Source organism: Maylandia zebra, linkage group LG2, assembly GCF_041146795.1.
Source record: "Maylandia zebra isolate NMK-2024a linkage group LG2, Mzebra_GT3a, whole genome shotgun sequence".
Taxonomy (NCBI): Eukaryota; Metazoa; Chordata; class Actinopteri; order Cichliformes; family Cichlidae; genus Maylandia; species Maylandia zebra.
The window spans coordinates 15,212,163-15,284,251 of record NC_135168.1 but is presented as its reverse complement, the minus strand read 5'-3'; the positions used below and the strand labels follow the sequence as shown (position 1 = coordinate 15,284,251).

General features: G+C 39.5%; 1 protein-coding gene and 1 long non-coding RNA gene across 2 annotated transcripts; both read right to left on the bottom strand.

Moving 5' to 3' along the window:
• Positions 1–62,398: 62,398 nt before the first annotated feature.
• LOC101470920 (G2/M phase-specific E3 ubiquitin-protein ligase) lies at positions 62,399–64,756 on the bottom strand. The gene is made up of 5 exons (XM_076876891.1): positions 64,478–64,756; positions 63,986–64,296; positions 63,699–63,874; positions 62,769–62,983; positions 62,399–62,477 (listed from the first exon to the last, which is right to left on the bottom strand). Exons 1-4 carry the CDS (start codon positions 64,672–64,674, stop codon positions 62,975–62,977), a joined length of 693 nt encoding a protein of 230 aa, XP_076733006.1. The 5' UTR covers positions 64,675–64,756; the 3' UTR covers positions 62,399–62,477; positions 62,769–62,974.
• An 897-nt stretch (positions 64,757–65,653) lies between these two features.
• On the bottom strand, positions 65,654–66,745 carry LOC143413620 (uncharacterized). Its single transcript, XR_013094235.1, has 3 exons — positions 66,623–66,745; positions 66,244–66,379; positions 65,654–66,044 (listed from the first exon to the last, which is right to left on the bottom strand). It is a non-coding gene; the product is annotated as an uncharacterized LOC143413620 (long non-coding RNA).
• Between the last annotated feature and the right edge of the window lie 5,344 nt (positions 66,746–72,089).

The window sequence follows — 72,089 nt, the reverse complement described above, 5'->3', positions numbered from 1 at the left end:
TATGTACCTATTTGTGTACTTATTTGTCAGAGTAGTTGCCTGTAGCTCACTCTGCACCCCATATCACAGATCTAGTGTTACACTTGTGATAATTATAGTGAAGATTCTCTCTGACCAATCAGTGGTATGCAGCTGAGCTTGCTTTGAACCCTGGCTAAGGTGCATTGTAGCAAGATACACTCAGGAGTCATAATGTAAGGTACAATTATACAGTGGCTTATTAACGCAAATATCTGATATCTAAATATCAGCCAAACACATAGGAGCAACTCAAGATGCAACTTGGAGACACAGGACAACCTGCTAAAATGTAAACCAAGCATTAGAATGGGGAAGAAAGGTGATTTAAGCGACTTTGAATGTTGCATGGCTGTCTGTACGGTTTACAGAGGATGACCTGAAACAGAGAACATATCCTGTGAACTCCAGTTTTTCTTGTTCATACCGGAGGTCAGAGGCACTGGACTGATGAGTTCATAGTAGGGGTGGGCGATATAAACGATATACGATAGAAACAATATAAATTTGGCCAACGATAGAGCGGTATAGTCAAAATCTCTATCGCGATAGCGCATGTTGATGATGTCATCAAGCTGCGCTTGTTTTGGTCGAAAGTATTGCAGTGGCTACAACCATTATCATCTGCAAATTATGCCGATAGTCATAGCAAAGAGATGAAGCACTTTTGAAATATGGGGAAAGCCAAAAACTGCGCTTCCTCCACTTCCGTAACATTGATACATTAATGTTGGCCAAAGGAGCTTGCAAAGAAAAGCATCTGGACTTCTTTAAGTTACTTGAAGACGTTTCACCTCTCATCCGAGAGGCTTCTTCAGTTCTAAGGTCAAATGGTGGAGAGTCCCAGATATAAACCTAGTGGGAGTGACCCCCCACAGAGGGACAAAAGGACCCCCTGATGATCCTCTAATCGTCTGAGCCAAGGTGTGAAACTGGGTGTGGGTCCCAATCAGCCAGAGTTTCGGGTGACTTCATCGTGAAACCTGGCCCCACCTTATCATGCGAATTCCTGAGATCAGATGGCCCAGGATGTGAGTGGGCGTTAAGGCGTCTGGGAAGGGATCTCAAAACTGGATTATAGATGGCAGAGAGTTGGTGTCGTAAACCCCGCCTCTGTTCAAAGATGGTTGCTCACAGTGGACATAGATGGCTTCTTTCACTCCTCTTTCAAACCATCTGTCCTCTCTGTCCAAAATGTGAACATTGGCATCCTTGAAAGATTGTCCTTTTTCCTTAAGATGCAGATGGACTGCTGAGTCTTGTCCTGTGGAGGTGGCTCTTCTGTGTTGTGCCATGCGCTTGTGAAGTGGCTGTTTGGTCTCTCCAATGTTAGAGGTCTGGGCATTCCTCGCTGCACTGTACAGCATACACCACGTTGTTAAGTCTGTGTTTTGGCGTTTTGTCTTTCGGGTGATCCAGTTTTTGTCTGAGCGTGTTGCTGGGTCTGAAATGCACCGGGATGTCATACATTAATGTTGAATTCTCTCGCAGCTGTTCTATTCCCATGTTGTTGCAGTATATTAATGACCAACCTCGTATTGTGGATGAATAATCTCAGTTGTTCCCCTGACTGAAGTTTGGCCCGTGTACAGCATCCTGCTATGCGATTGCATTTGTCCCTGACCACCAGAATCCCTCACGTTAACTTTTATCGAGTGGAAAAAAGGTTGGCGTTCATCCTCCAGCTTCACTGTGCTAATGTTATGCTAACATATCTGTGTCACTAGCAATCACGTAGCACAACATTATATACCAGGTAGTCCAACTACAGTAACCCTGCAAACGCCACTGCTGTTTAGTTTTCTGTCTTCATTTATGTCGGAAGTGGTAGCAGAGCTGTACGTTTTAATTCGTTTCAAAAATCTCTCAGTCAGAACATGCTGTGTCATGTTTAGGTGGAAACTAGCGAGCTAATTTCCTGTTAACTTCTAACTCCGTTAAATTTAATAAATTCTGTTTTCATGGATGTTAAACTTAATTGATACACCCGATAAAGCAGCAACGCTGATGATTTTATTAAAGATTAAAGAATCCAGACCGTTTTTAACTCTTAGTGTTCGTTTGACATTGGGACCTGAAGCAGATGGAGTTTTGGACCCAGATTACTCCGCGAAGCTCCTCACTACGGCAGCCGTAATGCTCTGACAATCCATCAAGCAGTGCGGCTTACCAAAGTTGTACTAAAACATTTAACAGGTTTCTGCACGCCCAAATCGGTTCGAGGTCAGTAAGCACAACCAGAATTCATACATAAGGCACACTCTCGATTTTTGAGAAAATTAAAGGATTTTAAGTGTGCCTTTATAATGTGGGAAATACGTTATACAGAAGAAAAGAATATATCGCGATATATATCGTTACCGCACATGCTTCAAATTATATCGCCATATGAATTTTAGGTCATATCGCCCAGCCCTAGAGAGGGAAAGAAACAAACACAAAACAAGGCACATGGTAACCGATGGGCTACAACAGAAGACTACGGCAGGTGCCGCTCCTGTCATCCTGGCAGTAAAGAACAAGACACTAAGGTTACAATTTTAAAAGTTTCATTCAAAATTGTCAGGCTAAGGAGCTTTGATTTCTGCTGCAACATTTGGTAGTACAGGGTAAGTCAGAATATGGTATAAGCAAGATAAAAGTATGGACCCCTCCTATCTTCTGTCAGTGTTTCTGGCTGGTGTCAGTAGTTTAATGGTATTGGGGGATATTTTCTTTGCACACTTGGGGCCCTTTAGTACCAATCTGCATAGTTTAAAGTCTATAGCCTACCTGAGTATTGTTGATGAGTATGCCCATCCCTTTATGACCAACGCGTACCCATCTTCTGATTACTTCTTCCAGCTGGATAAAGCATCATGTCACAGAACTCAAATGATCCCAAAATGGTTTCTTTGACGTGGTAATGACTTCACTGTATTTAAATAGTCAAAACATTTAAGTCCAGTTAGAGATTTGTGTCACAGATGTGCAGCCAACAAATCTGCACCAGCTACATGATGCTATCATACCAGATCCTCGTGAAAAAGGTAAAAGGGTAGCAGCAAGTGCTACCTAATGAAAGGTACTATCCACACTGAAAAAAGGAAAGTAGAATGACTGTAGTCAAGTCATTCTATTTAGTGGAAATGAGGCTCCTCAATATTGTACTGTGCTTCAGACAATTAAAAAAACAAAACAGAATAGACAGACAGGGAGCAGAAGGCTCGTAGGCTGATAAGCACTACCACTAGTATTGTGGCCAGCTTAATTAGCCAAGAGGAAATTGGGCTCTAGTCCATATCAGTTAGCTCCAGTGAAGCCAATCTTCTAGGCACCCCTCAAGGTGAACAGCCATGGTATTGGCTGTCTATAACTGACAGCCAATTTATCAGAGTGGGTTCAAGTGAAATTTGGTGGCAAAGTATCCCCTTTATCAGCTAGCCAGTTTTTCAGGAGGCTACTTTATCTTGGTTACAGCCATTTGCAATTTCATTTCTTTATTCGAGCATCAGGATTGTTTATATTATACATATCACAGTAGAACAGTATTGTAAAGCATTTACAACATCTGCATTGTCTGCACATGCAGGTAAGGTAATTTCTTTTTTTGATCAGAAGCAGTTGGGTTTTGTTTTTTTTTGGTTTTTTTTCATCAAATGTTACAACACTGCAAAGTAGCAAACAAGCTAAAACCACACGAGGGAATAAACAAGCAGCAGGTGCTCAGGGCTGTTGGGCAGTCTGTGCTTTATTCGTTTTATTATTCAATTTAGTTTTTTTATATGCATGTACATGTAAAGAGGAATGAAAGAAATGCAAATTTTGCAAGGAAGACAAAAACCCATGGGTCTTTAAAAAACAGTTCACTTCAAAAGGGAATTTATGTATTAAGCTCACAAATCATGACACAAGTGAATTGGACATCAGTAACTGAATCATGGGACTCTCTAAGCTTAAAGACACAGTGGAAGAAAGGAGTGTGTGGTGTTGTTCTTCTTAAAAATTGGAGTGCAAAGGGAGTGCAAGACTCAAAACTAAAGAAAAGCAGTGAATCAATATGGCTTGATCAACAAGCCTTTCAACCCCCCGCAGACATAGCACAGTCATTTTGTGTCATGGGTGAGTAAATATTGCACTTTTTGTTTCATAAAGGCCAGAAAATGTGGTAGTGCTTTGTTCTTGGGTGCACCTCCAAGGTCCTGAACCAACTGGGAGAGCACTTTCCCTTCCAGCTATTCAGCTAAATCTGGACTGTGGCAGAAGCATTGTGGAACAGCTGTAACTAGTGCTTCTTGGCACACAAACCCTCAAGAAGTGCTTGTTAAACGAATTCATTTAAGGGAGCTTAAGATGCACAATAAGGATCAGTCCTTGTTTTCTAAACCCCACCAAACAGCTGAAAATAAATGCTGCTTCCCCACTGGAAAATCCAATATGCTGGAAGCCACACAGGGCAATGCTGTATTAATGAACTGTGGAACATATATAATTTCAGGCATCAAAGTGTTGACATTTTCATATGCATCAGAATAGATTTTTTTTTTCAGTTTTAGGTTTATGAAAGTCTAAAGATGTATTCAGATGCAGCTTGCAAAATGTGTAGTCAAAAATAATAAGTTATTAAGCTAGGAAGCAGGCTGAAGCTGAAAGAGGAGGAGTGAAGATCCTCTGCAAACATAGACAAAGTAATTGGATTGTGACAAGTGAGCTGTGGTAATCCTGTGAATTTTGCAGGTGTTTACATTTTTCCGTGTTATTTCCCTGCAGCACAGTCTAATAGGAAGGACATTATTGCCGACTATGGATGACCAGTTGATATTTCCATGAGCATTCATCGCTAGAGCAAAGTTTATTATGCATTTACATTGATTCTTTTGACTGAGGGCAAAGAATATTAAGCAGTTTGTGTGTCAGTATATATGTTAAATGTAATGGTCCTTGGGTTACAGTTAAGAGTTTTTGTTTACTTAATTCTAGTGCGTTATGTACTTGATGTTTGTTAGCTTTTTGGACTCTTCTTATTTAGTGTAAACCTTCTTGTGCGCATGTTATGAATCCATCTCCTGGTTTGTTTCCTGTTTTACTCTAATAGGTTTCACATTTATCTTCTTCCCCTCCTGTTTCCAATCCCCACTTAGCGCTCAATATATAACTAGTCCTATTTTCCTATTTGGCTTTGTCCAGTTTTCGTGTGGATTTGTTTTTACAGTTTGAAAAGATCCAAACAAATCCAAAAGACACAGTCTTCTTGCTTTTTCAATTATTTCAATGCCGTTTGTTCAGTGGTACTTTCAGCAGAAATCAAGCACGTAATGCTGGCTGTGTTGTCATCCTCCAGAAGCTTTGCTCTGACAGTTTCGTGCTAAGTTCATGTGCTGTGTAAACATTCTAGCACACATGCAATAGCGTTTTGTAAGTATCCACAAAGTATAATAAATATGTAACGGTAGGGCTGCATTCAATCTTGTCTCTTCCACAAGATGGAACCAGTGTGACAACTCACTCAGACTCTCTTTGTTTCATTTGACATTGTCAGGCTGTCAAAAGCATCGCATAGGGATCATATGCTTGTTTTGTGTTTGTATTATAACACAACGTAGTTCAAATTAAGTCTGTACAACACATACGCAGTTGTAACTGAAAATCACTACAGCATTTCTGAAGTTTTTTACTGAGGTCCTTTACTGATATTTTCTTTTAGTCCAGTTTGTCCTAATAACTAACATTTCTTCTTTAAATCCCTCATATTCTCAAGAAAAGTTTATTAGGTAAATGAGTTCCACAGTAAACACCCTGTCTTCATTAAGATGTCCAAATAAAGGACATTTAGACTTTAGCTAAATACAGTGGGGCAAAAAAGTATTTAGTCAGCCACCGATTGTGCAAGTTCCCCCACTTAAAATGATGACAGAGGTCAGTAATTTGCACCAGAGGTACACTTCAACTGTGAGAGACAGAATGTGAAAAAAAAATCCATGAATTCACATGGTAGGATTTGTAAAGAATTTATTCGTAAATCAGGGTGGAAAATAAGTATTTGGTCACCTCAAACAAGGAAAATCTCTGGCTCTCACAGACCTGTAACATCTTCTGTAAGAAGCTTTTCTGTCCCCCACTCGTTACCTGTATGAATGGCACCTGTTTGAACTCATCATCTGTATAAAAGACACCTGTCCACAGCCTCAAACAGTCAGACTCCAAACTCCGCCATGGCCAAGACCAAAGAGCTTTCGAAGGACACCAGGAAAAGTATTGTAGACCTGCACCAGACTGGGAAGAGTGAATCTACAATAGGCAAGCAGCTTGGTGTGAAAAAATCAACTGTGGGAGCAATCATCAGAAAATGGAAGACATACAAGACCACTGATAATCTCCCTCGATCTGGGGCTCCACGCAAGATCTCATCCCGTGGGGTCAAAATGATCATGAGAACGGTGAGCAAAGATCCCAGAACCACACGGGGGGACCTGGTGAATGACCTGCAGAGAGCTGGGACCAAAGTAACAAAGGTCACCATCAGTAACACACTACAACGGCAGGGAATCAAATCCCGCAGTGCCAGACGTGTTCCGCTGCTGAAGCCAGTGCATGTCCAGGCCCGTCTGAAGTTTGCCAGAGAGCACATGGATGATACAGCAGAGGATTGGGAGAATGTCATGTGGTCAGATGAAACCAAAGTAGAACTTTTTGGTATAAACTCAACTCGTCGTGTTTGGAGGACGAAGAATACTGAGTTGCATCCCAAGAACACCATACCTACTGTGAAGCATGGGAGTGGAAACATCATGCTATGGGGCTGTTTTTCTGCCAAGGGGACAGGACGACTGATCCGTGTTAAGGACAGAATGAATGGGGCCATGTATCGTGAGATTTTGAGCCAAAACCTCCTTCCATCAGTGAGAACTTTGAAGATGAAACGAGGCTGGGTCTTCCAACATGACAATGATCCAAAACACACCGCCCGGGCAACAAAGGAGTGGCTCCGTAAGAAGCATTTGAAAGTCCTGGAGTGGCCTAGCCAGTCTCCAGACCTCAACCCCATAGAAAATCTGTGGCGGGAGTTGAAAGTCCGTGTTGCTCAGCGACAGCCCCAAAACATCACTGCTCTCGAGAAGATCTGCATGGAGGAATGGGCCAAAATACCAGCTACTGTGTGTGCAAACCTGGTAAAGACCTATAGTAAACGTTTGACCTCTGTTATTGCCAACAAAGGTTATGTTACAAAGTATTGAGTTGTATTTTTGTTATTGACCAAATACTTATTTTCCACCCTGATTTACCAATAAATTCTTTACAAATCCTACCATGTGGATTCATGGATTTTTTTTTCACATTCTGTCTCTCACAGTTGAAGTGTACCTCTGGTGCAAATTACTGACCTCTGTCATCATTTTAGGTGGGGGAACTTGCACAATCGGTGGCTGACTAAATACTTTTTTGCCCCACTGTATATGGATGGCTTATGTGTGTGTTTGGTATTAAACTCAAGCTTTCAAGCTCATTTTGGTGTGTTTTTGTTTTCCGATGTTCACATTCTTCCTTTTCGTCTGATGTCTGGTAGTGTTCAATTACCATCACACCTGTCACAAAATTAGATGACTCCTTGTTGAAGACAACATGAAGTATGATGCCGTTTCTGCTTCTCCGCTGCTGATATTACCCAATTACATTTCAATCAAGGGAAGCATGTGTGGAGTATAACAGAAAATTGGCACTGATTAGCATAATTCTTTTTATTGAGATTCGATCACCCTAGAGCTCAAACAAAGTAAGCTCATAAAGCAACCTGCATAGCCAGAGCTAACGTAATATACTTCTCAAACTACTTTTAGAGAAAGCGACCTGGAGTGAATTTAAAGGAATTTTAAGAAGCTTGTTCAGTTTAAACCACCTGGGACAAAGTTATTCTTGGTAGGCCAACCCAGACTGTAAAAGCTGAAGCCTGTAGCGTTTTCACCATTTGGTTAAAATGGGGCCATTGGCATCAAAAGACACAAAAGGCGAAGACTATTCCACATCACTGCACAACATTTCATGGGAAATATACCTTTGTTTTCAGCTGAAGGATTTTCCCTTCGTCTTTGTGTCTTTGTTTTTTTCCCCCACTTGTTAAAAATTTAAACAATTCAGACAAAGCCTGAAAAGCTCAATCTACCATGAAAGAATTGAAAATGCCCACTAGGAATTCGTAAAAGGTAGCCTGACAAAAATAAATAAATAAATAAAAAACACTGGGGAAAAAACCCCGTCATGTATACACATATTAGCTGTGTGATTTTCTGCATCTTTGGGACAGGCAGCCCTATAGATGGTGTATATGTAGAGTCTTTCAAGCAGAAGACACACCAAGGAAAAGAGAAAAGTGTTGCGAAGGTGGTATCTCACCTACACAACCATCCATACAGAAAATGCTTCAGAAAAAATTATTTTTGTTACCATCATGCGCAAAAACAAGTTGGATGTCTTTGTTTATTGATCCAAAAATCCTATTTCACAAGTAGATAAGCATCCAGTCCAACTGAACTAAGATATGTGCTGGGATGAAAACCTTGGGTCAGTTATTCAGCCTGTGACTGTGGGAATAAATATGGCAGACTCAGGGATCTGGAAAGTAATTGTCAGTCATACCAGGTGGATTTCTGTGGTGGCAGGTGGTCTTACACCTGCCCACATAAAAGTGCCTAAAAGAAGCTGATTTGGCCTATTTGGGATGATCAGAAGAGACCAGCTGTTTTCAGTGTCTTTAGGCTTTACAGATGTCAAATTATTTGTATCATGTTGAAAATATTACCTTGCACATGTTTGCATTATCTTGCAGCATAACATAGACAACAAAAATAAAGCCAGAGTAAAAAACAACAACTATATATTTCACTGGCTTTTTTCATGTTAAATGAGAGCTTTTTTTTATAGGGTGTCAGAGAAAGTAAAACTATGTACATATTCTACATTTGGCAACTGAAACAATTGATTTTAATATTATTGATATGGTCCCTATTTATGAGATGCATATATATATGTCCTGATTTTGGACCACTCTGATTATAACCTTCCATACACCTGACCAAGCAGCTTCTTTCCTACTTCCACTGTATTGATTACTTTTGTATGCCAGACGTATCCTGGAAGAAATCCTGGTGTATAATGGGCATTGCATTATCCTCAGTATGTGGTGTCTTCATCCATGTTGGGTCCTCCCCGTTGAGGCAGGAGTAATTGTTTTTCAAAATGTAAAAAAAAGATACACCACAACTTACTATATGCTTTATATACAATTACATTTTCAAGTAATGATGGCGGTCTGCAAGTTTTCATCATCACCATAAAATCGGGCATGAGTAATGGTAAATTGCTTTTTAGCTCTCAAGATGGAATTGCATAATTATGCCAAAACATAAAAAAAACAAACACTGAAGGCACACAGGTTCAATATTTCTACTGCAGATTGTCCTCTGATTACCTATAGAGCAGGGGTGTCAAACTCAAATACACAGTGGGCCAAAATTCAAAACTGGAACAGAGTCGCGGGCTAACATTAATATTTATTGAAATAAATTTATTCCTCCAGATATAAGAATGAATCTTTTCTTATGGACACGTTTTGCTGAAAAACTGAATATGGAACATGCAAAGCTTAATACTAAACAATATATATATTAGCTGTATAATACCAGTAGGCCAGCTCTAATAGTAATTTGGTATGGCTTTGCGGGCCAAATGTAAGTAGGCTGCGGGCCAAATTTGGCCCGCGGGCCAGAGTTTGACACCTATGCTGTAGAGGCTTTAGAAAGGCAGTTACATTAGCCTTAAGCCAGACACAATTTCAAAGTTGACAGCTGATCACACTGAATGACAAGCATTGTGGAATAAACCTACCCAATGAGGACAGTGAGTTTCACTTTTCTACCTAAAGGCAATAAGTTACATATTGGGGCGATCGTGGCTCAAGAGTTGGCAGTTCGCCTTGCAATCGGAAGGTTGCTGGTTCGAGCCCTGGCTCTGACAGTCTCAGTCGTTGTGTCCTTGGGCAAGACACTTCACCCATTTCCTACTGGTGGTGGTCAGAGGGCCCGGTGGCGCCAGTGTCTGGCAGCCTCGCCTCTGTCAGTGCGCCCCAGGGCAGCTGTGGCTACAATGTAGCTTGCCATCACCAGTGTGTGAATGGGTGGACGACTGAATGTAGCGTAAAGCGCTTTGGGGTCCATAGGGACTAAGTAAAGCGCCATACAAATACAGACCATTATATTTTCCCATTTCTCCTGCTGCATTCACTGTAGCAAGAGGCAACAATGCTCACATGGAACCAACTGGATGAAAAAGGGTCGCCATGTGTTCAAAAAGATATAGGTGCCGTTCAGCAACAGCTTTAGATTTTCTTTTTTTTCCATTTGATGTTTGTCTTTGTGAAAACATGACATGCAGGTCAAGTGGAGACAGAACACGGATCATTTTCTGCTCATTCAAAAAGACCTCCGCCTGACATACACTTGACATAAAGGCACAATCTCTGATCCAGACATTAAAAGCTTCAACAAAAACATTCAAAAGGAAATGCTGAACTTATCACTCCCAAATTGACTGACAGGCTTTGCGTCAGCAGTATTTGGTTTTTCACAGGAGGCTAACAGAACTTACACACATTTCTTAACTCACAAAACAACTGTAGTCTTTATGAAACAAATATGAATCAGCATAAGCCAATTAAATATTTAAGCCAAGTCTAATATCCGTGTATCTGGCCTACAGAGTTGCACAATTTAGAGGCTATTGAAACAATGCTTCAGGTCTCCTGAAAAATGATTCAGTTGTCTAACATATACCTACACGCCTATAATTTATGATAGATTAAACCGATAAAAAAAGGGGAAAGGAAGTTGTTCATTTCACAAAGACATTCAAAAGGAATGCTAGAATATTATGGACTTGTTTGGGAGATGCTATTAATCTTTGCATTATAGTTATATTTCAGACTAAGTGTTTTATCATGATGCCAAGTGCCTTCAAGCTTTCACCAGCCATTCAGTCTATTTGAAGGTGAAAAAACATGCTGCTGTGTAGTTTGACATCATTGTGTGCATCACACTTAACATGGACCACAGAAAGCAAAGGAGATAGCTGTCCAAGGAGCTCATAATAGAATAGAATAGAATTAGAATAGAATAGAATTCAACTTTATTGTCATTGCACATGCACAGGTACAGGGCAACGAAATGCAGTTTGCATCCATCCAGAAGTGCTTTAGTGATATAGATATATTACAATATATATTAGCAATAATATAGATATGTAATTATATTACAGAAATGGGTCTATTATGGTATGTTATAATGTACACAGTATGAAGGTATGTTGAGAATATTCTATAACTATAAGTATGTACAGGCTGTAGGGAGTACAAGCTATGTACAGGCTATGAACAGGATATAAATATGAAATAAAAAAACTATACAGAAATCTGAGATATACAGTTATACAGAAATGTGAACTATGCAAGTTATAAACAGTTGTAGGATTAAAAATTATCGTATGTACAGAATGATTATTTACACAGAACTATACATAAGTGAGATATGTGGATAATTTCCACAGAGGCTATATAAAGTGCTAGTGGTTGTGAGTGGTGGTTCAGTCCATGTTATTATTGTGTGTTTGAGGGTACGGTTGTCCATTGTGTGTGTGTGTAGGTGGTTGTGGGTGTGTGTATGTCCAGTCCATGAGTTTAGTGTGGGTCAGATGTCAGGAGGCAGAGTTCAGGAGTCTGACAGCTGTGGGGAAGAAGCTGTTCCGGTACCTGGTGGTCTTAGTCCGGAGGCTCCTGTAGTGCCTCCCAGAGGGCAGGAGGGTGAAGAGTCCATGTGATGGGTGACTGGGGTCTTTGATGATTTTCCCAGCCCTTTTCAGACACCGCTTCCTGTAGATGTCTCATATATATATATATATATATATATATATATATATATATATATATATATATATATATATATATATATATATATTGATCCATGTCAGTGTTAAAGACTATAACCATCTCCAATCAGCTTCATTTTCCTGTGACCACGATTGCCAGTATTATTAAAAGGTTTAGGGTTCACTGGACTATATCCAGCCTACCTGGATGCAAGAGGAAGTGCAGACGCATACCAGGTGTTGACTGATCAGAAGGAGCTCCAATGACATCATCTAAAAGCAGGTCAGGGTACGTCACTTTTTGATCACACCATCCATCACATTTTGAAAAATACTGTAGTCCACAAAAGAAATATCCAGCTAGAATTCACTAAAATGCATGTTTACAAGCCCCCAAATTTTGGTGTGAATATCTTTTAGCCAGTCACTTCATAACAGCTCTATGTTTACAGAAGGAAACATGGAGCTTAAAAAAAAGAAAAGAAAACATACCTAGTGTCACATATCTGCTGCTTTGCTGCATCGGGCCAGAGAAACTTTGAATGTGTGCAAGAGACAATGAAGTGTCAGGAATACCAAGACATCCTGGACCAAAACATACTACTTAGTATCAGAATGGTCAGTCTCAGTGACAGGTCATCGGTCCTCTAACAGGATAATGACCAGAGATGGGCAGTAACGCGTTACTGTAATCTGATTACTTTTTTAAAGTAACGAGTAAAGTAAGGGATTACTATGGTATTAGTGTCCGTTGTGCGTGGGAAGAGAACTTCTTTTTACAGCGAAAAAAAAAAACCCTAAACAAGCACCGAGTGCGCTACCACGTAATGGGAAATTCACAGAGAAACTCGTGGATTCTTCCACTGACCGCTGCGGCACACCTGCACCAGGGTAAACCTCCGCCTACCCCACTACTGCTTTACAGGTGAAAATAGAGCAAAAGGACTGCTAGTCTTTGACTTTATTTATTTTCTGCTGTGTTTTACTTGCATCTATTTGAAAGACTGAGAGTGGCTGTAGCTCAGGTGGCAGAGCAGGTCAGCCACTAATCAGAAGGTTGGTGGTTCGATCCCAGGCTGCCCCTTGGCTGCATGCCAAATATCCTTGGGCAAGATACTAACCCCGTGTTTGCCTACTGGTGGTGGTCAGAGTGGTGGTGCCAGTGTCTGGCAGCCTCGCCTCTGTCAGTGCGCCCCAGGGCAGCTGTGGCTACAGTGTAGCTTGCCATCGCCTGTGTGTGAATGGGTGAATGACTGAATGTAGTGTGAAGCGCTTTGGGGTCCTTAGGGACTAGAAAAGCGCTATACAAAGGCAGGCCATTTACCATTTTAAACACAAAAAATATTTTATTTTATGTGCTGGAATGTGCAGAAAATAGGTTTAAATGTTATTAAACTAATTTATTCAAGTCAGAGAATGGTGCATATAATTTAATTTTTGCTTGATGCATAAAGTTAAAAGATTAAAACTGATAAAACAAGTTTTAAAAAGAGACTTTTCCATTTGATTACATTTTGTATGATGGATTATGTAGAAAAAGTAGAATTGGGCTGAAAGATCTATCGCTTTATCACCTATTCAGGTTGTAAATTGTGTTTTTAAAACTAAGTAACTAAGTAATTAATTACTTTTGAAAATAAGTAATCAGTAAAGTAATGGGATTACTTTACTTTTTTGGGGAAGTAATCAGTAATCAGCTACTGATTACTTTTTTCAAGTAACTTGACCAACACTGATAATGACCCATATCATACAGCTGACAGCGCTCAAGAATAGCCTGCCACGAGCCCAGATCTTAATCCTATTAAACATTTATGTTAAGTGTGGAGGTAAATAACCATCCCTGATGCAATGATTTTAATCTTATTAATATCCAATGGAAGTGCTTTACCTTCCACTTTAGTTGGGTAAATACAGCTAGTGACTGTTTTAGTTTCTGTTTTTGCTTGTTTTTTTGGCTGGACACTGTACAGTGCACATGTTGTGCATTCATAAAATGTTTAGACTCTTTTACTTTGTCTGCATTTTATGTCAGAAGCTGTGCTTAATTTTTTTCCCATAATGAATCTACACACATTACCCCATACTGTGCTTACCCCTATTTGACACTCATCAACAGAATATGCACTAATACACTACAGATATAAAGTATAAAACTGAAGTTTTTAGCCTTTAGGATAGCATGGCTTTTTATGCACTAAGTGAAAGCATAAGCATCTGTCTTTAACTTGTGAAATATGAATCTTTTTGATGATAAAAATGCAATTATAATTCAGTATTCAGTAAGTCCTGGATTATCATGTTACTATTAGCAGTGCAGGGCACAGCAGTATTCTTGAGAAAAGAGAAGTGTTAGCCAAGCATAAACTAGTAGCAGACTTATAAGAAGAAGAAAAAGAATAATTTAAAATCAAGTCTACATAGAAAGTTTTACAACACTAGAGAAGTCTTTCGAATGAGTTCAAATGACAAACCCCCTTACTCTGTTTCAATTAAATATCTGGAGCAGACAATGAGTTCTCAGGCTGTGTTTCACTTTCAAGCAAAAGTCATTAAATGAATGGAAGAATTCATGGTTACCACTGAACTCTATAGCCTTGGAGCCCTTCGACTGAACCCCACTGAATAAGACTTCAGAAAGAGTTCAATCGTTTTAGACTGTGTGAAATGAGCAAACTGCTTTTTCATATCAAGAGATTTTCTATCCTCTCCATACAGACCCATGATTTTGAGTGCCACAGGAAAAAAAACTTCTAATTTCACTTGTAGAATTACATCCTCTAGAACCTATAATTACTATAATCTCTTGAGGCCAGAAATGGTTTCTCCCAAACCATTAACCTTGGGCACCTAAGCCTCTGCTGCAGTATTTATACCTTTATTTTTCAAGGTTAATTGTTTTGCTGACCAAACATACTCTTTATCAGCACTCTCCTCCTGAACATACTGCCATGTAGTCTTTATTTTACCCCTCGCAGCCAGCTGTAAACGAAATGGGCTTTACAGCTGTGATTTCAAAATGGCCGATCAAGGGTTTTAATCAATCCACTGTATGTGTTGCCATCATTGTTGCAGTTAGAACAAAGATTTGATTAATCATTCTAAATGTAAGTTGTACCTGCATGTCTCAACACTGTACGCTTCTTTATCACAACGGTGAGTTGAATTATTTGACTATTCATCTGACTCTTGCTTCATGCCATCATATTTATTCTTCTGGCCCGCAGTGTATCTTCGCAGTTCATGAATGATGTGAAACTCTGACGTTTCAGTTTAGCCTAACTCAAATAGCCATGTTGCATTCTTATTTATTTTAACTTACACCAGCCAATCCAGATGTGTTGACTCCTCCAGATGCATCTTAAAATGAAATTAATCTCTGGGGATTTCCATGTAGAGATGAGTTGTCCATCTGCCATCGGAAATGTGCTTTATCAATCAAAACCACCATACTAATGATCATCTAGCAGAAGCTCCAGCAGTGGGGAATTGTAGTCCCCCTGGCGCAGTCATTTGCGTCGATCTATGACCACAAGCGCATTTGGCCTCCTCTGCAGCCCTAATGGCTGTGCTGCTTTGTCGCCCGCCGATCTGCTCTCCTCAGCTAAGATTAATTTTCCCCTTCACTGTTGAAGTTGAAGTGCCTGACAGTGTTTTCTATTTATCCCCAAATGAGGAGGAGCCAAAAAGAGTGGAAGCATGCAGAAATCATATATTGGAGTGGGAGCACTTTAAAAAAAAGCAATGAAAAAGTGGCCAAGATAACATGTAATTAGGGCTGCCACAAACAATTATTTTGATAGTCGACTAGTCACCGATTATTTTTGTGATTAGTCGACTAATCAGATCATCATCCATTGGACGTAAAACGTACAGCTTATTGCACCAGCAGCATCTGCTCTTATACAGTATAACTATCATTAGCTTTCAGCTTTAAGTGTTTAAGGTCTGTGCTAACTAAAAATAAAGACAAGATGATAGTTTATTAAATTTTAATGAAATTTGCAGATTGTTTCCGTGAAGTTTAATAAACTCCTTGCTATCTAAAATATAACAGGACACCGGAGTATATTCTCCAGCATCTCACACTTCTGATAATCAGCTGTCTGCTTGACATTTATCCAGCTGTGTAAAAACTATAACTTTAATCTCAGCCAAACCGATTTACTCAGGAACAAATAAAATACTAAAAAAGCCAAACAATAACATTTTTAAGTTATCTAAGTGACTTATGTATGTTTAACCTGAGTAGCGAAAGACGGCGGTGGGTTTGAAAACGATTTGCCGGGAGTCCGGTGTTCTCACGGCTCTAGTGACCTTGCCCCCGGCTAGCTATCGAGCTAGTGGGTAACAGACGTCTCCGGAAACGTCGGAGCGCTTTTGAAAATATGCGGTGTCTTGATAAACTGAGCAGATATTTGAGGTTTACACAGCTACATTCTCGCCTGAAAATATGTTAAACGTTTATTTTGTGACCCAAAAAGAATAATAAGAGTAATATTAAAACTAACTAGCTGCCGCCATTGTTGGAAACTGAACTGGGCGCTATGAATTCTGGGAAAGAGCTACTTCTTCTTCTTCGGGGTTTAATGGCAGCTGGCATCCTTGTACATGCAGTGCTGCCATCTTCTGTTTCAGTCCGTTATTACACTCTTAAATCCTACTACTCATTCCTGCGTCTTTTGGGATCTTACAAAGCTTAAAACGACGCGTCGACTATTAAATTAGTCGTCCACAATTTTAATAGTCGACGTAATCGTGACTAGTCGACCAATCGTGGCAGCCCTACATGTAATCGAGGTTGATCAAAGGTTTGTAACGTGCCATGTCATCTGTAAGTTAAAATTGACACTTTACTGAATTTACCGGCATATTTGAAGAAAGAACCAGTGCAAGTACAGAAGTAACTGCTGCTTTCCTGTTATTTATTTATTTTTGTGTGTTTTGGTTTAACTGTGACAACCACATAGTGGAAATTAAACCAAAAAAAACCAAAAAAAAAAACAGGTGTAGAGGTCTTCCTTTGATTTTACTTCTTGGATTTCCATCTCAGTAGTCATGCTTGTACATAACCATGAACCCAATAGTTTATTGTTAAGTGCTGGTTTCTGTTGCGACTCTCATCTCAAACAATACGATTGTCTTTCTGTGCATGTGTGTTTGCCTTCACCACTAGAGTATCAAGTTCTGTTTAACACAGTCGTGTTTTATTTGCGTAAGCAAGACCACAACGATTCTTAAATGCATTAACCTACCTTGATTTCGGTGCACTATAACTCTCTGAAATGTTTTACAAAATGGGCTCAAGCTAATGAGTGTTTATATGAAACAGACAGATGAATAAATGATAAATGAACAATGAATATATAAAACTTTCAAAAAGCTTTTCTTACTCTTTCAGTTGTTCTAAACCCAACCCTTTCAAGACATAAGCTATCACGTCTAATTAAAAAATATATATATATTCTGGGTAGACACTGGTAATTCAAATCAGTGACTATTAATATTTTGCAGTGATAGATTCAAATAGTAACAAGCTATGGCTTCTGCATTTTATTATATTTGTACAAAGAAAAAATGGCTATTTACATATTCTTACCCTGCTAAATGTTGTCGGCAGACATACGAGGTAAGTAAATTGGAAACTGAATCTCTTTTGGGTAACTGTGTTTGTCTCTATGTCATCCCCCTGACTGACTGGTAAACAGTCTAATCTGTAAGGAAGAAATGGATAAATGGATTTTTAGAACGGCAAAAATAAATTCTACATCATGTTTTGCCAACTGCTTAACTTATTGGTGATGTTCAAAGCCTGGGTGATTTATTTTAAAGGTAAAGCAGATGTCTCATTAAAGACTGGTATCCTTATGTTCAGGAGAACGCTTGCCTTGTGTGGGCCATCTGGAATAAGACCAGATTTTCATTACTGTACAGCTATCATGAAAAAGTTTAGCAGTGTTTGAATTCTGTAAGGTGTAACCATATGTCAATGAAACATCTTAGTTTTTTGGTTTCAGTTGCTTGCAGTTTCAGTTGTGGTTTGGCCTCTGTATTCAGTTGTCCCTGTGTTGTGGTTCATAATGGATTCAGAGAAAGTCAATACTGAGTCTATCATGAGCTGTTTTCAGGGTAGTCAAAACTTCGAAAAAAAACCTCTCAAACAAAGTTAGGAAAGTCAGGGTCGTTTCTGCCTGTGCATTGAGGGTGGTTTAGTTAACTCATCCTGACTCACTGCATATTGTGTCACACTTGTGATAGTGACTCTGTGGGCTGTTTCACTCAAACTAATTTAGTACTAATCTGCAGGCTGCTTTCTTCGTTTTTGCCAATACTGTGTCAATAAAATTGCCCTTCCTGAGTTAAAGTGGACATCACTATAGTTACTTACAAGCTTAGCAGTGCCAACAAAGTGTCAGGTTTTCAAGTAATTGAGTAGTTCCTGTGCACCCAGCTTCAGGCGGTGAGTCCATTGTCCTTTGCTTTTCTTTTGTTTTGTCCTCCTGTCTGTTTATGTTTAAATGGAATATTGTTTTCTATCCACATCTGTGTAAACACAGATCAGTTGGTAGCCCATATTTTATTAGTTATTGAAAATACATACAATAATACAAAGACCACAATACTTATTTTATAAAACCTATATAGTCCTTTAAATAATCCATAAACCACACTGCTTTTAGGAAGTGTTACATATTTAATAGGTAATTTATATGGTTTGGGTTCTTTGGTTTACAGGGGGTTGGAAGCCTGTGCCGATGATGAGGCACTGATGGCACAGTAATGAGAGCAAAAGGATACAGACACAGGCCTTGGGGGGAGTACGATCAGAAAAACACCAGACAACTCCTCTGTTAATGTGTTTCCTGTGCAACATAAGACAACTAATAAAGCTGAAGAGAAGCGACACCATCTGTGCCCACATTATAGGTGCAAGCCAGAATTCTGTACAGTTGTAAGGGATGGTCTCCATATTGAGGATGTGGTATATGTAGATATTATTGTTAATGCAAAAAAAAATTTTTTTCTTAATTTCATTTAAATAGGAGGAGGAGGGATAGAGGAATTGAACTGAATTAGTAAATGTAGAGTATTAGATAGGAGGAAATGTTTTTCTAGAGAAACTGTGGTACTGCATGAGGGAGTCATGAGTGGCAGAGAGGTATCAGAGGGTGGTGCAGGACATGCATGAGGACAGCAAGACAGTGGTGAGATGTGTGGTAGGAGTGAAAGATGTGGTCAAGGTGGGATTTCATCAGAAACTGGCTCTGAGCTCCTTCTTGTTTGCAATGGTGATAAGTTGACACATGAAGTCAAGCAGGGAGTCCATGGGTTAAGATATTTGCAGATGACATTTTGATCTGTAGTGAAAGTAGGGGGAGGTAGGCGAGAGCTTGAAGAGGTGGTGGAGGAAAGAAGAGGAATGAATGTCAGTGGAAAAAAGACAGAATACATGTGTATGAAAAGGGGGTATGGGCAGCTAGAAAGGGTGGAGTTGTCACAAATATGTGATTGAAAAATGGCATCAAGCCTGGTAGTGCTTTAATGTACAGGATGGGGGATTGACAAAAGATGAGTGACAGAGCTGGAGAAGGTAGAATTGAAGATGCTTGGTGACGTGGAAATAAGTATACCAGAAGGACAACTCGGGTTGAGTGGTTTGGAGAAAAAAAAGTTAGAAAGGCAAGGCAGATGTTGCCAGATCACAACAACAGTTGCCTCAAGCTGCTTTTTATTGTAAGGTAAAGACCCTACAATAACAATAGAATGACGGAAAACTACATCCGCTGCTCTTATTATTTAATGTTTGTTTTGGAACATCAAATAGAAAATGCTACTTTTGCTGCTGAAACATAGTGAATACATAGTGCCCACTACTGGACCGCACTTTGATCCAGAAAATGAAGTCAACTACTGTAGGTGAGGTAAGCAGCTTCACATTTGCTGATGGGTCCCTGTAACTATCTGTTACAATCACTGTTCTTGTTTAAGCCTTCAAACACACTGCCTATACGTATTTGTTAGCCACAGACTATAAAGTAAGATTGTGTCTTAGTTTCTTGCTAGTGTAAACACATCTCATGTATACAAAGGATGTTGTGGTATATAAACACGTGTTTGTCTTTTATTGCTCTACTTGACTAGTTGCAGGTTATTGACTGAATTTAAAGGAGCTTTCATATTTGCATTTTTATTCTTATATTTGATATATTCTAGCTTCACTTCTCTCTAGTACCAGCTATAAACTTTAACATTATCAAACAGCTGCATATGGAGTTGTGCTATATAATGTTTTTTTCCATCATCGTTATTGTGTTTATTTGTTTATATTTTTTAGTTTCACTCCTGTTCAATTGTGTATGGTGGTGCAGCATAAATAAAGCTCTTGGACCTTGGACGAAATAAGAAATATTCTTTGCAGCAACTGAGAAAAAAAAGGACCAAGAAACTATATTCTATTTTTATTAGGGAATAGGATATTGGGGAGAGCTAAGCCAGCAGGTGAGTGAGTCAGATGATGTGCAGAGAATAGCAATTCCTCCTCTATATTAGATCTTAATTCTTAAGTAGGTAATGAACTTATAGTGGGGTTATTGTGACACAGTCTAAACAGTATCAGTATAATTTTTTTTTTTTTTAAGTTTGACTTTGACTGATACCTGGCATGGCTGATATTGTGCTGTTTCCTGTCCCTTTAAAGTGGCATGTGGAGTTTTTGTGGCCTGGTAACTGCTGATGTTAGCAGTCCACTTAGTCATGTACTAGGTCAGTCAGGAAAACGGCTACAGAGAATTTAAAGGCTGAGAGAAATGAAAAAAAAAATCCCAAACATTCACATTATCTTAGTGCATGTGCGGTTGGGACCGTTATGCAATAGGAAAAAAACCTAAATGCAAATGCAGCTAGGAAGCGTTCTAAAGGGGAGGTGAATTTAAACACTTTCTTGCCAGATGCTGAAAAGGTATAATTACGTAAGGCACCACTAAGTGTAAATATGTCATCACGACCCCTGAAAGTAACCATTACAGCAATTTCAACACTTACTTACTATCATACTGATGGTAAGCATGCTTTTTTAGATAAATCCCTGATTTATCTTAGCCTTATTAATGCTAACACTGTGTCGGTTTGGAAGTGACATCAATCAAAGCCCTTAAACACGACTAAAATATTTGTCATTCACCAGTCTATGAATATTTTTTTCATTTTAAGAAAAGTTCTTGGCTAAAAAGCTGAATTATATGAGACTGATAAAAGCTAAATTAATAATCCTCTCAAGTGAGGGTAAATTAAGAAACAAAGGCAGATACGGGATACAAACTGAATAAAGTAAAAATGCACCTTTAATGGTGCATTTTTACTTTAATAAAGGTCCAAACAAAAGTCAATATAAAAGAACAGAAACATAATCAGGGAGAAAAAACAGCTGGCAACAGTATGATAACACAAAAAACAAACTGAGGCTTTAAATAGACACATGATGTAATTAGGGGAATGGGAAACTGGGCTACATGGCTGAAACTAATCACAAATAAGAAAGCAGGGGAACCAAAACTAAACACAACACACACAAGGACAAGCGCTACCAAAAATGAAACAGACCAAATGTTGGGCACACAAGCAGGAAAGAACACTGAAACTTAGAATACTAAATTACAAAACTGAGAATAAAATCATGAGGAGAAATAAGCTAGAGTAGAAAACTCGAAATGACCAGAACAAACAAAGCAGAAAATATATAATAGAAAAACAAAACTAAAAATTTAAACTCACAATGGTAGAAAACATGGTTCTGGCTCCAGACTTGTAAAACATTAAAACTGCTTGCAATTTACTTTGTAGCCCCCTTATAGTGCTAAAACAGTCCCTTTTTTGTCCAGTTCCACCTTTAAGCCATTTATGCTGTAGGTTCTGGGCTTAACTTCCATAGATGCACTTCTGGATTATGGTTTAGGGAATTTTGGAGGAGAAGTCAACACTTTGAGGCAGGGTCATGGTCTGTGGGTTTATTTTGTGAGATTTGAGGTTTTGTTTTATCTTTGTAGTTTTTGGTTATTAATGTTATAAAAGAAAATCTTCTGTTCTCAGTGTTATTGCTAGGTTTGTAGTTATCAGTCATTTCTTCACTTTTGAGCTTTCACTCATATTTTAGTAGTATTTTTCTCTGTGGTTCCTTTTTTCTGCCCTACTATGTCTTCCCCCTGTGTCAAGTGTTTTCTTGTGTCTGTGTTTCCCTCTTTAGTTATTGTTATTTATTTCCTCTTTTACTTTACTAGTATGTATCTAATCCTGTCATTCCAGAGTCACAGTGCCTGTTTACCTGGTGTTTTCCTGTTTACCCCTTTTTTTCCATCTGTCCTCAACTTCTAACCCTCCACATGAGTCTACAAACTCTGCAGCAATGACACCTTCATGTCTTAGTCAGTGTATATTTTCAGCAGTTTACAGCTGGGCTGATCCCCAATCTCTTCAGTGCCTAAGCGGGTAGATGATCTTGGGTAGATGCTGAACCCGAAACAGTATGAGTGCGAGTTTATAGAAGAAAGAGCAAAGTATTAATAAATAAAAAGCGCCCTGTTTGATCTTGTCTGTGTGAGGCCCTCAGTGTAAAACACTAACTGGTCAATAAGACAAGTAAGAATGACCCACAATGTTTATTTCTCATACACATTAATGAGCCTTGACTGTTCATGACCCTGTCAAACCTTCAAAAGTCGTTCTTGTGCAAACCACTTTGGTATATGCTAACTGCTCCATTTCAGAAAAACCCCACAAGACCTCCCTTTTTGGAAATTCTCTGACCCAGCTGTCTAGCCATCACAATTAGGCTCTTGTCAAAGTCGATCAGGTCATTATGCTTGTCCATTTTTCGTGCTTCAACACATCAGTTTCAAGAAATGACTGTGCACTCGCTGCCAAATATATTCCACCCCTTGACAGGTGCCACTGTAACAAGATAATCAATGTTATTCACTTTACTTGTCAGTGGTTTTAATGATGGTTGATCAGTGTATACTCAAATAAATGAGGAAAAACACATACTCATGAACTGAGAGTGGACATACTCGTTAATTCAAAGTGGGCACATTTGGGAGACAGGCTGCATTTTTAATTTAAATCTCACATACAGAGTGCAAAAAGCGATGTGACAAGCACCATTTACAGATCAAAACATTATCTTGACAAAAAATGTCCATCCTGAGTGACTTTCAAATCGTCAAGTGAAAATGTTGTCAGATTATTAGAGGTAGATGTTTAAAATGAGGAGACGATCCTGTTTACTCACTGGCACAGTGCCTCTAAACTTGTAATACCTCACTTCCCGTGATATAACAATAATTTCTTAATGGTTTAAAGTGCTGCGGACATGATGTAAACATTTTTACATACATATAACTCCCATAGATGTTATGTGAGAAAATATGATGAAAATGAAAAATGCTTGTATTTGTTGTGGCACAACTGCAGTACACCTTTGGCATAATGGTACTGTTTGTCTTTCACTATATGAGAATGTTTCTTTTATTTGTAGAGTCACATGACCAGCATGGCATTGACTGATACATTTTCTCTGATCTGCGAAAAGGTTGCTTATTCAGTCTTAGGTCACCTAATCTACATAAGTATATACACATGCAAACCTTGAGAAGTTTGAATATTGGCGGACTTTTGTAATTACTCAAAAGATTATGTTCAAAACCTTGTGTCGTCTTATCACATTCATTTCACCCAGAGTATATAATTTGACTTTAGAGACTGAAGGCTATATAAGTTTAAAGAATAGAAACATTTGTAGCCAAGCAGTGGCTAGATGTGAATGGGCTGACCTTAAATTTTGCAACCATTGTGACTTACAGAGTAAGAATTTAAATTATTTGCCATTGCACTGACTTTTGGTATTCAAAGAAACATCTTTCAAACTACCAAATGATCATTTTCAGCATAGCAGACTGTCATATTTCCCACAGGATAAAATGCTGACTTTGGTGTTCCTAAAGTGGATTGAGTAAGAATTCCAATATCAGGCTGTGTGATGCTTGATTCTTTGACAAACTACTAACATTAGCAGATCCTAGGCCTCAGTCACACAAGCCTAGAGAGTGCCTGCCAGTTGGTGAATGGTTGGTGGACATTGCTGTGTGTGCTAAAAAAGTTGCACCGTTTTGAATCAAGTGATAAGGCACAACTTTTACTTTGAAGGTGGCTAATAAAGCATGCACAAAGAGGGTTTTGGCACAGTACCTGTTTTATGATTAATTCCACCCAGCGATGGCCATCAGCAACCACCCACCACTGGTTGGGGGATAAACATTTTTTCTTAGTAGCCTGTGATCATCAGGGTGTCTCTGACCAGTATCTAGAGCGATGACTAATTGAACAGTTTATGAGTAATAGTCTGTGAACTGACCTGAATCATCTTCATTTTATTTTTTTTAATAAGCAAAGTGATTTTTAATTTCTACTTTTTTCCCATTATGTGTTATTATCCACAGGAAATAACTGTTTTTGTGTAGTTGACACATCAATGACTAGTTTCTTCTTCTTTTTTTTGTCTGTTTTTGTTCTTCAGTCTGGATTACAATACTTTCTTGCACAAAGTAATGTTTCAAATGAAGTACACCTTGCCTTTTCAACCTTCAGTCAATATTTTTTTCTGCAATTCCAATATATTCTTTAGGCCATTCATTTGAATATTTATTAGAGGTAATAGAAAATAGAGAATTCCCCACTGCTTGCAGATCTGCATCTTAATCGAGGTCATGCCATAGTTTGGCATTTCCTTTAGTGCTTAATAATATAAGTGTTCCCACAGCTCTTGAGGGCTCGACCAGAAACTCTGTATAGAAATGACCAATTGTGTGCAGCCAAATACTAATAATATATTTAAACAGTTGTTTTAAATGAGACAAGGTCGCATTCAGAATGTATTTTGCTTTTATTTTATTAGGTTCTGTGATAGTATATGAGCTTTGGTATTACAAAATTACAATTTTATATTGTTGGGCATCCATGTTGAAGATGGTCAAAAGTTCAAATATTGAGGCCAGTGTATCAGCAAACCTCTGAAGACTTATGCTCAGGCGTCAGAAAGCTTCAAACACGCAGTTTCAGACAGTTTCACGTAGTTTTGTCTGCCCTTGGCTGCAAAAAGAACTAGAATAACTGTGAATAATGCAAAGCAACTCTAGTAGAATCTAAGAATAAAAATATGGAGCTGGGAATGAGCACAACACATTTCATTTATGGCCTGCTAAGCCTAAGTCAAAAGGTTGTTTCTGTTTTTCCATAACAGCATTCTTATACTGACCTTCAGTGTGAGCTTATATATCATCTATAAATCTGGTTAATAGTGAGTAGAATGAAAATAAATATGTTTCCCCAATACCTGACCAGCATGGATTAGCTTTTCATGAACAGCTCATGTATATATTAATATCATGTGAAACATGCATATTCGTCTTTTAGAAAAAGGGTTCATCATGTTATTTATACCATGTGTACTGCATCATTGACTCTTGGAAGCCAAACTGTATAATGGAATGATTTCCTGAAGCAAGTATTGATTGTATTATTTTTTTATGTTTTATTTTCTTTAAGCAAAAAAAATAAATAATAAAATTGCATGTTGACCATTTCAGCTGCTTGCTTTTCGGAAAAAGCTTTTCTTTTAATATAATTATTTATTAACAAATGTCTTTTGCAACTGTTTGCTTGCTTCTGACCACTGGAGAATTTTAAAAGCAAATATGATCTATATTAGATCTGTTTTTAAGGGTGACTCTTTTCTGTAGCTCATTTCCAAGTTGTATGAATGAAGATTTTCAAGATTATTTTGGGGTTTTTTTTACACCTTAAAAATATTCAAATGAAGCTTAACCAGCCTCTTACCAAGTCATTCAGAAGGTTCTGAAACTGCTTTTCTAACATAATTCAGCCTTTGAAAGCAATAATTATTCTCAATTAATTACAGTTTCAGCACCATAAGCTTTGAGATTGTGCGTTGGTCTGTCAGTTTCCAGGTTCTGCGGTCCTCAGTGTCCCTTATTAAGCCTGTTAGATTTAAATTGCTCCACATATGAAGACTTTTGAGAAAGTAATAGCAAAATGAGACCTTTCACCTTGGACTGATGGAAGAAATTAATTCTGACCTAAAATAACTACATTTGATTGACAGGTTAATTGAAGATCACTTCCCACCATGTGCCAATGTGGTGGAGTATTCAGGATAAACCATAAACATTACATAGTATAGTATTTATATAGTGTATATTGTTATTATCTGTGGATTTAGATAACTGCGCACTTCAGAGTTTTTTCAGCATCAGACTAAATCTGAACTCTGATCACTTAACTGCTTGAATATTTCAAATATTTTCAACCTGGATAAAATAATTATAATTATAATTATTATTTTAGAAAATAACATCACTGTCTGGAAAAGTAGCTCCACCAACAAGCTGTACGAGTATTTACAATCCATCACTTACAGTGCACTCACTATATGGCAACGAGTCACTCTTGCAGAGCTTTGTGTACTCCCATTCTCATTTTATAGCACGGTGGCACGGTGGTTAGCACTGTTGCCGCACAGCAAGAAGGTCCTGAGTTCAATTCCAACATCAGGCCGGGGTCTTTCTGTGAGGAGTTTGCATGTTCTCCCCGTGTTTGCGTGGGTTCTCTCCGGGTACTCCGGCTTCCTGCCACTGTCCAAAGACATGCAACTTGTGGGGATAGGTTAATTGGATAATCCAAATTGCCACTAGGTGTGAATGTGCGAGTGAATGTGAGTGCGAATGGTTGTCTGTCCCTGTGTGTTAGCCCTGCGACAGACTGGCGACCTGTCCAGGGTGTACCCCGCCTCTCGCCCTATGACAGCTGGGATAGGCTCCAGCGCCCCCCTGCGACCCTGAAAAGGATAAGCGGAAGCAAATGGATGGATGGAACATCAAAATTTGGGGGAAAGGGGGGGAAAACACATTACAGCCCACTTTCAGTGTTCATAAACTAACTTTATAGCCTGTATTTCTTTTGGGACTGTGACTGTATGCAAGTGGAATGAGGGATGCAGTCCATTTCTAGCAATTCTAAATATGTACTCTTTTACAGTATGTACCAGTATACGCCAGTTGCTTTGTCACATTTAGTCCCAGAGAAAATAGTTCATACTGTCACCTATAAATGTGGTGAAATTCCAAGTGCAGGTATCTGACATGTGGTACAATTTAATAAAAATCAGGATTCCACCGAGTGAAATATGTAATGCTATTGCACATTCAGTGGCATGCACTGGTTTTCATCAACTAAAGCACATCCTACTTTCTCATTTTTTTTGTAATTTCCAGAGCTAAGAACTCCCTGTCCAAGTACCACAATGTATGATTTCGCACTTTAACAGTTATTTGAAAGACATCAAAAGAGATGTAACTGAATTTCTGGACAGGACAGATAGGCCCAGTGGATGGATCTTTTTTAAGGCGATAAAACATATGTGTATCTCCCAGTTCTTCTTAGAGTCTGGTTTAGAGGAAAAAGGGAAAGTGCCCAGACCTTTGCTCTAAAAAAGGTGTGTTGATTTAGAAGTTTAAAGATCTTATAGAACAAGGCATCTTCCTTCCTTCTTCCACACAGAAGAAAGATATAAGTGAGCGTCACTAGAATAGGAACCCACTACAGAAAGAGATGATTAATTAATCTCTTTACATTAAGGCGAGTCAGTGGAAAGAGATGATGACATTTACATTTACAATTACAGTTGCAATGGCTCTCACTGTAGATCTTTGCAGAATGCAGGCAGTCCTAGGTGCAAAGAGTTTCCTCAAGATGCTACACAATTACAGCTGTTCCAGCTAAGTAATTACATTGCCTGACACAGCACACAAGGTTGATCCAAACCTAATATACTTGAGGATCTTAAGCAGCTGTTTAGCAAATATAACAATAATATTTGTTGAATAGCTTATAAAAACACGATTGTTTTGGAGAATGCCATAGTTAGTAATAATAATCATTTGCAACATACATGTTTCTATCACTTGTGTTTCAAATTCACAGACGTTTAAAACATTCAAAGTGCATTTGCCCAGCCTAGGAAAGAGATTTCTCTCTGAACATATGTGCAAGGGGTGAGGTCAGCGCTCTCACAGCAGCACCATGGAGCCCCATGGAACACACTCAGATGCACCCGCACACACACACAGGCCCTGGTCTTAATCACGGCAGCAGAGAGAACTAAACATTCGGTGTGATTACACTTAAATCCCTGGGTACATTAGAGTGAAACCCTGAAGAACATGTTGCTAAAAGTTCTTCTGAGAAAGTGCAATACAGGTCTGTCTCCATATTGCATTAACTGTAAAATGAATTTATCAGTCAGTGTAAACATTTAGTGACACCCTAATAACGAGTAGTTAAAGTGGGATAAAGATTTAAAGGTTTTGCTTTAACTCTTTATTATCAAATTATTGTGTTGTTCTTTGTAGCAGCTTCAGAAAAAATGACAGCATCAGCATTTGAATTGCTTGTCTATATTTTTTTTCTTTCATTGCAGTAATGAGACTGGAATTGTTCTATGTGCCTGAGGCACAATTTCAAATGGGTAGAGGGCCAGAAATGATCTATTGTAGGTATTGCAGGTTTAAATTAAAATAAATGAAATGAACAGTACAAATTAAACTAATAATATCCAATAATATAAGCAAAACTGACTACAGTAAATAATCTACCCAACCAGCCGTTGAGTCTGTTCCACTTATACTTATCAGGGTTGTGGGGGGGCTGGAGCCTGTCCCAGCTACCATATGTTAGGAGGTGAGGGTACATCCTGGACAGGTTGCCAGTCTGTCGCAGGGCTAAAGTAAGCTACAGCAAAATATAACTGTTGATACAAAACAGAATAATTTAATTTACAATGATAATATTTATAACCACATACAAAAAGCACATAATTATAGATATTATATAAAAATCAGAGTAAACACACAGTCTGCAGTTTCTCTAGCCTTCTTGGCAGTCTGTTGCAATTCCATATACATTTTTTGCATTATTTTATTACTTATGTTAGCTAATAAAATAATGCAACTTTTAATAGTTAAAATTCTAAAGGACAAATAGGTTTAATATGCACTTTCAATTTGTGTATTACTCTTTACTTTCACAATTCTGAATGAATCACAACCAGTATATCGTATTCTTTGGTGGACTAGAAAGGATAATGCTACAATTATCTATTCTATTAGTTATAAAAAAGCATCCATCATGTCTAACTTTCTATTGTGGCTAGCACTAAAGTTGTCAGTTTGCTTTTAAGTTCACCAATACTTCTGAGTCAAGCTTTGTCTCTTGATAGATATGAAGTCTAAGGGAACCCATTAAAGACAAGACTGCTAGCAAGTGTTACACCTTCAGGATTGTCGGCATAGCAACTGCAAAACCTTTCTTGTCTCTTTTTAGAAAAATGTGACCCCAGATCTAGCTTTGAAATATGATTGTTCTGTGGTTAGTGCATCTGCTCTGGTCAGTCCATCTGACTTCATATGCTATCATTAATGCCTGTGCAATATGCTGGATGTTTATTATGTCTCATGGTCCCTTTTATTGGTTATTTTTATGCATTATTATTAAAAATAGATTTGAGGTCCTACAGTCTGGAAGATCTGACTGTGTTCCATTTTAGTTCAACCACAACCCCAGAGCATTTTCTTTTTAAGAAACCACAAACATATACAAAATTCTCCATGCCAGATTTCCACCTATAAGATCTTTTATGAATCTCTCAAGTAGACCAAAGTTAATTATTATACAATTAGAAATCACATCACACAAATACCCATATCAGCTGTTGGCAGTGTGTGAAAGCTCACACCTTGCAAGAGCTAACTTAAAGTTCAATTCAGTCAGATTAAAATGAACTTACATTTACTGCTCACTATGTATAATTTTTTCACCAAGTTTACCAGGCCCAAAAATGCGCTAGTTCCTATTAATTTCTTACACTAAGGTATAATAGTCTGATCTGTATTCATTATCATTTGAACCTTTCTCACATGCTGCCCACCAATCACCGCCGGTTCCCAGACCAAATAAAATAGTATTATGGAAACACAGACAGATTTAATGGGTCTTGGTATTAGCCCTTGGTAATGATTGCTATTAGCAATCATGTGCAGATATTTTTGCAAGACAGACCTTGCATCAACTCAAATTGAGTTGCCATTGTAAGATTTTTTTTCCTGTCAGAATCACTTTGGATTTTATTCATTAAACAAAATCCTTTTTCAGTAGCACCTCTGGGACCTGCACTGTCTGGAACAGTAGCTCCACCAACAAGCTGTGCGAGTATTTACAGTCCATCACTTACAGTGCACTCACTATATGGCAACGAGTCACTCTTGCAGAGCTTTGTGTACTCCCATTCTCATTTTATAGCTAAAAAGGTATTTTTTTTAGTTCACTGTTCAACAGAAAAAATGAAGATTTCAGCTGTGGCTGTTTGTTCTTTGAGTGTTTTTTGTGAGTATGAATGTCCATTTGGAGAAAGCGATTAAAAAAAATCAGTCAGTGTAACCTAACAAAACAAAATCTATAGTATCTTATCAGATAACAAATTTCTGTTAGAGTTCCAGAAATCTAAGAGGAAGTGGAAAGGCTAATTACCAGACAAGCTTTTTGTAAAGTGGTGCATGTTGCTAAGCATGCATTTTAACCTAAACCATGATGTTGCCCTTTTCAAATGCCCAACGAAAGAGAGTTGGCACAGAGCCCTTAAGGCAAACTTCTTCTATGTATTAGCAGTCAAGGATGAATTGATACTGTTTTGGTTTTTGAGATCACTGACGTCATAATTCTTTTAACAATTCCGAAGCAAATTAGGATGAAATGTCGCACAAATTACCAGGTGCCTATTAGAATAAAAAATAATGAAAGGGATGATGTTTTATATAAGTCAGAAAACTTAGGCTGGCCAAGAAAATCATGATCTTATCTCTACAATCTTATTTCTCTACACAAATCAACATTTATCAATCTAAAACGTCAAAGTTGTAAATTAAATTGAACAAGGAATGGTTTAAAGCAAGGGCGATAACCCCCCCCCCCAAATGGTTTGTTCCAGCTCGCCCCTCCCCTGCTCTGGCTCTAGCCCTTTCTGCCAGAGCGATGGTGGCTAAGACGCAGCGGAGCGGAGGTGTAAGTGCCTGGCTTAAAACAAGACATATTAGCTGCATTTAACCTTCAGTTACTCTTTATATAGTTAAGTAGGAGTCAGACCATGTTTCTTTTTAGCTGAAAAACCTTACACCCAGGTAACCTGCAGTGTTGGAAACGTGTTTTCCGACGATGTTTGCTACCCTACAATCCGTCCTGCTCTGTAGTAAAATCAGCGACATTTGACCGTCCTGTTGCTCCCATTGAAATTTATATAGCCTATTTAAAATCGAAAACTTAAAATTGTCTGTAGCCTGCTGTTGTTACCACTGTCCTGTTTGAAATGGAATGAGAGAAGTTGGTTATTTTGTCATATGTGCATGTGCCAAGATTAAACCCAGGAGCAACATTCAGGTAAAAGTGTAAGATCAAATGATCCGTCAATCAAGAATAATGTTGGATCAGTGTTTCAGTATTTATATATTTTATTAGATGTTCATGTGGTTTGGTTATTTGCCTTTTGGTTGAAAGTACACTGAGAGAGGACTTTTTTTTTTATTAGTGGTCTTAATAGTATTTGTTTTTTTCATATTAATGTAATTTTTTACATCTAATTGAATACAATCTATTTGTGTATGATTGTAAGTCAAAAGAGGGAGAGAGGAAAGAGGGGAACATGAGGAGAAAGTACAAGGTCAGGAAGAACCAGGTAAGAAAACAGACAGGGAACAGTGACAGGGACAACAGAAACTGTTAAACTGCTTGAAAGACTTGATCACCAAAAAGTGACAGACAGATTTGCCAACCTCAAGGTGAGCCGACATAGGTTAAAATAAAATAAACAATCTGCAGAGCCTGCAGTAAAGATCTTTTCATACATTGTACCATAGGCAAAGTTGCCTCCATTTTTATAATTTTATTTATCAATATTTTGTACATTTTTACATTTCAAGGACTCTATTTTTGGAGTGTATTTTTATATATCTGTATTGTATTATACATACACATTAAAAGTGAATCTGTCCAAAAAATGCACTCTGTTTACTTCTTACTCACTCATCATTCATCATTTTCCCCCAGTAATTAAGGTTAGGATATGTATTTTTTTTTTCGTTTGCAGCATTTAAATAACCTTTATCTGATTTGATGGTTTTGTTACTGACTTTTAAAAAAGTGTTTTGCTTTTCTTTCACAAATATGGGGATTAAATTGTGTTAAAATGTACAAAACAGTGATGTCATGTTTTGTTACGAGGACCCAGGCACAGAGAGACTTGATGAATTTAAGAATCTTGCGATTCAATAAAGAAATTTGCAGACTTGCACAGAGATGGTAAAATTATGATGACTGATAACGGAGACGAAGACAACAGACGACGAGGACAGGGAGGAACAGGGGTTTAAATGCACCAAGGAAACAGTCATAGAGAACTTGGGATAACTGGAGACATTTAAGGATGCAGGGACTGACAGACACGGGGAAGACGTCTCATCGTGACGAGTAAAGTTTATCTTGCCTGGCTGGGCAGCTCTCTGGGTGCTCAGCACCCCCAAAGCTCTGATCCTAGAATCGCCCCTGGTTTAAAATATAATAGGATTGCTGCTGCTACTGTATTTTTAGTTACATCTGAATCTACAAAATGAAGAGCAAAATAAGATTGTATTTTCACTTTGCTATCTCAAAGTTCCATAATTTACAAGCGATAATCTACAGAAGATATTATCCCCCCTGGTCAACACATCCCTGCCTCTGTTAAATTTTATTTATTTTCTTTGTATTCCTGGAGGGGATAACAGTATACACATTTTTATCCCCACTGATAAAATATGTCTTACTTGAGGGATAAAAAGATACATATTTGTATCCTCCATTGATAAAAATATAGGCTACATTTTTATCCACCTGATTTTTAGGCTGAATCATGAAATAGACTAACAAACCACAAAAAAAAAAAAAAAAAAAAAAAAATCAGAAATTCACTTTCTGCACTTTCTTTTAGATCTCCCTGCTTTGATGATGAATGGATTCCATTTCATTCCAACTATTTATTAAACCATCTCTGCAAACTACTGCTAACTAAAATGAGAAATGAATCAGATTTAGATAGACTCACAAAAATCACACTAGAAGTGCTTCCACTGAGTGCCATAAACGTGTTGGTCATCTATAGCAGAATTCTTTTCAAAGGTGAGTTTTGCAGCTCATTTCAACTTGGTGAACTGCAGTCATGCACTAAGGCTGCTGTCTCCCACCAAACAGTTAGAGAGTCTAAGTTTGCTGTAAAGGGACTCTGAAGCTTGCTGATGGTGCAGGGTGTGATGGGCCAATTTATTGCCTCTATCACAAGTTAGGACCTACAGTTCACACTGTAGGCTCTCACTAGTTCTAACAAACTGCAGTCATTTTCACATATTTATTGACTCTCAAGCTCACAAAGTCTGGTGTTCATCTCAGTAAATGGAACAGGGTGCCAGAGAGTTGCAGATGTGGGTACAAGTGGGTGATGCACTGCAAATGACGCTCTGCAGGAAAGCAGAAATAGCCCATCATCAAAGCAGATTGCTTTCTTTGGAATCTATTGTAGTGGAGAATTAATTTATTATTATATTAAAAAAAAGTCATATTAAATATTGGAGTTAAATGGCACAGCTGGTCAAATAGCACCCAGTGGAAAGGGGTTTTAATTCTGGCATGTTAAACTGTTATTATGTTTGATTGGATCATCTGTGTCTGATGTGGAAAACAGGAGACATTAGAATATTGTGCATATTAATTCCAATTAAAAAAACAAATCTAAAACCAAACCAAAAAACAAACAAACAAGCAAACGTTTTGTTAAGTTCCTGTTTTCATGAAAAGAAAACATCTCTCCCCTTTATTTTTTTCCTACAAATTGCACCTGTATTGCACCCTGTGTGTGTGCGCGTGTGTGTGTGTGTGTGCGCGCGTGTGTGTGTGTGTGTGTGTGTGTGTGTGTGTGTGTGTCTTTGTTTATGTTTATCATTGTGGATTCCATAAATTGAAGGTTCAATTTTGAGAGTTGAAAGATTACACTCCAATTTTTTCCACCTTCATTGTAAGCATTTGAGTATTCGCTTTGTGCCTTATGTGCTTTTGTTTATTGCTGTTTTTTTTATAACCTTTTGTCCAGACTGCCATTATATATAAATGATGAATGGAGGATTCAATTTTAAAGTGATAGGATTAATAAAAGAGTTCTGTATTCATAGATTCATAGATTCACATACAGCATTTGATGAAAAGAATATATATAGTTTGAAAACTGCGATTCTACACAAAAGTGTTTCCATTTTACACAACATTGACTGCACTCTAGCAAAAAATACACATCAAATTTTTTGCATTTTTACAAGATTAGTTTGGGTTTGGATAAATAATTTTGTCCTTGTAGTTATGTAGTTATTTCAGTGCAAAACTTTTATAGTGTTTTAAAGTTTGCATAGGTGTTCTCTACTGAGATGTATAAAGGATAGTAACTATATGCTTCCACTTTTACAGACAGCTTTAGGACTATGAAAATCTGATAGAAATGACTGTTAAACTTAGCGTCTACGTTTGTCCTTTATGCCCCCTTTAAGTATTTAGAACACAGAAGAAAGTAAAACTGATTGAAATATTGCAAAAAGGTGAAGAAAAGGAACAATCTTGTTTTCCCACAGAAAATCTTTCAAAGGGAGACATGCAAAGCTATGTCTGTTTGTCCGCTGGGTGCTTCTTTCTGCAGTCACACATTTCTTTTTCAGCGATAAGACATTTCTCCTGCAACTTCCTAACAATGCTGAGTGACTTCATAAACTGAACACAGTGGAGGCTGAAAGTTAAAAAAAAATAATAATAATATATAACACCCAAATTTAAGTAAAGGTGCCATGATTCAACTGGGTTTTCTGTGGTTGCATAGCAACAGTGGGGGCTGAAGTCTAGCACTTTCCCCTAAGCACTCCTATTTGGAAGAGAGGGTTTTGTAGCAGCACTGCGTAAACCCTTTACAATGCACTAAAAAGACAGACTTGCCTTTTTATGAAAGAAAGTAGTAAGAAAGACTCAGCATCGCACACAAAAAACTTCTGAAACAACTAAAAGCTTTATGAAAGATGGAGTTAGAATTGCTAGATTCAAATCTCAGTCACATCCTGATGAACTCTTTACACAACAGGGTTTTATAGCTGTCCACTGGTCCCCTGCTTATGAAGCCAACATTGTCTCCAACAGTGAAACTCAGTGTGACTGAACACTGTATGTATCGACAGAATAAAGCATCTGTGTTTGGATAATAAGCAGCTTACCCAGTGAGGCCATCAGTTCAGTTTCCAAAAAATTTACATGGAAACTAAAATGTTTTTGTGTCTGTGACGTTTTAGCCACGTGAATGCTTTTGCCCTTTTTTTCCAGCTGTTTACACATACAAGGCCAACTGTGCTAAAGACATTTTGAAAGAATCCAAACCCAGGGCTAAAATGGTTTCAGACAATATTCTAATTGTTTCTAGCAGAGCGTTCTCAATATGAAACCAAACGCCTCTTCCAGATGGCTTCCCAGTCTCACCTGGCTCTTCTTATGCATCTCTCAGCACTTCTAAAAGCGTTGGGAAGGAGGCCAAAGCCCCACATCTTTCCAGGAAGAGAGAAAATAGTTAGCCTTGGAGTTCAAGTCCACAATCATCCAATCTGTGTACTACAAAGAAAACACTTAAGGTAAATGAAGCCATGCACAGACAGTGTGATGAATCGTTAAAACAACAACTAATAAAGAGTAAACTTAACAAGGTATTGCCCCCCTGTCTGTATATAAAAACCTTTGATCAATCACCCCTCTCCATTGCTTTCCAAGATGAGTATTCTTATTTTTCTTTTCAAATTTAAACCTTACCTCACAGAGAAGCTGACACACAACATCCTCTGACTACAAAGATGATATAAACCCAGTTTATTGGTATATCCACATTTCATTATGCTTTAATTTTTGAGCCCTTAAAGGCGGTTCATTAGACTTTTTTTAGACGGCTAAATTTAATTAGATACTGCCAGCTTCTAATTCATTTAAGTAGCCTTAGGAGACTTTTACTTTTTCTTTACATGGTTTAGTTGTTTTCTGGTTATCAAATGACTTGAAATGAAATTTGTGTCCAAAATGCTAAATTACATATAGGAGTAGCTTTTTTTATATCTTGTTATAAATAAAGATTATTGACTATCTGTATAATTGACTGCTGAGTTTTATAGAACAATCAACCATATTTGTTGGTACATCAAATAATCAGTAGTCATTAGCAGTGTTGGTCAAGTTACTTGAAAAAAGTAATCAGTAACTAATTACTGATTACTCCCCCAAAAAAGTAATCCCATTACTTTACTGATTACTTATTTTCAAAAGTAATTAATTACACTCTAAAAAATATTCGTTGTGTTTGTCGGTAGAACTTAACAAAAAAGCATTTTTCTGCTAAAAAAAGTAAGTTGTCTACATGTACACGTTTCAGTGAGTTGAATAATCAATGTTAGAAGTCAGTGCAACACAAAAATTTAAAAAACAGCTCCTTAACTTAAATGTTTGAGTATATTGAATAAAATACTTTTGTCATCAATCAACAACAGAAAATATTAAGTTTGTGTAACATGTAAAAATGAGTTTCAACATCCTTCCTGTTTGAATTGAGACCATTCAGACAGACAAGGGCAACCCCGTAGCATATGTTCGTATCGTGCGCAACAGTTTCTGGATTCTTGTGGCTTCGTGGGAGAAGAGGTGTGTTTGCCCTCGACTGTGTTCGGTGAGTTAAGTAAGTACTGAATTCTAAATAGATGAATTACAAGTTATATTTGTACACTCTAAAATGTCATATTTAAAAAAAACTGAAATTTGATGGTTTTAATCGTAATTTAGCAGAGTATAGTTGTTGTTGTTTTTTTAAGTTTAGCTAGCCGTTTCTTTTAGCTAGCAAACGTTCCTCACAAATAAAAGAGTACAGATACAATTAAAACATGTCACTTGTCAGGGTACATTTGGTTAGCTGATAGACTATGTCGACAGCAGAGCATGTTCAATTTGAACCCGTATATGTTCAAATTAACCGGTCAGTAGCTGCCTGCATTTTTATCATGGTGTCAGAGTAAATTCGTGTTTCCACAAGATGGTCTCGGGTGAGGTAACTAATTACTGAGTAAAATGTGGTGAATTTATCCCTGACTAAAAGTATTTCTATCAATTGTGTTGATGTTCTAAGCTCGACTGGGAATTCTGCCTGAGATTAAAGTTGGTTGACCTAGCAAAAAAAACTCAAAAAACAATATTGTGTGTGTGTGTGTGTGTGTGTGTGTGTGTGTGTGTGTGTGTGTGTGTGTGTGTGTGCATACGACTTGCATTTGCTTTCTGTAATTGTAAGCATAATGTAAAGTGTGGGATTGTGGCATGTCCACAGTGGTATTTAAATAGTTTAAAAGAAATTTCTCTTGCACATTTGGATTTGACACCTTATTACAAGTTTAAACTGCAGTCTGTAGATGTCAATTTTAAAATTCAATTTTGTTCAGTCTTTATGATTAATCTTTTTCAGTGTTGCATTGTAGTGTTTTAGAGAAGGTTTTATACTTAAAATAGCTTGTTAACTCAAAAGCTTCAATAATTCTTTGCATTACAAAAGGTTGCAGTAAATTTCAAAATGCATTGGACTTGCAAAATTTGCAAGTTTGAAACATCAAGAAGGAATGAGCTCTTAAAGCATTACAGGCTTAAACATAGCCATGGTGGACTGTTTATGCCTTGCCTGTACTGGGATTGTAACTGCTCATTTGAACATATGCTTCTCATAGGAACCGAAAACAAACTCCTCACTCATTGGATGACTTCAAGCCTGAGCTGATACAGCGGTGTGTCAGTCGTTTGAATGCAGGAGATGATCCTCTTGAGGAACATAATGAAAATCCATTGTGTGAAGATGTAGCAAATGAAGAGGATGAAGAAATTGGGGAATTGCCTAATTTAATTGAGAAACATTTAGCCCACCTACTACTAAAACTGGAAAGTATATATAATGTACCTCGCAGGTGTATTGATGAATTAGTTGTTACAGTTACAGTTATAGTTCATGTCATTCTCTGATTCAGGTCCTATTCATCAAAAGCACAATTGTGCTGTTGATGAAATTTAGGTTACATTTACTTTTAGTCACTTTATCCTATTGCTAGCAAAGTGGGCATTTAAAGCAGGCCAGTGTGTAACAGTTTAAATTGAAGTTACAAAGATTAAATCTTTATTTCTTTTAAAAACATATTTAAAATCAATATTTGGCACAATGCAAGTCACATAAATGTAATAGTTTTGACTTTTCACCTAATAAACTGTAAGTTTAAGTTTTGTTTTGCTTTTTTTATTCTCCAGAGTTCGGTGGAAATGAAGAGAGAGGTCGCAATCCGTTGCCTGAAGGTGTATCTGAAAGAGAAGGAAGAGGATCTCTTCAGAGAACAGCTGGTAGGTGAATCTCGCATTCTTTTGTGTTTTATTTTTAAATGGCACATAAAATGCTGACATGTTTCCATTTAAACTACCTACTTGCCAGGATGGTGAACAACAATTCCCAGAAGAAGTGGTAAAGATTGTAGTCACCAGACGTGCAGCAGTGTCTCTCAAAGCTGTCGCTAAAATTGTGATTGAAGGAACAGCAGTCCTGGAAGACCTTGATGTGCCCAGAGTGTGTGCCTTAATGATGGGGCTTATATACACTCTCAATCTGAGCTACCCAAAACAAGTAAAGAACACTAGAGGTATTTCTGGAACTTGATGGGCTTAAACCAGTCCACGGGTAATGTCTGTTAAGTGCAAACTTCTGTCATGAAACGAATGTGAATTGGACTGTAGTATTCCGATGTGCCTCTTACGTTTTTGTATGCAGTCCCAGATGAGTGTAGTTTTGAGAAAAGTTTGTAATACATATAATCTTAGCTTTGGATTGTTCTGTTGTTGAACATTAAAATCTTTTGTCATTTCCTTGATTCTGCGACAAGTTGAACAAGTTGATACCAATTTATGTTAATGTTAATGTACATGAAGTACTTTTTTTTTTTTTTAGTCATTTATAATTAAAGGGCTGCTGTAATGTTTCATTTATGTTGTATTGACACAGAAGTGTATTACTTTGAAAATGTTTTGTAATAAAATAATCAATTGGAATAAGTGAAATGGCTTTGTGTGATTTTTAGAAAAGCTACTATAGAAACCTAAACTAATTGGCATGGATAATTGTGAGTAGGATATATGTAAAAAAGTTCGTTGGTGTAACTCAACTAATGTAATTTCTCAACTTAATTTTACCAGAAATTTTAAATTAATATTAGGTTGAATAAACTTAATTATGCTTGTGGAGGTCAAGGTAAATCATATTGGTTTGTTAAACAAGTTGAGTTAGCCAAACCTAAAAATTACTTGCTGAATTTACTTAATAATATGCAAAATTTGTAACTTAAAAAGCTGAGTGGAAATTGTTACCTTACTTTTTTAAGTTGAGGCAACAAAATATTTTTTAGAGTGTACTTAGTTACTTAGTTACTTTTTAAAAACACGATTTACAACCTGAAGAGGTGATAAAGTGATAGATCTTTCAGCCCAATTCTACTTTTTCTACATAATCCATCATACAAAATGTAATCAAATGGAAAAGTCTCTTTTTTTAACTTGTTTTATCAGTTTTAATCTTTTAACTTTATGCATCAAGCAAAACATTTAATTAAATGCAACATTCTCTGACTTGAATAAATTAGTTTAACATTTAAACCTATTTTCTACACATTCCAGCACATAAAATAAAATATTTTTTGTGTTTTCACTCACTCTTTCAAACAGATGCAAGTAAAACACAGCAGAAAATAAATAAAGTCAAAGACTCAGCGGTCCTTTTGCTCTATTTTCACCTGTAAAGCAGGAGCAGGGTAGGCGGAGGGTTACCCTGGTGCAGGTGTGCTGCGGTCAGTTGAAGAATCCGCGCGAGTGTCTCTGTGAGTTTCCCATCACGTCGTAGCTACTCGGTGCTTGCTCGGAAGTTTAGGGGTTTTTTTCGCTGTAAAAAGAAGTTTTCTTCCCACGCACGATGGACGCTAATGTTTTTGTCACTTTTTATGGAATCAAACTCAAAGTAAGGTCAGTACTTCCACACTTTAAACGCTGCACGCTCATGCTCTCTCCCACACTCGATATATTATCCATTGTTGATCTGCACACAGCTGCTGTCACCAACGTCGCACTTGCTTACGTCACTGTCATGAGACATTCTCGCAAAAAAAATCACGGTTTTAGTAACGCAGTAACGCAGCGTTCCTACGGGAAAGTAACGGTAATCTAATTACTGATTTTGCAATAGTAATCCCTTACTTTACTCGTTACTTGAAAAAAGTAATCAGATTACAGTAACGCGTTACAAGTAACGCGTTACTGCCCATCTCTGGTCATTAGTCATTAGTTATGTAAAAAACTTGTTTGTAAAATCTTCTTTGTAAGTTTAATCTGTCGGACAAAGAATGCATGTTGTATTTACTCTGGTTATCTTTCTCTAATATTAAAATTTGTTACTAATCTCCATGAGAAACATGCAAGAAATTAAGAAAGCAAGAAGGGGAAAAATATTTTTTCACAGCAATATATGTGTAAAAATAGTTTAATAATAATGGATTGGATTTATATAGCGCTTTTCAAGGCACCCAAAGCGCTTTACAATGCCACTATTCATTCACTCTCACATTCACACACTGGTGGAGGCAGCTACAGTTGTAGCCACAGCTGCCCTGGGGCAGACTGACAGAAGCGAGGCTGCCATATCGCGCCATCGGCCCCTCTGGCCAACACCAGTAGGCAAGTAGGGTAAAGTGTCTTGCCCAAGGACACAACGACCAGGACAGAGAGCCCAGGGATCGAACCGGCAACCTTCCGGTTACAGATGCGATTCCCAACCCCCTGAGCCACGGTCGCCCTAACATACGGATCAGTATCTAAGGTTTGACTCTCAACATCCACTGGAGTCATCATTTAACTCCTAAAAGTCTGCACTTCAGACACAATTATTGATTCTTTGATTTGAAATCCTCTGTGACCGTGTGCAGAGGCAAAATAGCACAAACTGTGTTTTTATCCATACCTCACTCCCAGGATGCCCTCACTAATTTCAAATATCCATCATTTCATGTGTATTTTATTCACTTATAATGCACACAGCATTTTCTATGAGCTGCTGCGTTGCTGAGAAAATGAGTCTCACTTATTTACTGTACTTGTTTGAGCTCATTATCAAAGCATGCTGGGTGAAAAGGTTATTCAGGTATCTGATCAAAATTGTCATGGAGCACACTGTGTTCACAGGTACAATATAATGCACACTGCACTGCACATGTTTTGTTTTTGAGCTGGAACTGGCCCTTGTGCCAGCTCTTAAGCCAAGCTGCTTAACCACACTCCCACACACTGTAAATTCTGTTAGGAACAACAATTATCATCTCTGCAATGAGCTGCTATATATTGTTTTTCTTCTTGGAGATTTTCATCAACAGAGAGCAAAAAAATCTTCTGTACTGGTTATAATCCTCACATTACAACAGTTGCCTCCATCTAAATTTTATGCAAATCAACATCGGTTCTCTGAGGGGGTTTATTTACCAAATATTGGGAACTGTCATCCAAAAGTACAGAGGTCTCTTCTCCTTAGAGTTGACAGTTCGAAGAGTTTACAAAATTGCATAATTTTGTGTCACCTTTATATATACAGTGGGGCAAAAAAGTATTTAGTCAGCCACCGATTGTGCAAGTTCCCCCACCTAAAATGATGACAGAGGTCAGTAATTTGCACCAGAGGTACACTTCAACTGTGAGAGACAGAATGTGAAAAAAAAATCCATGAATCCACATGGTAGGATTTGTAAAGAATTTATTCGTAAATTAGGGTGGAAAATAAGTATTTGGTCACCTCAAACAAGGAAAATCTCTGGCTCTCACAGACCTGTAACGTCTTCTGTAAGAAGCTTTTCTGTCCCCCACTCGTTACCTGTATGAATGGCACCTGTTTGAACTCATCATCTGTATAAAAGACACCTGTCCACAGCCTCAAACAGTCAGACTCCAAACTCCGCCATGGCCAAGACCAAAGAGCTTTCGAAGGACACCAGGAAAAGTATTGTAGACCTGCACCAGACTGGGAAGAGTGAATCTACAATAGGCAGGCAGCTTGGTGTGAAAAAAATCAACTGTGGGAGCAATCATCAGAAAATGGAAGACATACAAGACCACTGATAATCTCCCTCGATCTGGGGCTTCACGCAAGATCTCATCCCGTGGGGTCAAAATGATCATGAGAACGGTGAGCAAAGATCCCAGAACCACAGGGGGGGACCTGGTGAATGACCTGCAGAGAGCTGGGACCAAAGTAACAAAGGTCACCATCAGTAACACACTACAACGGCAGGGAATCAAATCCCGCAGTGCCAGACGTGTTCCGCTGCTGAAGCCAGTGCATGTCCAGGCCCGTCTGAAGTTTGCCAGAGAGCACATGGATGATACAGCAGAGGATTGGGAGAATGTCATGTGGTCAGATGAAACCAAAGTAGAACTTTTTGGTATAAACTCAACTCGTCGTGTTTGGAGGACGAAGAATACTGAGTTGCATCCCAAGAACACCATACCTACTGTGAAGCATGGGGGTGGAAACATCATGCTATGGGGCTGTTTTTCTGCCAAGGGGACAGGACGACTGATCCGTGTTAAGGACAGAATGAATGGGGCCATGTATCGTGAGATTTTGAGCCAAAACCTCCTTCCATCAGTGAGAACTTTGAAGATGAAACGAGGCTGGGTCTTCCAACATGACAATGATCCAAAACACACCGCCCGGGCAACAAAGGAGTGGCTCCGTAAGAAGCATTTGAAAGTCCTGGAGTGGCCTAGCCAGTCTCCAGACCTCAACCCCATAGAAAATCTGTGGCGGGAGTTGAAAGTCCGTGTTGCTCGGCGACAGCCCCAAAACATCACTGCTCTCGAGAAGATCTGCATGGAGGAATGGGCCAAAATACCAGCTACTGTGTGTGCAAACCTGGTAAAGACCTATAGTAAACGTTTGACCTCTGTTATTGCCAACAAAGGTTATGTTACAAAGTATTGAGTTGTATTTTTGTTATTGACCAAATACTTATTTTCCACCCTGATGTACGAATAAATTCTTTACAAATCCTACCATGTGGATTCATGGATTTTTTTTCACATTCTGTCTCTCACAGTTGAAGTGTACCTCTGGTGCAAATTACTGACCTCTGTCATCATTTTAGGTGGGGGAACTTGCACAATCGGTGGCTGACTAAATACTTTTTTGCCCCACTGTATATATATATATATATATATATATATATATATATATATATATATATGTATACATATATATATATATACATACATATATATATATATATATATATATATATATATATATATATATATATACATATATATATACATACATATATATATATATATGTTTAATTTACCCCTCTATCCAGCAATTCTCCAAATGTGACCTTAGCTAATTAGCTTGCAATTTTGATGTGCACAGTAATTGAAAAATAGCATTTGCCTTTCATGTAGTAGAGTTAAATACTTTATAACTAATTATCATTACACAGTTATTTAATGGGCTGGGCAATTTAAGGGAAATTTAGAAGCAGTGTTTAAACAGCACATTTATTTTGAAAAATAAAAGTGTCTCTGTCTCACAAAACGTAGCACCACATCTGCCTTTTTCTGATTCATAGAGCGTCTCTACAGCATGTACAGTACAAAATAGGATGTGAAACATGCAAATTCTCAGAAAGTGAGAATAAGATTTTAAATCACTACATACTGATGAGACTCATTATATTCATTTTCTTCAATAATATGACTAAATATTTCCATTCTGGGGATTTAATTGTATAATTGACACTGTCATTTACAGGAAGTTTTAAGAGTGCAGCATTGCAATAATTCGTCGTTGAAACAGGAGAGCATAATGATTTAATGTGTATATCTTTTTTCCCGTGTAAGTACACTATCCAGCCCTCCAAAAATGTAAGGTCAGACGTGTTTTTGAGCAACTATAATGTTTCTCTGGGAAACAGGTCAAAACAGGTCTTTAGTCAAAGAACAAAGGTTTTTGGGGGGTTTTTTGTTATCTGCCTCATACATTATGTTCTAACAACTTCAGGCTACTACCAAAGCTCTCCAAGTGGAGATAAAAACCTGACCTTATACCCCTATAAAAAAAGTAAAAGTAGAAAAAGATAGTAATTAGTGTTGTGCATTAAAACATAAACAAGACAACTGGACAACTGGATTATCAGTACTAGTTTCCTTGATAAATATTTACTAACATAGCAAAACTGAATGACCCTCCTGTTAAACAAATTTTACAGTAGAATAGCTTCGGTCAGCTGCTACTAATAAATGGGGAAAAAATTACATATGCTAACAGCAATTGTTAGCAAATATAAGCCATTTAGATTTAAACAAACATAATCTGGGCAGCATTGCCTCGCTCTCAAAACTACACTGTATGTTATGTGAACTCCGTTGGTGTACATGCATATTTATCTTAAAAGCCCCAGGGATAACTTCCTTTGCAACCATGAACAATGCATAAACACTGTTTGTGTTCTTTTCCCCCAACTACTCTTATCTAAATTCACAGATTTAGTTTGACTATGAATGAAAAAAACTATTTACAATAACACTTTAAATTAAACCCTTAAAAGGAACAGTGCATGAAAAGCATGCACCATAATAATTGTTCCCTCTTCCCTTCTTGATGTACTGTTCTTCTGCCTCCCTGGCCGCTGTGTCTGTGGGGATGGTGTTCGCTCTGTGTTGTAGCGTCCTGATGACACCCAGTTTGTGCTCCAGCGGATGATGAAAGTCAAACCTTAGATACTGATCCGTATGTGTAGGTTTACGGTACACGTCAGCCTTTAGATGTCCCCCATTACTGATGGAAATCTCACAGTCTAAGAAGGCTAACCTGCCACTTTTCATATCCTCTCTGGTGAATTTTATGTGTCGGTCCACCGAGTTAATGTGATCCGTGAAATGTGGTACGTCCTGAGATTTGATTTTCACCCAGGTGTCATCCACATATCTGAACCAATGGCTTGGTGGTGTTCCAGGGTAGGATAGCAAAGCCCTCTTTTTTCCACTTCTTCCATGTACAAATTGGCCACGATGGGTGAAACTGGGGAGCCCATGGCACACCCATGTTTCTGCCTGTAGAACTGACCCTTGTATGTGAAGTAGGTGGAATGAAGACACAGTTCCAAAAGCAAACACACTTGGTCGATGCTGAGAGTGGTCCTGTTGCTGAGGTTGGTGTCATCCTGTAACCTCTTACGGACTACCTCCAGCGCTTCCATGACTGGGATGCAAGTGAAGAGAGATGTAACATTGTACGAGACCATGGTTTCATCTGCCTCCATGATGACATCTCTCACCTTCTCAATAAAATCCAGGGTGTTCTGGATGTGGTGTTCAGAGCTGCCCACCAGCGGGTTGAGGATCAAAGCCAGAAACTTGGAGATGTTATAGGTGACCGAGTTGATCGTGCTGACAATCGGTCTTAAAGGTGCACCCTGTTTATGTATTTTTGGTAAACCATACAGGCTTGGTGTAGATTCCCCTGGGTATAGCCTGTGGTATGAGGTCCGGTCAATAGCCTTGTCTTGTTCTAACTGCTTCAGACAGTCTATCACCCTCTTACTGTAGCCATTTCCTGGGTCTCATTTCAGGGGCTCAAAAATATTTTCATCACTGAGTAGTGACAAAATTTTCTCATGATAGTCTTTCTGGTTTAGCAATACTGTGCACCTACCCTTGTCTGCCAGAAGGATGATAATGTTGTTATGTTGTGATTGCAGCCATTCACCAACTCTCTGTGAATGGTACTCATGGCCATTGATCAGTGGTCTTTGATCAGTGGGTTTTGATCAGTGGGTTTTGATCAATGATCATGAGAATTTGCATAATTATGATTAAGGAACTGACCTCCCAGCCCATCGTTCCTTCAGTGGGTTGGTTTCAGTCATTATGCAAATGCACTGTTTATACGATTTGGGGAAACCTGCAGTCAGCTGAGACTGAAGAAGTCACCTGGATGAGTGACGAAACGTTTCTCCCACAAAACGCTACGTCCAGATGAACAGAATCAACTATTGGAGATTTACTTTCCTGGATGATTGAGAATGCATCAAGACACCTGTAACTCTGTCATCGTTGTTTCATAAAAAATACATAAACATGGCACATAGAATTACATTTTTAAGATTGTCTGAAACCTTCATTTTCCTTTATTTGATATACACTGGCAAATGAGGCTTCAATTCTAGCATTTGCCCAACAGTATAAATATTTTTATAGGATAAAACAGGATAAAATTTTTATTTTTATCTTTTTGTATTTTCATTTTAAGACGTCTGACCAAAAGCATGATATTTACATTATTTTTACTATCTGCACAATCTCATACACACGCACACCTTCATACATCAAGTTACTTTTTGCACAATGCTGTTTTTTTGCACAACCCACTGACATTGGTGCGCTTTTCTATTGCACTGTTGTATCTGCACTGCCTTGTGTCTGTATAGTTCTGTTCTGCCTGGTGTTGCACTGGGGTTTTTTTCAATTTTTGCACACTTGAACTTTATGTAGTCCCGTATTGATTGCCTGTTATATGTAGCACCATGGTCTTGGAGGAACATTGTCTCGCTTTATTGTGTACTGTACCACTGCACATGGTTGAAATGACAATAAAGCCACCTGACTTGACTTGTCTAATTAGTTAAAATTTGACATGAACTGTATGCAAGGGTTTAAATAGACTGCTATAGTGTGGAAATAAATTCCAAGTTAATTTCCACAAAAAAAAAAAACAAAAAATACCCTAAGCCTGACTTTAAAGACAATGTGACAACAATGAAACTCTTTAAAAGGAGTCAAGTTTCTGGTTATCATTTTGGTTGGCGATAATTTTCTGAACATTTTATAAATAAATAAGGTACAATTGAGAGGAGGAGGAAAGACGATAAAAGATAAAGATAATAACCTACAGTTAATCGACACTTCTGATTTGTAGTCTATCAACATAGATTGTTACAAAGTCTTCCTTGCCTCAAACATTCAATCAGCAGTTGGTTTAACATAAATCTTGAGTGTCAGTCCAGGATATGCATAAGTTCAAAAGAAGAAGAGGAGTTTAATCTAAACAAACACCTTGTTCTGATGGGAGCCAGGGTCACACCAAGTTTTCAAAACCACAGGCCCTGTATAATTGCCTTCATGCTCAAGCCTCTGCCAATAAAAATACCCAGCAGTTACTTGGAGCAGCAGCAAATGTAGTTCATCTCAGTAGCTTTTGTTGCATTGCCACTGCAGATTCCCCCAGCATCCCCTTTTGATCCCAGTGCCAGAAAAAGACATAAACACTAATTCATATAAATGCCACTGTTATTCAGACCATCAAAGTTAGCATGGATTCTGTGTGACAGTTAAACATGTAAAAGTGAGCTTAATCCTCAAGATATGAAAAGAAAATTATTCCTCTATAATGAATTGTTGTGTATCAACCTTTCTGTCTGGGGTTTGTTGCCTCTTTTACAACTATTTCAGATTCACAATTAGTTTATTTATTTGGTTCAACACATCTAGCCATAGTAGAGATGGTAGATATTTACACACACTTGCCCATAAAAATGTCCTGCATGCAGACCATCTCATGAAATAAGCAGCAACTCACTCACCAACTGTCTGATAATCTAGCAGCTGGTAAAGTGCGCATGTGACTCAGCGAAAAGGTTTCTATCATTTTAGATATAACACATTCCACCTACTTCTTCTCCTCCAGTGCCTTCTGACAAAACTACTACAACTATATTATACTGGCAAATGTATGAAATGTGCTCGGGAGATTGATACCAGCTGACAAACAAAATCTGTCATACAATTCATGAAATATTAAATAAATTATTCTTTTTACACATTTTACCTGCAGTGTTATGTATTACATGTTCAGCTGCTCAAACAAGATGCACGAAAATGAAAAGATCTTTCAAAATTTTAAACTATTCATTATTAAACATGTGAAAATTTAAAATATCGAATTTTTTTTCATAAATTAATGACAAAAGCAAATTAATGTTTAATTTTCATCATACTTTTGTTTGTTTGTTGTTGTTTTTTTTTTTACCATTGTGATGAATATTTTCTTCAGTGTGCTGCATAATAAAAATCTGTGAGGATCAGTACTATGGTGTTCAGTTCTCAGCTTGAAGGTCACGTCTGTCTTTCAAATAAGGGCCAGAGGGCACAGAGTCTTGGACAGCAAGACACATCCAAAGGGAGTTACCACACATAATGGGCTCTAACACCCGCTGCTGAGAGAACGGGAGTATTTGCTTTGTTGACTGACCTTGCACCCTCTTATTCCCTGCAGGACAGACATTGATTGTGTATGATCTGTTCTGGCACCCGAGCATCTTGTTGACTGACGCCAGGTTAAAGAAGCAATTAAAATGTATGTTATCTTAAGCTGATAATTATTAGTATATGCCATCCTTAACCCCAGAGCCACAAGGGGGTCATTTGACCCATTGGCGACTTAAAAATTGTGCAACTCTGTTGAATTAAAACCCCACGATCTCACTTTTAATGGTGTTTCCCAAAATGAGGTTATTGGTCAAATGCTGAAATTTGAGTTGTGCAAGATCAAAAGAAGAAAAAATGTGGCCACTACCTAGAACCTCCATGTACATCAGGTTGACCCCATAAAAACCCCATAATGTAAAACCGCTACCACTGTTGACTAGCAACATGATTATTTACACACATTTTGATGTGATTTATAAATAAATACATACAGTTAGGCTAACGGTGGGATTTGAGCGAGAGTGGAGCGAGGTAGTGCGAAACATGTGGAAATCTGCACAAGCTAGCTGTTTTGAGCAGCGGGGGAACTGGAGCTGATCTGCACAGTCTAGAGTGTCTTTAACTAATCAGAATAAATGAAAGGTGTGAATTCCAGAGCAGAACAACCAAATGGGTTGGACTGAGAAGAGTTGAAGAGGAGGTCAAGAATTGCAGACAGAGGTGTAGCCATGTGGACGCTGGATGAAAGACTGCAGGTTTAGTGATCAAAATTCTACTCACATAGTGCATTGTTGAATTCTTACACATATTGGCATATTGCTTGGCTTTGTGCTGCTACAGTGTCTTTGTGATGCCATAATAAAAAGAGCTGTTTCTTGAACCATCACATAGAGGAAAGAAATGAAATTATTCATCCAACACATATAACAGATGTTGGAATCCTTAAAATCACAGTAACTTAAAATAAAATAAAGGTGTGCCTATAAACTTGTGCATGTACATGCCTGCTTCTAAGTAAAATCACTGTGACTGACGGAAGATCAAACACTTGATTACTGACTTAATGTATTTGACCTATGTTCAGTTAATTATTTGTTTAGTTACAGTCTTACGCTCGTTCTTGTTGCTTTCCAGTTCCTATGTACATCTGCACCTCTGTAATGTTTCCTTTGTTGAAAGTAAGTTTCTTTGGATTAGTTTTTCTTTATCATCTTATGGCCTTTTGCTGTATTGCACCTTGGCTACTTCAGTTGCCGTTTGTTTGGTGTCTTTGTTTAATTTAGTTCCATTAAGGTTTATCATCTTCTTGCATCCTGTCCACATGTCTCTTTGTCCTTTTTGGGTTGAACTGAAATTCCCTTAAAGCCCTGTTTCTTTTGTAAGATCAATTCTTAGCAGCTTGGGCCATGTAGAAAAAGTTGATAAAGATAGTGTGTGTGCAGACATTGATTACAAAAAGCTGTACTGCTCTTGGATTCCTTGAAAATGACAGCAGTTGCTCTTGATTTATGGGGAATATTCAGATACTTGACAACATTTTCCGACAGCTTTCCAAACTAATGCAGCACCAGAAGTACTGACTGAATATCTGCATTAGCATGGAGAATAAAAAAAAATAGTCTTTGGATTTTGTAATATAAAAACACCTTCAACTACATCTGAGAAAGCTTTAAAAAGCAAACAGCAAGTTCAGCAGATTTGACAAAAAGGATAAGGAGCATGATAGATTACATTGAGAAAACAGCACTGCTCAGAAATCTATTGAAATGCATCAGCCACTGGATTTATAAATACGAATGTAAATTAATTTTATTCTTTTCATGGAAGCAGAAGTAACAATAATGTGTACGGTATGTATTTCACATGCTTCAGTTGTATTACATGCTGTTAAGGCTTTTTTCTTACTTTCTCACAGAAAACTAATTAATTCAAAGATTTCATTCAATTTCAGACCAATATTATTTTTATTCATTTGTTTTTTTTTCTGCCCTGCTGTGATTTGCTTTCCTGGGCTAGTTCCATAAAATAGATTAAGAAACTCTGTGTTGATTAACTGTGAGATGAGAAAATTATTTTTTTGTTTTAGAACAAATGATCAGACTAAATTAAACAACCCCCTGTATGTTCAAAGTAAGTTAAGCACATGTGTGGGAAATTTAAAAAAAAAAAGCCATTGTCAGCGGTAGTTTGATCCTAGGATTCACCATGGTAACCTGTGAATAAAGATCAGTCTCCATCATTTTAATCCAGCAGAGTGAGAAATATGAATGTAGGTCAGTATGGATAATGATGTACATCTTGTAGACAATTTGCAGTTAAACTCAGTAATCCAGATTTTAGATACTTCTAGTGGAAAAGATGTCTAAATTCAAACTTGAAATTTTTGATATCTATGATATTTATCAAAATGTTACTTGACAATATTTAACACTTTACCCACCAGACAACTGTTCTGAACTTGTCACTCAGGTTTCATGAATCATTTAACTTCATTAGTTACACCGGTCCAGCTGATCTCTAATCAGCATGGTAGCAACTCAACCCAGTTAGGCATGCAGTCGTGGTCAAAATGATCTGTTCAGAATGGGGTGGAACGGTGATTAAAGTGTCTTTGAAAATGGCATGGTGGCTGGTGTCCAGTGAGGTTGTCTGAGTATTTCTATTTTAGAAAGTACTGATCTACTGGGATTTTCCCAAGCAAACAATCTCTAGGGTGTACAGAGAACGCTCTAAAAAGAGAAAACATACAGTGAGATGAGATTCTCTGGGGAAAATGCCTTGTTTGTGCCAGAAGCCAGAGGAGAATGGACATACTCCTTTGAGCTAAGAGGAAGGCAACAGTAACTTAAATAACCCCTTGTTGCAAAAATGGCCTCCAGAGGAGCATCTCTGAAGAGCCAACCTTGAAGCAGATAAGCTACAGTAACAGAAAACCACACCACATGACACTACTGCCAAGTAAGAACAGGAAAAGGAGGATTCGTTGGTCTGATGAATCTCAATTTCTCCTGCAACATTCAAATAGTAGGATCAAAATTTAGTGTAAACAACATGCTGTTGGTGTGAGGATTATTTCTTAGCAGACTTTGACCTCTTAAATCAATTAAGCATCGTTTAAACATTAGACCTTACCTTAGCACCATATTCATCACCTTCTAAGCACAGTGTAACCATCTTCTGATGGCTGCTTATGCCAAATAACACACCATGTCGCAAAGCTCAAACCATCTCAAACTGATTCCTTGAACATCAAAATGATTTCACTGCACTTAAATGGCCTCCACAGTCACCAGATCTCAATGCAAAAGAGTTCCTTTGGGATGTGGTAGAATGGAAGATTTCGATGGTTGATGTGCAGCTGGCAAATCTGCAGCAAGTGGCACGATACCACTTTTTTATGTCCGATACCGATGCCGATATCATAAATTTGGATATGGGTGTCGGGGGGTTCCCGGAGGCATCTTCCTTGGGGGGCTCAACCCGGGGTAGCGGTCATGTCCGGTTAGGGGCTCTGTTGGCTCTCAGGTGACTGTTTCCTCGTGGCTGCGTGCAGCGGGGCTAGGGGAGGGTCTGTGCTGACGGACGTGGGTTACTGAACTGGTAGCCTGGCTGCCCCTGGGTGGGTCCGGGATGGGCGTGAGGTTCTGGGGGAGCTCCGTCTGTGGGATGGGGTCCTGGCCGGGCCTCGGGGGCTTGGGTCCTGGTTGGTGTGTTGCCGGAGTTGTGGGCGGGTGGGTGCATGGGGGCCCAGCCCTGGCGCAGGGTGCCATGGTGCAGGGTGCAGGGTGCCGCCGGTGCGTTGAGCCACCTGAGGGGCTCTTCAACTGGTGGGGGAGATTGTCACATCTTGCAGGAGCTTTCCTCTCTTCAGGAACTCTCTCTGCAGGAAGGGGAGATACAGGAGAGGTGGAGGAAGATCTCAGCCTGGGCGTCTATTGTCTTATGTAGTCTGGAAGATGAGTGGATGGTGGGGTGGGTGCAGTTTTCTCTGTGGTGGGGTTGGGTGGACTGTCCCGGGCTCTGTGGGGCCGGGGGGCGCTGCTGCACTGGGCCCCGGTCTGGATGGGCCTGGGCCCCCTTCCCCTGGCGGGTCGCGGAGTATGGGGGTGCGTACTCTACGAACCGGGTCTAGGTACCCTTGCCCCCTGGAGGGGGGAACTGCACCCAGACCCAGGTGGTGTTACCCTTCTCCCTGCGGTGGGTCCCTCCCCATCTCCAGCTGCCTCCCTCTTCCCGCTCCACCACAACCACCCACACATGCAGGGCCTTGGAGTAGGGGTATGTTACCAGGGTGCAGAGGAGGCTACCCCCCCCCCTCTGTCCCCTTCTGGCCGCCTCTGCCTCAATTTTATCCCACAACTTAGACATTCACATTACTCACACTCTCATTACACATACATATAGGATCTTGGGGGTGGGCACGATACACGGAGTCCAAGTTACCATCAGGGTGAACACCTCACCCCTGGCGTCGTTGCCCACCACTTACCTGCTGCTCTCTGGCAGGTAGCTCCATGCCCTCCTGGGTTTTAAATGCACCTTAGAACACACATGCATCAGCACTACAATGAGCGGGTGGAGGAAGGTTTGGAGTCTTCTCTCACCCCCGTTCTCTGCGGCCTGCTGGAGCGGGGGGGCTAAGAGGAGGAGTTGGCCGTCCGACTGCGGTCTGGAGTGTGGGGCCTCCCTGCTGCTGCGGAGTCAGTGCGGTCTGCCTCTCCCCACCGCAGGGAGAAGGGTAACACCACCTGGGTCTGGGTGCAGTTCCCCCCTCCAGGGGCAAGGGTACCTAGACCCGGTTCGTAGAGTACGCTTGGGGAGTGTGATCGTGTGTACAGCGTCTCTTTATGTCTGTCTCCACGTTGGGTGACTGTTGAGTGAGTGCATATGAGAGCATGAGGGTGGGAATGGATGTTTGTGTCTGTGTGTGCCTGTATGTCTGTCTCTATATGTCAGGTTGGGTATCAGACGCCACCTCTCTGGGGACATCTCAGGCCCTCCAAGGTTTGGAGGCCTATCTCCCCCCACCACCACTTCCCCTGCCAGTGGCGGACTCCCTCAGACATCAGTGCGTTGGTGGTTCTTTGTGTCTGGGGATGGGCGTCCAGGTACACACCGGCTCACTCCTTGGCGGCCGCTTATCGGGCCCTGGAGCCTGGGGCTCGCTCGGGCCACTTCGGAGGTGGGGTGCCCCCGGCCTCTCGGCCTGGGGCTCGGTCACTCAGGTACAGCTGGCTGCCGGCGGAGCTCACGGGCGCGTCACTGCAACTCCCCCTGGCTTCTGCTCCGCGGCTGCTGAGTGAACCCTCATCTGGGACTCTCCTCAGCTCTCTCTGGGATAGTGGCGCGGCTGCCCCTCTGTTGGTCTTCCTTGGTCTCTTGTGTTCTGGGGGCCTCTGGGTGTCTGGAGTTTTGATCTGGGGTATATTAGACTTAATAGACTTGGTCTAGAATGTAATATTAAATAAATTCTAACAACAGATTATCAAGCTTAAACGTGCTGCTGTTGTTCAGCCGCTGGTTTCCTCTTTCTGGTGCAAAGTGGGCCAAAAACAAAGAAGAGAGACGGACTTGCGGCAGAAAAGCCGATCAGCTCATCATTAATCAGTTTCATGACTGAAGTAGCAGCAGGAGAGGGAAGGAGAGAGAAGAGGCAGCTGCTCCATATATCGGTTGTTTAGCTTAACGTGGGAATGCTTTACAAACATTCAGAGATGAACTTACACACTTGCTTTACTTCTCTCTGGGATAACTTCCTCTGAGATGAAATGCCGGTTTGGTAGCGAGGCTACAAATACACACAGCTGCTCTATCATGTGAGCACACTGCTCCTACGTGCTACGTTTATGGGCCGAGTTACGCCGTGTCGCAAGTTTTGTGAGGTGCTTTTTTGATATTTAATGGATCGGATTACATTTTTTATTTCTCTCCGATATCCGATCCAGTAATTTACGTCAGTATCGGACCGATACCGATACGTAATATCGGATCGGTCCATCTCTAGTTACTATCGCACCAATATGGACCAGTATATCTCAGGAATATTTACAGCACCTTATTGAGTCTATGCCATAAAAGATTAAGGCTGTCCTGAGGGAAAGGACATTAACCTGCTACTAGAAAGGGGAACCTAAAAGTGACTGATAAGTGTATAGAAAAAGAAAGGGGAGAACATTTTGATTTCAATACTACAGCATAACATAAAAAAAAAAAATGTTTGCTGGAGTTATCTGTCAATGGCAAGGATAGTGTTAATAATTGGATATCAATGTGTGAACTCAATGCAGCAAAAAATTCTATTAGAAAACATTCAGAATATCTGAATATCTGAGTTTTCACTAAAGCTGCATTCTGGAAAAGACTTCCTAAATTGAGGCCTGCTGATTACTCTCCCAAAACAGTTGGATCAATAGTGGTTGCTTTAGAGAGGGACGCGATTGTTTGAGGAATCGAACTCGAGAGGAGTGAACAGTGTTGCCAACTTAGCGACTTTGTAGACCCCTTTTTTTCTAAAAAAAAGTCGCTAAAAAAGACATGAAAGCGCGTATCGCTTTTACTCTCAACAAGCAGCGGGTGCTGTAACGCAGTCAGTTCTTTTACTCTTATGCTGTTTTGTGGATCACAAGGTTTAAAACTACTTATAAACACACACACAAGTTAACTCCACCAGAGTGCCTGTTTCGGGTCACTTTTGCCGGTCCAAGCCCGGGTAAAGGAGCAGGGTTGGAATTGTGACATTAAAAAAAAACAATAATTGCTAAAAGAAATTAATTTGTAGTTCTAAATAAACTCTAAATGCATTTAGGACGTTTTTTACTCACTTTATGTCTCTTCCACGATGTTATTTCTCTCTCCAACAACATAGGTTACAATTAGATTAGAATAGAATAGAATAGAATAGAATTCAACTTTATTGTCATTGCACATGCACAGGTACAGGGCAACGAAATGCAGTTTGCATCCATCCAGAAGTGCTTAGTGATATAGATATATTACAATATATATTAGCAATAATATAGATATGTAAGTATATTACAGAAATGGGTCTATTATGTTATAATGTACACGGTATGAAGTATGTTGTGAATATTCTATAACTATAAGTATGTACAGGCTGTAGTGAGTACAAGCTATGTACAGGATATGGACAGGATATAAATATGAAAAACTATACAGAATATGAAATAAATAACTTTACAGGAATCTGAGATATACAGCTATACAGAAATGGGAACTATACAAGTTGTAAACAGTTGTAGGGTTAAAAATTATCGTATGTACAGAATGATTGTTTACACAGGGCTATACAGTAGTGCAGTTAAGGTAAGTGAGGGTGTGGATAATTTCTACAGAGGCTATATAAAGTGCTAGTGGTTGTGAGTGGTGGTTCACTCCATGTTATTATTGTGTGTTTGAGGGTACAGTTGTCCATTGTGTGTGTGTGTGTATGTTCAGTCCATGAGTTAACGTGGGTCAGATGTCAGGAGGCAGAGTTCAGGAGTCTGACAGCTGTGGGGAAGAAGCTGTTCCGGTACCTGGTGGTCTTAGTCCGGAGGCTCCTGTAGCGCCTCCCAGAGGGCAGGAGGGTGAAGAGTCCATGTGATGGGTGACTGGGGTCTCTGATGATTTTCCCAGCCCTTTTCAGACACCGCTTCCTGTAGATGTCTTTTATGGCAGGAAGTGGTGCTCCGGCGATGCGCTGGGCAGTTTTCACGACCCTCTGCAATGCCTTCCGGTCCGAGGCAGAGCAGTTCCCGTACCAGACTGTTATACAGTTGGTCAGGATGCTCTCGATGGTGCAGCGATAGAAGTTCACCAGGATGTCTGAGGACAGGTGGTTCTTCCTCAGAGTCCTCAAGAAGAAGAGGCGCTGGTGAGCCTTCTTGACCAGCTTGGAGCAGTTGGTCGTCCAGGTGAGATCCTCGGAGATGTGGACTCCCAGGAACTTGAAGCTGCTCACACGCTCCACAGCCGTCCCCTTAATGTGGATGGGTGGATGTGGGTCAGCATTCCTCCTGTAGTCCACGATGAGCTCCTTGGTCTTCTCGGTGTTAAGCAGCAGGTTGTTTGTGTCGCACCACTCAGCCAGACGATCCACCTCCTCCCTGTAGGCGGCCTCATCGTTGTCACTGATGAGGCCAATCACCGTGGTGTCATCTGCAAACTTAATGATGGTGTTGGAACCATCAGCAGGTCTGCAGTCGTGGGTGAAGAGGGAGTAGAGGAAAGGGCTCATCACACAGCCTTGTGGTACACCGGTGTTCATTGTGATGGTAGATGAGCAGCGGTTATCCAGCCGGACATGTTGGGGGCGGTTGGTCAGGAAGTCCAGTAACCATTTGCAGATGAGGGAACTGTTGCCCAGGTCTGTCAGTTTCCTGATGAGTTGTGAGGGGTGGATTGTATTGAATGCTGAACTGAAGTCTATAAACAGCATTCTGGCGTAGGTGTTGTTGTTGTCCAGGTGTGAGAGGACAGAGTGCAGTGCGATGGAGACTGCATCCTCTGTGCTCCTGTTCTGGCGGTATGCGAATTGGTGGGGGTCCAGGGTGGGGGGGAGACACGATTTGAAGTGTGCTAGGACCAGCTGCTCTAAGCACTTAGTGATGATGGGGGTGAGTGCTACTGGGCGGTAGTCATTGAGGCAAGATGGGTTGGAGTTTTTGGGTATTGGGACGATGGAGGTGGATTTGAAGCAGGCCGGTACCACAGCGTGGGCCAAGGACAGGTTGAATATGTCTGTCAGCACTCCTGCAAGCTCCTCAGAACACGCTCTGAGAACACGCCCGGGGATGCCATCGGGACCTGCAGCCTTGTGGACATTGATCCTGCTCAGCACCGCTCCTACATCGGTGGGGGAGAGAGTCAGAGGTTGGTGGTCTGGCGTCACGTCTGCTTTGGTTGTGGTTGTGGGGTTCCCTCGCTCAAAACGAGCATAAAAGTTGTTGAGCTCGTTGAGGAAGGAGACATCAGAGGATGCGGGGGAGGGTTTGGTGGTCCTGTAGTCTGTAATGGTCTGGAGTCCTTGCCACATGCGTCGGGGGTTGGAGTTGGAGAAGTGTTCTTCTACCTTCTTTTTGTAATGGTGTTTGGCTTTTTTGATGCCCTTCTTTAGATTAGCCCTGGCTGTACTGTAGGCGTGTGCATCTCCTGACCTAAAGGCGGTGTTGCGGGCCTTCAGGAGGAGACGAACATCCCGGTTCATCCAAGGCTTCTGGTTGGGGTACATGGTGATCCGTTTCTGGGTGGTGACACTGTCTGTGGTTTCGGAGATGTAATCCAGTACAGATGAGGCGTACTGGTCCAGGTCTGTGTGGGTGAACATATTCCAGTCTGTGTTTTTAAATCTGTCCTGGAGCACTGCGTCTGTCCCCTCTGGCCACACTTTAATTGTCCTCACAGCAGGTTTCACACGTTGGATGAGTGGTGAATACCTAGGTGTAAGGAACAGGGAGAGATGGTCCGATTGTCCAATGTGGGGGAGGGGTGTGGCTTTGTAGGCTCCAGCCAGGTTGGAATACACATGGTCTAAAGTCTTGTCTCCTCTGGTGTGGCAGGAGACATGTTGGTGGAATCTGGGGAGGACTGTCTTTAAGTTGGTGTGGTTGAAGTCGCCAGCAACAATAAAAGCAGCCTCGGGGTGTTTATTCTGGTGTTTGTTAATGGCTGCAGAAAGTTCTTTCATGGCCAACCTAGCATTAGTGTCGGGGGGTATATACATGGCAGTGAGTATGATCGAAGTGAGTTCTCTGGGGAGATAATAAGGTCTGCATTTGACCATTAAAAACTCCGCATTAGGTGAGCAGTGACTCTCAGTAGTAGTGGAGTTCATGCACCAAGCATTGTTAATATAAATGCACAAACCTCCACCTCTGGTCTTGCCGGAGTCATCTGCTAGCCTGTCGGCTCGGTGTGTGTGGCGTCCTGCTAACTCGATAGCATTGTCCGGGCAGCTGTTGTTCAACCATGTTTCGGTGAAAAACATGACATTTGAGTCCATAATCCGTCTGTTGTTAGTGATGGAGAGCCGTATCTCATCCATTTTGTTTGCCAGAGAACGGACATTGGCGAGGAAAATACTGGGTAAAGGCAGCCGGTGTGGTGTTAGCTTTAGCTTAGCCCGTAGCCCTCCGTGCCTACCTCGCCTTTGTTTACGATCTCGGCGCCGTCTGCGTGCACTTCCGCCCGGCCGGGTAGAGTGGGCAGCCTCCGGTGTTCTGGAGATCTCTGGGATGAGTCGGAGATCGGCGATAAAACTGTTGGAGTTATGAGTCCAGATGTCCAGAAGCTCTTGTCTGCTGTAGGTCAGGAACGCACAGCAATTCTGGACGAATAATCCGGTTAAAAGTAGATAAAAAACCGCTAAATAGCAGATTCTGGAGAGACACTGAGCCTCGCGTTGTTCACGCGCCGCCATCTTGGAATTTAATTAGCATGACCAATTATGCAAATTAAGCAATGACGTCATTTAGCGACTTCCAGCGACTTTTAGGACAACCAATAGCGATTTTCCTTACTGAGGAGTTGGCAACACTGGCAGTGAAGTGTTAACTAGCTCCACACTTCTTTATGTTGGTACATAAAACCACATAAAAAGTTGTTAAATATATTTTTGGTCTTTCAGTACAAGTGTCAAGAGCAGAAACCTCTAGAATTGGGCCACACTAAATCAAACCAAATAAATCTCCCAACAATAAGCATAATATATATATATATCTAAATATAGTATTGTGTTGAATTAACCCATTAACATTGGAGCAGATATTTGAGATCTTGGCAGGGGAAAAATATATATTGTCGTTATTTAGTAACATTAAAATACTTTAAAACATTTAATTTGCAGTTTCTTTTAAGTAAGATTTTACTGACATTCAATAATTCTTTATAAACACCACATCTAATATAAAGAAACGATAACATTTGGTAAGTGCAAGAATAGTATTTGCAAAAAAACAAATAGATAATAAATAAACTGGGCCAACATGACATACCAACAGGATACTGTAAGTTTCCTTGGGCCATTTTTAAGTAGAGATCTGTAGTCCAAATTGTTCCCGATTCACCCAAAAAAAGGAACTGCATCTGCTGAACACCTGCATGAACTGACATTTTTAATTCTTTATAACAGGAAAAGCACAGGAGTACCTAACATTAATAATGGCCCTGTGCCATGTGTGTGTCCCACCAAGCCTGCTGAATAACCAAGGCCTTTCAACCAGCATAGCTGAATGGATTGCAGACATTTTAATGTTAATAGCTACACCTGTATTTTTCCAGCTATAACATGTCAAAATATCTACTGTGAAAATGGCCTATTGTGTAAAGACTGCAATTACTTCACTGCACTGTTCCAGTCATCTCAGTAGAGCTTCATACCCTGTGAGAGTCGGTCCAAGAGCAGCAGCATCTAACATTAGACTTTGTATTTCTATTTGCAATATACTATGCACATGCATTTTTTTCTCATTTGAGAAAAAAAAAACAAACGTCTATTAGGACTTCAGCTGACAATATAATGGCTCATAGCACATCAGTAAATACACTATTCTGAACATTCTTCTTTCTTTCTTCGCTCTCTCTCATTCTTCTATCTATACTGCATTTCACTTTTTTATTCTAATAAGCTTATTAACATATAGTATTGTTATTTTTAAAGCCGAGAAAAACTCACACTTTCAAATCTGCTATAAACAGGTGTTTTTCTACACTTTCAATTCCAGGTGCAACTGCACACAAAATCTCATGATGGCATGTTATCAGCCAAGGGCAAAATGCCAACCTTCTCACACTCTGCCTGTCTCAGAGACAAGCTCACACACAGAACACTCCAAATGCAGGGGAAGTATACATTCTTGGAAGTCTGAGATCTCGTGGCTTAAGAGTTCAACGTTGGAGGGTCAGACAAAGTCTACAGGAAGTGGATCCTATTGGACGTGCATTTAGACGTCGTCATGCGATAAGGCGAAGGATCTATAGTGTTCAGGCCCCCAACCACTTATGGTAAGTTCACTGGTTTGAAACAAATGATCAGGCCTTGTGTTTAAAAGTATTAACACAATACATCAAAATTAATGGTCCTTCATTCAAAACATTACTGAAGTTAATCTATATGATCAGCATAAGATAATAATAATAAAAAAATAACAATAACCAAAAAAACTGAAATTGATATAAGTATGTTAAATATTTGGGGGATTCATAGTACATCAATTTAGATGTTGTCTAATGTATATACTGTTGAGTTGTTTAATCCTTTATTTTACATCACAATTTTAATCTCTAACATCAATTGTGCCAGGTAAACGTAGTGTGGAAAAAGACATTTTATGCCACTGTGTGTATGTGTGTGCACGTGTGTGTGTGTGTGTGTGTGTGAGAGACAGAGGTGTGCTGTTGTTGAAGTAAATGTACAAAATGAAACCTCTAGTTTTTGTTTAAGTACAGGGTCAGGAATTCACTACTAAATAATATGAACAAACATGTGGAACTGTAGTAATGCTTTCTGATCTCTCAACAGGCATTTTGACGGCAACCACAAATTGATTAGATGGCGCTTGGTCCTGCATGGCTGTGTTGATGGCTTCAGCCGAACTATCATATACTTACGTTGCTTATCCAATAACAGAGCCTCAAGTGTCTTGTCATTATTTTTGGAAGGAATACAAAACTTTGGTTTTCCCTTAAGGGTCAGGTGTGATCATGGTATGGAAAATATACAGGTTGCTCGTTTTATGTTACAGAGAAGAGGAGTAGGCAGTGTTATTACAGGTGTTTCAGTACATAACCAAAGAATTGAAAGACTGTGGGCAGAACTCAACAGAGTTGTATCAAGACACTTTATAAATATCTTTAACTTTATGGAAGAACAGGGTATGTTGGATTCACTGAATGAGCTACATCTTTTTTGTCTGCATTATGTTTATTTGCCAAGGATTGAAAGAGCATTAACAGAATTTGTCAATCAGTGGAACAACCATGGTCTCTCTACACAAGGAGGACAGACCCCTCTTCAGCTGTGGCATACAGGTGTCACAAACAATGTGGGAATCCTGTCGTTTATAAATGACATTTTTCATGTTGATAACTATTATGGCGTTGATGAAGAAGGGCCATTACCAGAACTTCAAACAAACAATAATGTCAATATTCCAGCTATTGACATCAACATAAATGAGACTGCAATGAACATAATTCAACAAGTGAATCCATTAGAAAATGATGGAAATCATGGAATAGATGTGTTTTCTTCACTTTTACACCTTCTACATTAAATAAAATATTTTGCAAAAAATAAAAAAAAGATATATAAAAAAAACATTTCAGAAAACATATGTGATCGAAACTAACATACTGAAACCATTTTCTTTAAAATGATAAAATGACAGCTCTGTTGTCAAACAGAAACTGACACAGGCAGAAGAATAAACAGACACAAAGACAACCAAATCAAAAACCGATGGACATACACATGAAATGAGTAAAGTGACACAAATTTTGTATATTCAAACTCAACAATCTAAATTAACTTCTGACGTGCTGTTAAACAATTGGTATCTACCTGTATGAATCCTGAAGAACAATCACTTCTTGTCAAATTGATGTCTTAAAACATCAATTTGACTGAAGCAGGTAAATTTGGAAATATTAAAACCTTAACAAGTTAATACTCAATACTCACTTTGAATCAAAAGAGAGACCAATACAAAAGAGAAACACGCAAACTCCTCCAGCATAATGTGTTCATACCCTGCCAAAGCCGTAAGTGTTACCTAATGCAAAATCAAACTTCTCCTTGAACAGCTGGTATGAAACATGCAGTGGCAGCCTAATGCATTTAACACACGTGTTGGCAAGAGGGAAAATTGGTGTAGAAGAGAAGTCATCGTCTCCTCTATGAATGAACTCAATCGAGGGTGCTGGAGAAAAGCCAATAGGTGGCACCGCAGTTGCTCCAGTTGCAAAGGCCAATATCTTCTGTAATTTGGAAGGTCCTTCTTCTTCTGCATAAAACAGAGAAGGAAAAAAGTGTTAAAAGGTTATTTCATTTGGCCAACATAAATTGTCAGTGAGTACAAATCTAAAGCAAGAATCTTAATGACTGTTATTGCAATGACTATAGAGCATGCTTTTCATCTTTCAATAGTCTCAAAGAACTATGTAAAAATGTTACTACAACCAAGAGGGTAATGTGGTGTTATTGTTATATGAATATGTTATTTAAAATAAAGATTTCAGAAATGCTAACCTATAAATCGTTACATCTATTTATTGTGCACTAAAGTGACAATTACCTTCTGCATCTTGGAGATAGTCTCTCCAGAAGGTAACAACTGTCTCCTCAGCAGCTCTTCTGTTGCTTCCTTCTGGAGATAGATGAATGTTGAAAAGATCATCCACCTGGTCAGCAGTCAGCATATGTGGCTCATAGCAGAACAGAGGGCGAAAACTGTCTGGATGCCTCCTCATTTTCTCGAGAACCCCAAGAGTTTTCAGACCTTCACAAAATCTGGATAAACAGCACAAAGAAATTTTATTCAATAATTCTGCAATTTCATGCTTCTAAGTTAATTGTATATTATCAATTTGGCACAATCAGTTATACTAGGTTATTAACTGGCCATTTTGATTAATAGGTAAGATTTTTATCACATTTTAATTAATCTGAAAAACACAGAATACCAAAATACCTTTGAAATGGACCTTGAACCCTGTGGATGACCTGAAACATGACAATATCATGTACCAGCAGATCCCTGTCTCTTAGTGAACGCATAGGTCTCAGGCATCCTGCATTGGCCAAGTAATCAAGCAGAGGTTCTTTTGACTTTTCAAGGTCCTCAAGGGTTGTACTTTGAGATATCTAGCATCACAAAGAGCAGAGGAAGGGCTTGTTATGGAAGTTACTCAGTAGTCTTATAACCTATTAGAAGGAACCCAGCCACCAGTGGTCTACACAATCACAATATGCCCGCGCGTACATTGGAAGTCAAATGACTACACATATTTTTTTAATATGTTTACAATGTGCTTAAAAAATGATAAAATATACTCTTTCGTCTACCCTTATCTACTGAATCTTAGTTTAATATAGCAGCAAAATATAAAAACTTGGCATTCAGCAATGGCCAGACTGATCCGGATAAACATTCCCTACAAAAGAAAACTGGAACACAAACTATTTTCAATTCACTATAAGATTTATAAAATAAACATATAGAGACCTTTCGGACTTTTTCAAAGAGTTCCAGGTCAGCTATGTCTTCCAGGGCTGGATTTGCTGAATTTCCAACCAGAAGGGAAAATACTGTTGGTGACAGAAAGTTAGGTGGTGGACCACCATGTACCAAGCTCACTGCAATGGCTCTCCCAGAGATGTAGTACCAGTCCCCTCTGAGAGCTGCAAAGCAACAGAATAAAAGGAAAAGCAAAATTGTCAGTAATGTTGCCTGTAAAAATAAATATCAGTTAAACAGTTCCCACTATTAATCTTAGAAAAATAGGTAATTACCAGTACTGTCAAGAGCCAAGTTCTTGCAGTTTTCTTTCCCCTCAAACATGGCTGACCTGGCAATGGTGTCCATCAATAGTCTCAAGAATTCCCTCCTTGGCCCACCTAAATCAACCCCTTCCTCATTTTTCCCCATATCATCTGAGAATTTCACACAGATCATCAAGTTGGGATCATAAGATAGCCTTTGAAAACCACGCAAGGCTCCCTCCCACACAGCAGAGCGATTTATATTAAATTTGCACTGCTGTTTTGTGCTAATTTTGCTTGATAGTTCCAGCAGTATCTCTTGAACAGGGACTTTTTCTGCACTAAAAAAAGAAAATAAAACAGAAAATAAAATATATCAGCCATGTAGTCATGTTACAGAATTTGAGAATATGTGTCACACTGATCATAGAGAGTTAAAGCTTTAAAGGTTTATATTGATTTGACAATTCTGGAAAGCCCAAATTATGTCTCAAACTCAAATTCTGTATGTTTGTTACTCACATCTGATTCTCCAAGCTCGCAATTATAGCTTGATTTAAATCCTCATCATCTGAAGAATCGCCAGAAAGCGATGCCACGAGAGTTAAATATGAAGAATAATCTTCATCATTAACGCTCATGGCAGGGATGTCTTCACTTCTTGCATTGAAATCTCTGCTGTGACTGCTTGTGCTAGGTTTGTCATCACTTCTTGCCATGTAGCCTTCATCACAAATGCTGTTCCCATCACTTCCTTGCTTTGCTCGTTGCCTTTTACCAACACTCCTTCGAATACAGTTGGTCCCAGTTAGAGCTGGGCGATATATCGAGTTTTTAAAAAATATCGATATATTTTTATACGAGATATAAGATGTGACCATATCCTTTATATCGATATAGTCTATGTTACGTTATAATTATACTTGCGGAGCCGCAAGTTTGCCTTTCTTTCGTCCACTTTCGTCTTTATGCAACGTTACTCGGCCTCGCCTCTCCTTCACTGAACACAACTCCCCCTCCTCCCCCATCGCTTCACCTGCAGGAAGCGACAAGATGGACACGGCAAATCTCCGTTAACGAGTTACTGCGCATCGCCCCGTGCGTGGGGCTGGACGGCGTCAACGTGTTAGCTAGCTAACCACGCTAACGAGCTAACCACGCTAACGCCATGCAGCCCAGAGGTGCTGCACGGACTAAAATCCTTTCATTTTCTCAAAAGTTGACAGCGCGCCTTATGTATGAATTCTGGTTGTGCTTGATGGCCGCGAACCGATTTTATGTGGAACACGGCGCTCAGCAATCTGTCAAAAAATGTTTTAGTACGACTTTGGTAAGCTACGGAGCTGCACCGCTTGATGGATTGTCGGAGCATTACGGCTGAGCCTCGCGGAGTGATACGTACTGTGCTTCAACGTAATATTACCTTACTGTGTATAAGGACTATAAATGGCACCTGTTAAGAGACGTGGTTGCGAAGCGGATTACAAACTCCAGGCTGTCAGTCACGCAGTACAAGTTGGGAACAGAGCAGCTGTGAAATCTGTCTTTGTTATAGTGCTCGTCTTTTACTTTACATTTTGACTGCACATTTGTGAGCTTTTTGTTATGCACAAAAACAACATTGTTTTCTTTTATTTATGGAGCATTATTATTTAATAAATGCTCTTAATTTATTTTTGAGTAAATTTTATGTACATCTGCTCTATGTTAATAAAAGTGCCTGTGTGACATCTGGGACACAGCTTTGACTAAGAACTCTCTTTTTGTTCTTACTTTATGGCTTTAAAAAAAGATATATCGAGATATATATCTTATATCGCCATCCAGCTAAAAAATATCGAGATATGAATTTTGGGTCATATCGCCCAGCCCTAGTCCCAGTATCATCTTCTTCATCACTGCTAGTGCCAGGGTTATCACCTTTAACATGACTTCTTAACCTTGTAGTGACTTGGCTGCTCATGTCTTGTTGGATTTTTGAACTATCAACTTCAAAACAATCATTGTCACTGTCCTTATCAGTTGCACAACTGCTTAATGCTGATTTGGAGCTGATGTGGGAAGGATCTTTGTCTTCATCTGATTCACTCTTCAACAGAAAAAGACCAAAAACATATATCAAAAGCAAGTAATTATAGCTTATCTTAAAAAGATTAAAATAAGAAATATCCATATTGATTGCTCCCAAACACTTGTTTTAAATAAATATATTCTATTTTGTTAGAAGCCCAATTGTTGACATGTTTTTTCCCAAATCATGATTACTTTTCATTCTTTTAGTAACTTACTAAAAGTGTCCTTGATGGCCTTACATAGAGGGCTTTGGTTTTAAAAACCTTTAGGATCAGCATCCCATTCAGCTCCTGACCAACTTGGAGCTTTGGAGACACCAGCTTATTGCCACAAGCCATTAGAAACTCGAGGCTACAAAAAATAAATAGGGACAACAGCAATTGCTAATTAGTTAAATATTTTAAGTATTAGTTAAATATTTTATTATATATTGTTCTGTTTGTGTGTATGCTTTTATGACTTAAATTCTACTGGTATAGTCATATGTTTTTATAATGATGAATGATATTTTAAACTTCTTTACTTTGGTATATTATCTTTAAGTACAAGTCATTACATGAATACACACAGTAACAATAAACAATAGTATTTTACCTGACATCCTCTGGAAGGCGTTCACCAAAGCTTTCCTTGAGGTGTTTCACGACAGTTTGGTTGTCCCAGGTCTTCTGGAATTCAAAAGCACTGAGGATGTGCCCATGTTTGTGTAACCATAATTTCGAACCTTGTTTGCACACTACTCCCCATGATGGAGTTGGAAGTAGTATAACATCTTTGTTGAAATGGTCATGCTGCTGGGCCATAGCTCTGAAATATAAATATTAGATACCATAAACAACAGCAAGTGATAACTAATAATACTGAGATGCAGACAGCAGAACACTATCCAAACCCCTACACAGAATGCTTTCATAGACAAAATTGTTGTAGTTAGGCAAACATAAGGGTTAATTTTATATACTTTTTTTTATACTTTTCCGAGAATACGTGCTTCTTTTGTGGTTCGGACTCCTTCTGACATTTCTTTGGAGGTGGAGGAAAACCAAAGTAATTGCTTAAAGGAGCTTCTTCGACATCTTTAAGAGTTCTAAACAAATGTCTGTCCTCCTCCAGAAAATCCTATGTACGCAAACACGCGTTGCAACTTCTTATCTTGTGCGTGTCTTTTGTTTTGACAGCGAATGCGCACCTGCGGACCACTTATGTGCAGCCCTGGTTATTTAGCTCGTCATTGCAGCCACAGAAATTATTTTGTCCATGAAACCATAAAGCTGCACTTTCTTTTTGCCTTATAGTCTGATTTGTCATAACTTTTCCGTTTTGTGGTAAGTTTTTCTTTGGCTGTCACTTCTTCACCCTGACCTGTCTTATTTGGCTCAGCAGAACTAAAATATAAATCCTGCTGCTTTTACACACACACACACACACACACACACACACACACACACACACACACACACACACATAACGCTCAGCGATTCTCTGCGCAATCAACCTCTCACATGTTTAAGCTGCGGGAGATTTCACTTGTCATGTTTGCATAGTAAGCTAACGATTGATAAGACGATGTCAGAGGAATTGGTGCGCAAATTATCATCACTCACCAGTCAGTACTGTCGCTCTCTATACACAGTTGCATAACACATAACTGCAAAGTGAAAGCAAAAAACAAGCGCAAATTCAAACGCGATTTCAATATGTCACATATTGACAGTGGCTCACCGATGCCAATGACATAATTACCCAGCTACATTTCCGAAAGAATGCAAAAGCATAGACATATATTTTTCCTTCCTACGATAGCCCGACGGGCAGGACAGAGATAGATTTTGGTAGCCTGGAAAAATCGCTAGCCCCAGGACGTCGGGCTAGCGATTTTGCGAGCCCTGCAGTATATTATTAAATATCAGACTATTACATATGGCCCCATTTCAGGCAAGTGAATACAAACTCATTAAACTTTGTAACTACCTTTTTCTTCTGGTGCCTGATGTCCAGCTGCCGAAGCATTGCCGAGTTTGATAACATGGTGCAGGTGCACATTCTCTCCTGACTGTAGATGTCGCTGGCATGGGCAAGCTGCTACGTTGACGTGAGGGAAAGAGGGATGTTAAGTGACTATCCAGTCCATCCACACTGGTACTTGCAACAGGTTGCTGCCCCACGACTGTGGCATTTGACAAAGTTCTGATGGTCTCTGCTGAGGATAATATACTGTTGAGTAATGCGGCTGCTTCACTTAGGCTACTAGCAGGTTGCTGAGTAGACATCTGTGTAGTGGTTTGAAGTGTACCACTTTTTCCTTCACTTTCCTGGTCTGGACACAACTTCCTGTTCATCTAAAACTCCTTCCTGTTCAACTGAAATGCCTTCCTGTTTAACTGAAACGCCTTCCTGTTTAACTGAAACGCCTTCCTGTTTAACTGAAATGCCTTCCTGTTCAACTGAAACGCCTTCCTGTTTAACTGAAATGCCTTCCTGTTCAACTGAAACGCCTTCCTGTTTAACTGAAATGCCTTCCTGTTCAACTGAAATGCCTTGGATTTTCAGTAGTGTGTGTGAGAGCGTTTCAGTAGTGTGTGTGAGAGCGTTTCAGTAGTGTGTGTGAGAGGTAAAATTTCAGTAGTGTGTGTGAGAGCATTTCAGTAGTGTGTGTGAGAGCGTTTCAGTAGTGTGTGTGAGAGCGTTTCAGTAGTGTGTGAGAGAGCATTTCAGTAGTGTGTGTGAGAGCGTTTCAGTAGTGTGTGTGAGAGGTAAAATTTCAGTAGTGTGTGTGAGAGCGTTTCAGTAGTGTGTGTGAGAGGTAAAATTTCAGTAGTGTGTGTGAGAGCGTTTCAGTAGTGTGTGTGAGAGGTAAAAGTTCAGTAGTGTGTGTGAGAGCGTTTCAGTAGTGTGTGTGAGAGCATTTCAGTAGTGTGTGTGAGAGCGTTTCAGTAGTGTGTGTGAGAGCGTTTCAGTAGTGTGTGTGAGAGCGTTTCAGTAGTGTGTGTGAGAGGTAAAATTTCACTAGTGTGTGTGAGAGCATTTCAGTTGTGTGTGTGAGAGCGTTTTAGTAGTGTGTGTGAGAGCTAAAATTTCAGTAGTGTGTGTGAGAGCGTTTCAGTAGTGTGTGTGAGAGCGTTTCAGTAGTGTGTGTGAGAGCGTTTCAGTAGTTTGTGTGAGAGGTAAAATTTCACTAGTGTGTGTGAGAGCATTTCAGTTGTGTGTGTGAGAGCGTTTTAGTAGTGTGTGTGAGAGCTAAAATTTCAGTAGTGTGTGTGAGAGCGTTTCAGTAGTGTGTGTGAGAGGTAAAATTTCAGTAGTGTGTGTGAGAGCGTTTCAGTAGTGTGTGTGAGAGGTAAAATTTCAGTAGTGTGTGTGAGAGCGTTTCAGTAGTGTGTGTGAGAGCATTTCAGTAGTGTGTGTGAGAGCGTTTCAGTAGTGTGTGTGAGAGCGTTTCAGTAGTGTGTGTGAGAGCGTTTCAGTAGTGTGTGTGAGAGGTAAAATTTCACTAGTGTGTGTGAGAGCATTTCAGTTGTGTGTGTGAGAGCGTTTTAGTAGTGTGTGTGAGAGCTAAAATTTCAGTAGTGTGTGTGAGAGCGTTTCAGTAGTGTGTGTGAGAGCATTTCAGTAGTGTGTGTGAGAGCGTTTCAGTAGTGTGTGTGAGAGCTAAAATTTCACTAGTGTGTGTGAGAGCATTTCAGTTGTGTGTGTGAGAGCGTTTCAGTAGTGTGTGTGAGAGCATTTCAGTAGTGTGTGTGAGAGCGTTTCAGTAGTGTGTGTGAGAGCATTTCAGTAGTGTGTGTGAGAGCGTTTCAGTAGTGTGTGTGAGAGCGTTTCAGTAGTGTGTGTGAGAGCATTTCAGTAGTGTGTGTGAGAGCGTTTCAGTAGTGTGTGTGAGAGCATTTCAGTAGTGTGTGTGAGAGCGTTTCAGTAGTGTGTGTGAGAGCTAAAATTTCACTAGTGTGTGTGAGAGCGTTTCAGTTGTGTGTGTGAGAGCGTTTTAGTAGTGTGTGTGAGAGCTAAAATTTCAGTAGTGTGTGTGAGAGCGTTTCAGTAGTGTGTGTGAGAGCGTTTCAGTAGTGTGTGTGAGAGCTAAAATTTCACTAGTGTGTGTGAGAGCATTTCAGTTGTGTGTGTGAGAGCGTTTCAGTAGTGTGTGTGAGAGCATTTCAGTAGTGTGTGTGAGAGCGTTTCAGTAGTGTGTGTGAGAGCATTTCAGTAGTGTGTGTGAGAGCGTTTCAGTAGTGTGTGTGAGAGCGTTTCAGTAGTGTGTGTGAGAGCATTTCAGTAGTGTGTGTGAGAGCGTTTCAGTAGTGTGTGTGAGAGCTAAAATTTCACTAGTGTGTGTGAGAGCATTTCAGTTGTGTGTGTGAGAGCGTTTTAGTAATAATGTCCCTTACGGCACCTCATACAATTAACTTGCTCCTTATCAATCCACGAACTCCTTCTAAATGCATTTTATCATTTAGATGAGCAAAGCACATCACAATTTGATCATTTTAATTCAATAGTTTACATGTATCAGAATGAAAAATCCCTGTGCTGTGGTTCATTCAGCTACTGTGAAGGTGCTGTTATATTACAGCTGAATTAATTCATACATATAACTACATCATCAGAAACATGCTCTTAGATATTTTGGAAGACTATCACTCCAAGCAGCATTTTTCATGCCATGTAGGAAACATCAAGTCAACATTCAAGCAAATCCTCCTTTTCTCAAGCTGGAATTTCAATGCGTCTGAATACTTTGCTACACCACAGTGAGGTATAATTGAGTCTACCTGTCAGTTCTAATGCCAGTGCATGACTATCATACAGAACCAGAATCAGAAACCATGCTGCAGTTTTCAGTTTGAGACAGGAATGTTTAAAATCACAACATGGCATCTCAACCATGAGGAGATTTACACAAAGCACCAACATGTGACTTGAGCATTGTGTTCACTCTTGAATCACAATTTCTCTATTTCTTTGGCTCTCGGAGGAGGCGGACGACTTTTTCTCCTCTCCCTTATCTTCTCTGCTTATGTCCTTGTCTAGTCTCGTGTTTTTTTTTGTATTACTTTCCCTGGAACACACTCTCATAGTCTGTTTCTAAAACCTAAAGAGAATTATGGATTTGACCAATTGGTCTCTGAATGCTATTGACACCCTTTTCTCAACGAGAAGTCTGGGCTCGGGAGAGCCCGAGTGCCCTGGAGGGACTTTCCCTGCTGGATGCACAATGGATGGGTGGCAGACATGGAGGATCGTGTGCCTGGCGGGACTGTCGATCGAAGATGCTGAAGATATCTACCTATTCGGAACCATGATAACAGGGTTCTTACTGATCGGAGCTGGCTTGGCCCTGGCTTATCAGAGAATTAAGAAAGCGGAACCGGCTGTTCAAACACCCCCAAGGCTGCCCGCTGGGATTGAAACGATGGGACGAGGTGCAACTTCTCAGAATGGGCTCATTGAATGCAGCATGGTTAAGAGCTTGGAGGCGCTAACGGCTGCAGTGAAGGCTCAGAATAACACCTCTGAGCGTATATTGAATTACATCAGGGAAGAATCCACTTGGAACAACACCTCTGGGCGGAAGCTGGATTGCATCGCGGATCAGTTGGCTGCAGTCGTGAGGTCTCAGAATCTGCTCTGTGAGCAAAAGAGTGAAAAGACCACGGAATTGAAGGTAAATAACATCATGGAGAAAATCGCAGCTATCCAACGGGAGATTTAGAGACCAGTGTCGGAGTGTTAAAAACAGCATGAAATTCTCATGAGTTGTTTGTAAAAGAAAAATCACCATTATAATGCGGCTACCCCTTCGGCGGCAGCTGTGGGCTCAAGGCCGGAGCTGAACAAAAACTCCCTGATAACGACTGTGTTGAGTCTGTTCCTTCCCATTCCATGCAAGGCCACCTGGGTTGGCTGGTAGTCTGTTTACTTAGCCTGGCAGGGCGAAGGACACTGTCTCAGCTGAACTCTGGACACGCACACACATACATATACTGATACTGATAAGCACTCACTGACGCATCACCTTCCCTACCCCGGATCCAACGCCACCTCCAACGCTTACCTCCCCTCTGAT

Bases quoted from the DNA above. Each gene is read 5' to 3' on its own strand.
- LOC101470920 (XM_076876891.1), bottom strand. From the start codon at position 64,674: ATGGCAAGAAGTGATGACAAACCTAGCACAAGCAGTCACAGCAGAGAT. The intron at 64,297-64,477 runs GTGAGTAACAAA...TTCTTTTTTTAG, and splicing joins GCGAGCTTGGAGAATCAGAT to TGCAGAAAAAGTCCCTGTTC. The intron at 63,875-63,985 runs GTAATTACCTAT...GTTGCTTTGCAG, and splicing joins CTTGGCTCTTGACAGTACTG to CTCTCAGAGGGGACTGGTAC.